The sequence below is a fragment of the Trachemys scripta genome, chromosome 14 (assembly GCF_013100865.1).
Source record: "Trachemys scripta elegans isolate TJP31775 chromosome 14, CAS_Tse_1.0, whole genome shotgun sequence".
NCBI classification, from domain to species: Eukaryota; Metazoa; Chordata; order Testudines; family Emydidae; genus Trachemys; species Trachemys scripta.
In genome coordinates this window covers 3,831,932-3,883,436 of record NC_048311.1, presented here as the reverse complement: position 1 = coordinate 3,883,436, position 51,505 = coordinate 3,831,932, and the positions used below count along the sequence as shown (strand labels likewise).

General features: G+C 52.5%; 3 protein-coding genes across 9 annotated transcripts; 1 reads left to right on the top strand and 2 right to left on the bottom strand.

The window, feature by feature from the left end:
- Positions 1–227: 227 nt before the first annotated feature.
- Positions 228–12,031, bottom strand: LOC117887137 (zinc finger protein 883-like). Of its 3 annotated transcripts, none has more exons than XM_034789415.1 (4): positions 9,091–12,031; positions 7,223–7,344; positions 5,885–5,980; positions 228–4,992 (listed from the first exon to the last, which is right to left on the bottom strand). In XM_034789415.1, exons 2-4 carry the CDS (start codon positions 7,308–7,310, stop codon positions 3,074–3,076), a joined length of 2,103 nt encoding a protein of 700 aa, XP_034645306.1. In that variant the 5' UTR covers positions 7,311–7,344; positions 9,091–12,031; the 3' UTR covers positions 228–3,073. The 3 variants fall into 3 exon arrangements, with proteins under 3 accessions (XP_034645306.1, XP_034645308.1, XP_034645307.1); XM_034789417.1 differs by having other exon boundaries at positions 228–4,989; XM_034789416.1 differs by having other exon boundaries at positions 11,838–12,031.
- A 16,105-nt stretch (positions 12,032–28,136) lies between these two features.
- LOC117887173 (E3 ubiquitin-protein ligase TRIM7-like) lies at positions 28,137–40,162 on the top strand. Its single transcript, XM_034789503.1, has 7 exons — positions 28,137–28,739; positions 33,093–33,179; positions 34,179–34,412; positions 35,854–35,876; positions 36,462–36,577; positions 37,742–37,774; positions 38,248–40,162. The coding sequence occupies exons 1-7, from the start codon at positions 28,311–28,313 to the stop codon at positions 38,772–38,774; spliced, it is 1,449 nt and encodes a 482-aa protein (XP_034645394.1). The 5' UTR covers positions 28,137–28,310; the 3' UTR covers positions 38,775–40,162.
- Positions 40,163–41,648: 1,486 nt separating this feature from the next.
- Positions 41,649–51,078, bottom strand: LOC117887136 (zinc finger protein 2-like). Of its 5 annotated transcripts, none has more exons than XM_034789410.1 (7): positions 50,893–51,078; positions 50,033–50,083; positions 48,773–49,459; positions 45,140–45,266; positions 44,401–44,517; positions 43,559–43,672; positions 41,649–42,954 (listed from the first exon to the last, which is right to left on the bottom strand). In XM_034789410.1, the coding sequence occupies exons 2-7, from the start codon at positions 50,054–50,056 to the stop codon at positions 41,870–41,872; spliced, it is 2,154 nt and encodes a 717-aa protein (XP_034645301.1). In that variant the 5' UTR covers positions 50,057–50,083; positions 50,893–51,078; the 3' UTR covers positions 41,649–41,869. The 5 variants fall into 5 exon arrangements, with proteins under 5 accessions (XP_034645301.1, XP_034645305.1, XP_034645300.1 ...); XM_034789414.1 differs by having other exon boundaries at positions 48,773–49,456; XM_034789409.1 differs by having other exon boundaries at positions 50,912–51,078.
- Between the last annotated feature and the right edge of the window lie 427 nt (positions 51,079–51,505).

Sequence of the window (51,505 nt, the reverse complement as noted above, 5' to 3'; positions counted from 1 at the left end):
CCCCCCCCAAAAAAAAAAAAAAAAAAAAACATCACCAGACTCTGGGGAGTGACACCTTTTCAGTGTGCAGGACCCACAGTTCCACGGGCCTCTGAGACTGAGTCTTTGGCAGTTCTGATCCCTGTCTCTCTACCCAGCAAATCCAGTGGAGCCAGATTCCTGTGGGAGGCTTGTATGGCAGCCCTTCAGGCACCAGGCTCTCAGAGTCCTGCAGAGACACAAGGAGCTTTTTTTAAACAAGGGAGCCATTTATTAGTCACCTGACACGCCGGATCTGAAAGGCCTCAGGGCAGCAGAGAGAGGCAGAAATTATGCCAGTCCATCCTGGCCAAGCAAATGCCAAGAGCCAAGTTGCGATGGACTCCCTCCCTGTCTCCCCCTCCCCTTCATCTGCCCAGCTCACAGTTCCTGTGTCCCTCCAAAAGGGCAGCTCTTAGTCCAGTTCACATGTCCTGCCTGCTGGGATTTCCTGTTAGGCATTGATTGTTCAGTCCTTGGGCGGGTCTCACTTTGTCTTGTTGGATCCTCTGTTGATCTGGGTCAGTTTCAATCAGTTCCACAATGACACAGTCATTTCTCCTAGACAGCGAGGGGCTGCACACCCATCTCCTGCACTGTTCCAGGAGCAGCGTTAACCCTTTTGCACTCATGGGGTAGCAATGCCGCGTACCAAGGGAAACTGAGGCATGTCTAGGAGTCAGAAATATTACAGAAAATTCCCACTGATGACCGCCTTTGTATAATGCTTTGAGGTCTGCGGATGAGAAGCGCTAAGTAAGAGCTGGATATTATTGTTTGGGCTCTCACCACAGATGGATGCAGCAAAGACAAATACACTTCCTTCTGTCTCTCAACACCCCTCCCTCCACCACACACACCCTCCCTCTCTCTCCCTCCTGTTCTTTAAGATGAACGACTCCAGACACATTGAGTTTTGCTAAACTACATTCTACTTTATTACCCTCTAATCCAAAGCAAGGAAGTCAAAAGTTAAACCCTCGTCCCACCTCTGTGCCCATGGCCCAACTCCACCCCCATGCCATTCCCAACCCATCTCTGTCCCAGGACCTACCTCCCTCAACAATAAACCAACCTTTCAGGCCCTTCCCTGAGACAAACAGCTCGAGCCAGTGACAAAAGCCAATGATCCAGCTGGGAGAACCCAGGTCCAAGGAGTCACCTGCTGTGGTAACTAAGAGACATAGCGTTAGACCCTTGTCTGCCAGCAGCTGTGCTCCCAGGAAGGAGGCGGATTCCGGCAGCTGAGCTGTCAGGGTTCCCGACTCCCTGTGGCCTCCTCACTGATGGACTCAGCCTGGCCTGTTTACTTCCCTCCTCTTGGGGTGTCATTCGTAGCTCTTTAGGATTCAGGGCCGCTTCCCCTGATACTCACAGGACATTTCCTGTCTGTCCCAGTGCAGCGAGTTCACAGTTCTCAGCTGGCTGGCTCTGAAGAGCAAACACTGCCATTTCCCAGCATTGTTATCTTTGACCTTCACTCCCTGACTGTCTGATATCACTGCAGAGCTCAGGCAGTAACTTCCTTCCCCAGTTCGGTCTGTCTCCATCTCTAGCTGTGAGCATCGCTACTTAACCAACTGGCCCCAAGAGGCCAGAGAGGATTTTTCCATTGACACCCACCCAGGGAAGCACAGTCAGACCCAGCGTTAGTGCAACCAAAGATAAAGGTAGAAAATATACTAGCTCAGCCTTTCTAACCATCCTTTGTCTAGCATGGGATGTGTCACGCAGAATCTAATGGGAGCAGTTAGAATGAGATGCCCGGAGGCTCCGGAGGGGAAGGAAAGTATAAACATGACACCCTAAAGCTAACAGAATGGAGGGGGAACTATATAAATGCGACTCCTCCCAGGCTAACAGAAAGTGGGGGGAACCATATAAATGTGACACCCCAAAGCTAATGCTATTGACATCAGATTCCCTGGGCCCACAAAGGCTGTTCTAGGCCTCCTGCAAAGGGGAGGGCCCATGGAAACCAGCTGCTGCTCTGCACGGTGCTGGGTGAATTCATCCCCCTGGAGCAGGGAGCAAAGCAGAGTTCTGAGCCTTGCCTTTGGCATCCTGAAAGAAGGTCAGGTCCCATGGAGCGGGGCTTGTGCATCTGTGGCTCTAAGGCCAAATTTCATACCTTCATCAGGCACTGGGTCACTGCCCCCCCCCCCTTTAAATAGCTATAACAAGGTAGATTCCCAGCCACAGAGGCCCTTCGCTGTGCTTATTTCTCCAGGTGTCTCCAGCAGCAGGGAGTTCCACTCGTGAACCATGCGCCGCTCCAAAGTCATTCTGCTCCAGAGACAGATCCCCCTCCCCCGCCACTCTCTATCTGGTTGTGTCTCCCCCAGCCTCTGCCCCACATCCCCCACGCCTGTCTGCTCTGAGGTCTCCCCCCATTTCCTTCTGAGCCGGTGACAGCACAGAGGCAAACGGAGCGGAGCAGGTGGAAAAAGTCACATCAGGGGGGCGGCACCACCGTAATCCCATCTCTACTCCCAGCCCATGATGCTAGATACCCCTCCGCCCTCGGCACACCCATACACTGCAAGCTCCATCTGCTTCCCATCCAACTCCCTGAACACTAAACACTCAGCCCCCCCCCCCACCTCGCTCTGCTTCCCACCCACCCCCCCGCTGCCCCCTGTGGTTCCTACACCCCCAGTCCCCAACTCTCATCCCCCCTGCTTGATGTCCCCCCCACCTCCCTCTCATCTAGTCCCTATCCCAGACCCAGCCCTCCACCCTTCTAGCTCTCATTTCTGCCTGGGTATGGGGTGGGTGGGGGGAACCCCCTGGCTCTAGGGCATTCAGGGTGGTGGAGGGGGGAAGGGGGTCTCAGCTACCAGGAGGCTCAAGGCCCATTTTCCTGCATCAGCAGTGAATAATGTTGCCAGTGCGAGGGGGGAAATTGCCACTCCCCCCTACCCTCAAAGAATCCCCTGGCTGGGGGGAGAACATGCCAGTCCCCCACCCAGCCCCCTCCAGGGCAGGGGGTGTTTCTGGCTCACTCCAAAGACAGGGGTTCCCCCTTCCCCCCCACACACCCTGCTTAGCCATGTTAGGAGCTGGGAGGAGGTTGCTGGGCCCAGCTCTCTGGAGGGGCAGCAACACTGGCCTCCCTTTCCCCTGGTCTCCATGCGCCGGGAGCTGAGAGAGACTTGGTCGCCCAGGCCCGGGGGGCGGCAGTCGGGGAGGAGGAGGGGACAGGGCATTGGAAGTGGGTAGCAGGATCCTCAGCCCAGGCCTCAGGCGGTGGCGTGGTTGTCCCGGTCCTCCTCTCAGCCTCCCACCAGGTGGGCGGCAGCAGGGAGAGTGGGCTGTTGGTGCTGGCAGCGTGGAGTCTCTGGTGGGCCGCCAGGGCCGCACTGAGGCTGAAGGCTTTGCCGCAGTCGGGACAGACGTGCCGTTTCTCTGCGCCAGCCTGGGCATGGGCCCGCTGGTGCCGGTTGCGGTGGGAGCTGCGGCCGAAGCGCTTGCCACAATGGGCGCAAGGGAAGGGCTTTTCTCCAGTGTGGGTGAGCCGGTGCCGGTCGTAGTGTGAGCTCCAGGCAAAGCCTTTGCCACAAACACCGCACTGGTAAGGCTTCTCACCCCGGTGCAGCCGGCGGTGCCGCTCCAGGGCTGCGGCAGCGGTGAAACCTTTGCCACAGTCAGGGCACTGGTGAGGCCTCCCTTCCCGGGTGGCGTGGGTGCGCCGGTGAGCCAGCAGGGTGGAGCTGACGGCAAAGCTCTTGCCGCAGTCGCCACAGCGGTAGGGCCGCTCGCCGGTGTGGATGCGCCGGTGCCGCTCCAGGTGGGAGCTGACGGCAAAGGCCCGCCCGCACTCCCCGCACCGGTAGGGCTTTTCTCCTGTGTGGATGCGCCGGTGACGCTCCAGGTGTGAGATCCAGCCAAAGCTCTTCCCGCAGGCCCCGCACGGGTACGGCTTGCCGGCAGCGCCGGTGTCATGGGCTGGCACCGGGTCCTCAGCAGGCTTTTCCCGGGCATGGGTGCGCCGGTGTTTGGCCAGGGCCGATCCCCAGCGGAAGCGGCGCCCGCAGTCCGGGCAGGCGTAGGGGCGCTCGCCCGTGTGCACGCGCTGGTGTTTGAGCAGGTTCGAGCTCTGGCTAAAGCATTTGCCGCACTGTTGGCAGCGGTGGGGCCGCTCAGGGCCACTCTCCTCAACCTGGTCGGGCTCCTCTACCACCCCGCCGCCATCCTGGGTCTGCGTCCCCTTGTGCTTGAAGCGCTGTGGGTCCGTCTGGTGGTTGAGGCGCTTACCGCAGTCGGCACATCTCTGAGGCGGGGGCGGGGCTTCCTCCTCGGCCTCCTCCTCCTCCACGGCCGCTGCGTGGGTGCGCATATGGCGGTCCAGGTGGGAGCTCCAGGCGAAGGCCCGGCCGCACTCCCCGCACTGAAAGGGCTTCTCTCCCGTGTGGATGCGCTGGTGCCGCTCCAGGTGGGAGCTCCAGGCGAAGGCCTTGCCGCAGACGCCACACTCGTATGGCTTGCCGCCCAGGTGGCTCTTCTGGTGCCGGGCCAGGGCGTTGGGGTCGGTGAAGCTCTTGCCGCACTGCGGGCAGCGGTTGGGCTTCTCGCCGCCCGGCGCGTGGGTGCGCTGGTGGGTCAGCAGGGAGGAGCTGACGCTGAAGCGGCGCCCGCAGTCGGGGCAAGCGTAGGGGCGCTCCCCGGTGTGCACCCGCCGGTGGATGGTCAGGTCTGAACGCTGGATGAAGGTCTTGCCACAGTCGGGGCATTTGTGGGGCCTCTCGCCCGTGTGGATCTTCTGGTGCTTGGCCAGCGCCGACTTGTGGCTGAAGGTCTTGCCACACTCGGGGCAAGTGTTGGGGCTCTCCCCACTGTTAGCCGGCGGCTTCTCCCCCACCTCGGGGCTTTGGGGAGCCTTCCCAGCGCCGTCGGCTTTTTCCGAGGCCGGCTCCTCCGGGCTCGCTTGCTGGGGTTTCTCTTCTTCTTTCCCACTGGCAGTGCCATCTGCTGCTAGGGGAGAGAGATCCAGACACAAGTCATTCCCTGCACGGCGAGGGGAACAAACCACAACTGCCGAGGAGTGTTAGTGATGATAATGCAGCATTCAGGCCTCTATATTTGCCTGAGATAGAATTTTGGGTCCTGTTGGCCCATTTGGCTTTTGATATTTTTATATTCTTACTAATATGGGTGATCAAAGAACACTGTGTGTTACATCTGCCCACAAGCAGATGGGGCGGGGTGGGGGGGGGAGTGATAAGAAATAGCGCTAAAGTGTTGCTGGGTAGAGTGGGAGTGTAATATACGAGTCTACACTTGAAAACTGCCTCAAATCCTATCTCAAGGCAAGGTCAGGCAACCAGTCAGGAGGGGTGAAGGGATGGGGGGCAGGGCGGGAAGAGTATAAGAAACACTAACAGGCCAAAGACATGCCTGTCCCTGACCGAAGCATAACCTTACTCCCTACCCCTCCCATGGGGTACAAAAGAGGTGGTACCGAAGCCCCAAGACCCTCCAAAAGGGCACATGACCATAAATTGTAAGGGGTGGGACCCAGGGTGTGCCCTACAGGTATAATTATGCCTGCTATGGAGGGGGAAAGGGGACACTGGATAAAAAGGCTCTGCCGGCGTGCAGAGCTATGGATATGCTTGTCTGATTAACGCCAATAAACATCGCGTTGCCTGCACTTCAGACTTCTGGTCTTCTGCTTTCTGTCTGCCCTTGGGAGGGAGATCGAATGGCCAGCAGCCACATCTCCCCCCCCCAAAACCCTACCCCAAAAGGAGGGGACCGATTCTGCCTCTGCATCCCATCTGGACGCTCCCGGGACTCAGTCAGGGTTGGTGGGAAGCCATGCGTGACGTTGCAGGGATCCTCTCCTTCCTGGAGAGGGACTCACCTGCCCGGCCACCTCTGGGCATGTGGAGATCCAGGGCTGTCGGCTCATCCCCTCGGTCCAGCCGGGAGAGCAGGTCAGGCTTGGAAAGTGGAAATTCTGCTCGGGGACAAGGCAGGCAACAAAACAAGCAAGATCAGAGCGGGTTGGGCGTTGCGCCCCCCCGGCGCCTCCCTTGGCCTCAGTGGCCCCTTCCCAGAAGCCCATGGGGCTCATGCTCTCTGCCATGACCAGGTCCTTAGTCCTTCTCCCCTCTGTGAGGGGCCTTGGCTCCTATCCACCTTCAACCTCTCTCCTCACCACTCAAGACACTGAACGACATCACAGCCCATCAGAGGGGAGTCACATTTATACTAGTTTGTCCCCACCCTGTTACTCCTGCCCCTGTTAAATAGGCTGCTTTTCCCTTTCCCCACCCCAGAGGATCCCCTCTCGCTCAGCCCTGCTATCTCAGCCATCAATTCTCACCCCAAAGCTCCTCAAGGGAGATTTCTGTACCCAGCCCCCACATGCTCACCCTCCCACCCAGATTCAGCCTCTCTCCGCTGCCTTTCCTAGTAACTCGGAGAGGCCTGTTCCCCCAACTCCTGGACATGTCCTCCTCAATCCCTCTGCTGCCTCCTCTGCAGGGACCCACCTCCTCCTCTCCCAGACCCTTCTGGCACATGTCCTGTCCTGTTTTGCTGGCTTCTGCAGCCTTGCCTTTGGGAGATCCTTTTCCTCTCCCTTTGTCTCCCTCTGCTATCACTAGGGCCCTACCAAATTCAGGTCCATTCTGGTCAATTTCATGGCCATAGGAATTGAAAACTGGTAAATTTCACATTTGCAGATGTTTAAATCTGGAATTTCACCATGTTGTAACCGTGGGGGTCCCGACCCAAAAGGGGATTGTGGAGGAGTCGCAAACCTGTTGTGTGTGTGTGTGTTTGGGGGGTGGGGTCCACGGGATTGCCACCCTCACTTTCGTGCTGCCTTCAGAGAGGGACTCTGAAGACAGCAACCAGGGAGCTTCCTGGAAGTGGGTCTGAGCTCTCCCCCTCCCATCCCGAGCAGCTGTGCGGGGGTAGGACAAGTCCTGTCCCTCCCCAGGGCAGCCGGAGCTGGGGCGCTTCTAGCAGCAAGGGGAGATCAGATTTCATGGGGAAGGGCTTATTTCCCAGTGTGTGACAAGTTTTTCACAGCCGTGAAATTGGTAGTGTCCTAGCTACCACCATCCCTTGGGACCCACTGTCCCGTTCCCATGGCTTCATTCACCCCCCAGGAGGTAGATTCCCCAGCAAGGAAGACCCCTGAATGGGGCCACTCGCGGCTCCTTATGGAGAAGAGGAAGCGATTACTTACCAAGGGCCATCAGGGTTTCGTAGCTCTCCTGCATGACATCCCTATACAGGGCCCTCTGCCGGGGGTCCAGCAGCACATACTGCTCCATGGTGAGACGCGGCTCCTGCCTCGCCCACCGGCCTCTGCAACAACAAAACCTCCCCCGCTCAGCACCTGCCGCCCCAGCTGTAAGCCCGCTGACGCAGGCACCGCAGGGCCAGGCTGTCCTATCCCCTATTCCCATATCCCCGCTTTTTAGAATCCCCTTGTTCCCTCCCCTATGCAGACCTGCTGTGCTTCTGCTACGCCCCTACCTCTTATTCCTGGGAGCACTCCGGGCTGCAGCATCAAATGCCTGGTTATTAATGGACTTTGTTGGCGTTACCCTGACTACAGCAGCTGGTGGCCCTGCATGAATCAGAACTTTCTTGGAGGTTGGCCTAAGGCAGCGGAATAAACTCTCTCAGGAAGTGAGGACCCTCACAAACCTCCCCACCTTCTGCCGCCAGAGCAAAGCCCAGTTCTTGGACCTGGCTTCTCCGACAAACATATAGCACTGGGGGAGGGGCATGAATATATATGTTTAAAATTGTGATTGCAAAGCAGGGCTTTGGAGCGGAGCCCGGAGCTGGAGCGTGGAGCAGCTCCGGAGCAGTGGATCTGCAGGTTTTTGCCTGGAGCTGGAGCGGAGCCAGAGTACAGCTCCAAAGCCCTGTTGCAAAGTTATCAAATGCTACGATAACGAAGGCCATGTAAGCGCCCGACATTGACATGTAACCGAGCACAGCTGTGCAGAGTCTGGAGGTTCCATGTCACGGAGGGTTTTGTGATTTCTAAACCGACCTACTTTCAGAGTCGGCACAAACACCGGACATTTCAAAATTGTCAGCAAAGGAAAATTAAAAAAAAAAAAAAAATCGTTTTGGGGAGTTTGAAAGGTTTTGTTTTTACTCTTGTTTCATTATTATTTTGTGTTATATGATGGCACGTCTCACACACACATTTTAAAAATTCAGAATGAGTCATTTCAAAACACAACAATCAAAATGTTTTGTTCCCTTTTTTCCCCCGAAACAAATCAATCTGATGACAGAACTGCATATTCCGATGGCATAAGGTTTCCATCCAGGTGTCTCCAACCATCTCTAGAACTAAGGGGTGACGTTTTCAGAAACAGCAAGGAGACCCAATTCCCAGTCATTTCAATGGGGCAGGAGCTGATAGCAGGAGGCGTGGAGCAGGGGCAATGGGGAGTGTGGAGTCTCAGGAGAATGTGTTGGGGGGGTTTCCCCTTCCTCCCCCATATCCAGGGGCTACTCTGTGCAGTTGATACAGGGGCTGGAGGGAAGCAGCTGCGCTTGCAAGACAGACCAGCTGATCTGGAAAAGTCTATGCTAACCAGCTTCAGCTACTCCATCCAGTGGCTGCATCCTTCTGGCAGCCCCCACCATGGTCCCATCTTTGCTGTGTTCTAAGCCAGGAACAGACTCAGCCAAAGATGAGAACGGAGGGAGGGGAAGAGATCAGATCCCTTTCATCTACTGAGGGCATCAGACCCCTCACCCTCTCTTGGCTAGAAGCAGAAAGGTAAGATACGCAACTTCTGGGTAGGGCTCAAACCTGCAACCTCTAGATCCAACAGCATGAGCTGCAATTGCCGGACCTAAGAGACCGAGATGGTGGGCCCCACCATCAGGAGCCAGCTTTAAGCTCTATGTGTTTCTGTCACTAGAGGGGAGACGCATGTGTTATGGGGGGGGGGGGTAGCTGAAAGGGAAGGGTAACTACAGTATTGCCAACCCCAAAACATTCAGGCCTCAACCAAAAAATAACAAGATTTAAAAATCATGATAAATGGGGGGGGAGGGGGAGAGAAGGGTATTTTCTACCTGTTTTTTGAGCCTATAGGGGTCACATTTTCAAGCGTCTCTGCAGTTTAGCAGGCTGGAAACTCATTGTCGTATTCTTGCGATTTTATCTCATGGCATTTGGTGCAGGAAATTTGGAGAAAAGGGCTTGGTTTAAATTTTTTCATAACTTCAGTCCTGAAACAGTGTAAGATTTTCAAGCAATATACAAAACACGGTCCTCTTTCACTGCTGCATGGCATTCAAGCCTCCAGTTTACCTGTCCCCAAGGAAATTACCCTAATCCGTTGGCTAAATTTCAGCTCCACATGGACATCAAATTACAATAACCTCTCTTGAGCCCAATAATTAAGGGTACAAGGGTTCCCACAGCCTTGTGAAAGAGCCACGCACAGAGAAAGGTCAGTAGCAGAATTAGAACACAGAACCTTCTGACACCAAAGCACATATTTAAGCCTCTTGAACTAAAGGAGGAACTTCAGCAGCTGGTGCCAGTAATAGCCTCTTACCCTCTCGGAGGACAGAGGCTGCTGTGACACACACTTTATAAGGATCAAGAATAAAATCCCCACCTTCACTGCATGAATCTCCAGGTGAAATCCTACACAGGACGTCTGACTAGTGACAAAAGAGGTCCCTTCTGGCCATACAATCTAGGTCTTTAAGTGTGTTACAATTACCCCTGGAGGTGGATCATTTACATCTATGCAGGGTGGGTGCAAAAGTCAACCAGATCAGAATGTTGGAGCTTTTGCATTTGCTTTGCATGGATGCGACCAGGCTGCAACAAAGTGCGAGGCAGATGGAGAATTACCCCCTTGATTTCAGAGGGGCAGGGTGGGATCAGGTGGGGAAAAGAGGCAAAAGCCTGGGGGGAAGCAGAAAGGAAGAGTTAAAATACTGATCTGTCCCAAGCAGGGAGTCTGTGGAAAAGGCATTATGAGGGGTTCTGTGTTGATGGTGTATCCCATGTGATTTCCATGTGCCAGTCCCACCTACCCTGGGCCACATGCAGAGGGTAAATCCGAGCAGTGCCTGTCCAGTGTGTGTGCTTACACCAGCAGAGCATTTGTTCTGATTTTTAGCCCGTGTTTCAAAGCTAAACTATTTTCTACTTTTTAAATCTTTTTCCTTGGGCAGCTGACACAAATCTTCTTAGTCAACCACAAAAGCAAGTCCTGTGGAGTCGGGAACCCATGCCTCATGTCGCTGAAAATTGCCTCCATTTATTTTCACCCACTTCCACCAATTTACAACCCAGCAGTGGGTTCAAATCATTCTCTCCATTGTGCATTGCCGCATTCATTGACACGGACTTGCCCAGCTGGGTTAGTTAATGGTTACGAGTTAATCATTGACTCAAAACTCTTGCAGTTAGTTATCTGCAAAGGAGGCCACTCCATTTCCGAATCACCAATATATTAAACCTCCTAGTGTGGACCTGCTATTAAGTTTTTGCCTCTTCATTAACTAGCCATGTATACCTACTGTTTCCTGTAAAAAGCAACAGAGGGTCCTGTGGCACCTTTAAGACTAACAGAAGTATTGGGAGCATAAGCTTTCATGGGTAAGAACCTCACTTCTACCCCTCTGATCCTGTTTCCTGTCTCTTAGCCATTTCCAACCCAGAACAGAACTTTACCTCTCATCCCATCATCATTTAGTTTCCTTCATAACCTTTTTGTGAGGGGCTTTGTCAAAGTTTTTGACAGTCCAAATTAAACCTGTCTACTGCTTCTCCATTGTCTACTATTTGCCGTAGTTCTCCACCTGGAGTTCTCTTCCAGGGGGTACAGCAGCTCCTTTAGATATTTGCCTAGTTTTACAAGAGGCTACATAAAAACACCAGCAAAGTCAGTACAAACTAAAATGTCATACAGACAATGATTTGTTAATACTTCTCTATATACTATACACTGAAATGTCAGTACAATATTTATATTCCAATTGATTTGTTTTATAATGATATGGTAACAATGAGAAAGAAAGCAACTGTTCAGTAATAGCATGCTGTGAGTCTCATGTATTTTTAAGTCTGATTTTTTTAAGCAAGTCGTTTTTAAGTGAGGTGAAACTTGGGGGTACACAAGACAAATCAGACTCCAGAAAGGGGGACAGTAGTCTGGAAAGGCTGAGAGCATGATGTTGCTTAGCAGAAGCTATGCTGGTTAGTCTCTATCACATAATACTGACCTATCAGCCTATGAAGCTGAGGGTTTAGAACCGTCTTTAAATATTGCTGGAAAGAGATTTTCCAGATACGGAAATCAGGCTCACTCACCTGCAATTCCCAGGGCCAGCGCTCTTTACAAATGTATTCTCTACCCTTCAATCCTGTGCGCTAGCCGCTGATTTTCATGTCTGATTGCATTTTCTATTGTTGCTGGCAACATATTTCTCCTACTCTAGCAAAGATACTTTTGCAAGCGCTGGCTAATTAAATCCCACTTCTCAGCGCAGGCTCATACAGACGCTTTTTAAAATCCAATTTACATTCCCACCCACAGCCAACCGCAGCTCCATGCCGCCTTCAGCAAGTTAAATCACACACACACACACACACACACACACACACACACAGAGGAGAATGCTAACTTCTGGATCCACTCATGCAAAGAGGAAAGAGCCCGGGCTTGCCAGTGACAGCAGCAGCTCGGGGACTCGCAGACCCCCGAGGAGCAGAGATTATGGGGAGGGTAAGAAGGAGCCATTTTTACAGTCCGGCCACAGCCAAGACCGAATTCTCTCTCTCTCTTTCTCTCAATCACCTGCAGACTCCGGCTCTGGAGCAGGCGGGGGCAGAGCCCGGGGCAGGTCCCGCCACCGGAGAAAGTCCCACTGTGGGCTGGGCGCAGAGGGCGCTTTGCTGAAGGTCTTTCCCTGGCGCAGAAGCTGCTCAGTCCTGGCTCTTGGGTCACTATGGACGCAGCTGCTGGCACTCAGCGTCTGACCCAGGAAGCTCAGCCCCCTGATATCCTGAGCAAAGGAGAAGAAGAAAATACAGAGGAAGGGAGCAGAGGCATAAGCCAGAGCAGCCTCCCGTCCCTTCGCAATAACCAGAGCCCTCTGGTGGCACCAGCTCCTGGATCCGCATCGCTGCGCTCCCCCGGGGCAGAACATGGCCCAAAGGGGGCGGATCTGGCCAGATGGATTCTGCCCCTCCCTGTCTCTGCCCCCGGCCCAGCCGCCTGCGGGGAGTGTGTGTCGGGAACCCGGTCCCAGCCAGGGGCGTGCTCTGCAGCCGGGCTCCCCATGCCCGTGTGCCCGCAGCGCCCCGCGGGGAGGTGGCTGGTCCCCGCCGGCCTCGGGAGCCAGGCGCAGGCCGGATGTAAAGCAGCACCGCTCGGCTGAGTTTGTGGAAGCTATGGCTGTTTACACCCGCTGGGGATCTGGCCCTCAGCACTTACATGGGGATCTCCAGCCAGACATCTCAAAGTGCTTCACAAAGAAAGGCAAATCTCATTATTATCTGTGTTTGATGGGTGGGAAACTGAGGCTCAGAAGGGCTGTGGCTTGCTCCGGATCATGCACCAGGTCAGTGCCAGAGCCCGGAGCAGAACCCAGGAGTCCTGCGCAGGAAGGACCCTCCCAAAACGTGTTCAGGTTCCCACACCACATAGCCCAGCAGGAAGCTAGAGTGGAAGCTGCAGCCCAGGGGTGGTCATGCATTCTGTTATTCTGACAGGTTTCAGAGTAGCAGCCGTGTTAGTCTGTATCCGCAAAACGAACAGGAGTACTTGTGGCACCTTAGAGACTAACAAATTTATGCATATGCATCCGAAGAAGTGGGCAGTAGCCCACGAAAGCTTATGCTCTAATAAATTTGTTAGTCTTTAAGGTGCCACAAGTACTTCTGTTCTTCATCCTGTTATTGTTCGTACAGCACCTAGCGCAGGGGTGGCCAACCTGAGCCTGAGAAGGAGCCAGAATTTACCAATGTACATTGCCAAAAAGCCACAGTAATATGTCAGCAGCTCCCCATAAACTCCTCCCCCCCCGCTCCCAGTGCCTCCCACCCCCGATCAGCACCTCCCCCTCCCTCCTGATCCGCTGTTTCATAGCAAGCAGGAGGCTGGAGGTCCGGGGAGGAGCAAGGGCACAGCAGGCTCAGGGGAAGGGGCGGGAAGGGGTAGAGTGGGTGCAGGGCCTGTGGCAGAACCAGGCGTTGAGCAGTGAGCACCCCCCGGCACATTGGAAAGTTGGCACCTATAGCTCCAGTCCCGGAGTTAGTGCCTATACAAGGAGCCACATATTAACTTATGAAGAGCCGCATGTGGCTCCGGAGCCACAGGTTGGCCACCCCTGACCTAGCTCAAAGGGACCCTGGCCCAGGGACTAGGGCTCATCGGGGGCAGCACAGTGCACAGAATGGAACATCAGACACTCCTTCCCCTCTGAAGCTTCTGAGACACACAGCAGGGTTTGCTGGGAGGAGGACAGGGAAAGACCCAACAGGAGTCTAAGCTGGTCTACAGAGATCAGAGGTGACAGAGACTTGGGGGGGGGGGGGGGGGGAGACGGACAACGTTCATTCTGCACCCAAACACACACTTTGGAGAGCATAGGCTCTTGGTGGCTGGTAAGCACAGGGAGCTGGGGACACTATCATTAGCCCCCCTTTTACAGATGGAGAAATTGAGGCCCAGAGAGCAGAAGTGACCTGGCTAAAGTCCCCCAGCAGGCCAGTGGCAGAAGAATCCAGGTGTCCTGCTCTACGCAGTAGTCACACTTGCCCATGGGGGAATAGCTGCTATGAGCGGAGCCAGAAAGGGGGGCACTCATGGGGAGCAGCATCCGGGCACAGGTAGGGGGAGGGCTCTTGTTGGGAGTCACCCCTCTGCTCCTTTTGGCCTCCCCAAGCTTTTGGTGGCTTTCCCACCCCACATACACTATTACAGTCATTCCGGCACCACTGGAGGAGATGTGAAGGCAAATAAAGAAACCACTAGAAGAAAAATACACAGGTGGTCAAGAGGAGGTGGTGGGAGGGGGCATGGGTGACTGGAGCTTGCCTCAGTTTCTCCATCTGTAAAAAGGGGTCAGTGACAGCTGACCTCCTCCGTAAAGCGCTTTGAGATCTACTGATGAGAAGTCCTAGATAGGAAGTGGGTTAGGGTTACCATTCGTCCGGATTTACCCGGACATGTCCTCCTTTTTGTACTAAAAATAGCGTCCGGGGGGAATTTGTAAAGCACTCACAATGTCCGGGATTTCCCCCCTCCCCCGGCAGAGCAGACCGAGCGGCTGGGAGGGCTGCAGGAAAGTCCCAGGCTGGACTCCGGAGCAGCTGGAGAGGAGCCGGATCCGCCCTGCATTCTGAGCAAGTGTCTCAGCACAAAGTGCAGCCCTCCCCTTTTGCAACTGGGAGCAGTTTCTGCCATGCAGCGTAGCAAAACGGGAGCGAGAGCACTTTGTGCTGATACAAGGGCAGCTCTCCCCTGCAGCCCGGTCCGGGCCAGGGACCGGGTTTTGTTGTGCAGGGCCAGGGACCGGGTTTTGTTGTGCTGGGGAGCGCAGCCACCTGTCCGGCTCGCACAGAGCCCAACACCCTGTTCTGAGCAGCAGGGTAAGGGGGCCAGGGGGCAGGAAGGTTCTGGAGGTGGCAGTCAAGAAACGGGGGGGGGAGGGGGCTTTTTGGGGGGAGTGGAGAAAGTTTTGGGCAGTCAGGGTACAGGTAGGGGGTAGGGTCCTGGGGGGCAGTTGGGGGGGTCTTAGGAGGGGGCAGTTAGGGGACAAGGAACAGGGAGTCTTAGGTAGGGGGTGGGGTTCTGGAGGGCAGTTAGGAGCAGGGGTCCCAGGAGGGGGCAGTCAGGGGACAAGGAGCGGGGTGGGGGGCTGAGAGTTCTGGGGGGGAGCTGTCAGGGGGCAGGAGTGGGGAGAGGGATCGGAGCAGTCAGGGGACAGGGAGCAGAGGGGTTTAGATGGGTTGGGAGTTCTGGGGGGGGGGGCTGTCAGGGGGGGGGGAGTGGTTGGATGGGGCGTGGGAGTCCCAGGGGTCTGTCTGGGGGTGGGGGTGTGGATAAGGGTTGGGGCAGTCAGGGGACAAGAGGCAGGGAGGCTTAGATAGGGAGTGGAGTCCTGGGGGGCAGTTAGGGGCAGGGGTCCCAGGAGGGGGCAGTCAGGGGACAAGGAACGGGGGGAGGGTTGGGGGTTCTGGGGGGGCGGGAAGTGGGAGGGGCAGGGGCGGGGCTAGGGCGGGGCTCCTCCCGTCCTCTTTTTTGCTTGCTGAAATATGGTAACCCTAAAGTGGGTGTGCTCCTGTACAAGACCGAGGTAGTATTATTGCATGGCCTTGGTGAGCCGCCCACCCGGCATACTACACAGTTATAGCAATCCTGTCACAGAGTGGCCCCTCTCTATGACACTGGGGTGATCCCCATCCCCACCTAGGATCCTGCATGCACATTTATTACACGCAGGAACGGGGCACAGACACAAGAGAAAGACCAAGTTCAGGGTTTATACAATTTCCCCAGAGCTGGCTCGGCTCCTGCAGGTGCTCAGGGGAGCAGAGCCTGGGGGAGGGGTCAGGGAGGGCAGCAGCTCTGGGACTCGCAGACCCCCGGGAACAGAGCTGGGGTGAGGAGGGGCTGTTTGTGCAGAGTCGCTTTCCTGCCTGGCCCCAGCCCTTTCCCCCGGGTCTCTCCCCTCAGGAGCTGGTGTCGGCAGAGCCTGGGGCTGCCCCAGAGTTGCTTCCAGCCACTGGAGAAAGTCCACCCCATAGGCTGAGCACAGGGGGGGCTTTAATCAGGGCCGGCTCCAGGGTTTTTGCTGCCCCAAGCACCCCCCCCCCCCCCGGCAAAAAAAGCCGCGATCGCCATCTGCAGCGGCAATTCGGTGGGAGGTCCTTCACTCTGAGCAGGAGTAAGGGACCCTCCGCCGAATAGCTGGACGTGCCGCCCCTCTCTGGAGTGGCCGCTCCAAGCACCTGCTTGCCAAGCTGGTGACTGGAGCCGGCCCTGGCTTTAATGAAGGTCTCTCCCCAGGAGAGCAAGAAAACAACAGGGCCCAATGGGCAGATGTGGGATGCTCAGCATGAATGAGGGAAAAGCTTATTCACTTCCTCCAGGCTCACAATCACATCCCCGGTGATGCTGTAGGAAACTAGCTGGCTGCTAAGCTTGAGCTCAGAGCTGGGGGAGCTGCACTACAGTGCCTGAGGATTGCCTGAGCCTGACTGTCTGATGACCCCAGCTGTGAAGAAGGATTACAGTTTCCAAGGGGGAGAGCGAGCTCCCAAGGAGGAAAAAAGAACTACATTTCCCATCCACCCCTGGGAGTGCAGGCCAGTTTTCCACTCTCAGCTAGCCCAGGCTATTTCTCCTGCTGCTTTGGACAGGGGATAGACATCCAGTCAATGTGCAGAGGCAGTCAAAAAAGTTTACAGAATGTTGGGAATCATTACGAAAGGGATAGATAATAAGACAGAAAATATCATATGGCCTCTATACATGGTACGTCCACATCTTGAATACTGCGTGCAGATGTGATCACCCCATAGAATCATAGAATGTCAGGGTTGGAAGGGACCTCAGGAGGTCATCTAGTCCAACCCCCTGCTCAAAGCAGGAACAACCCCCAACTAAATCATCCCAGCCAAGGCTTTGTCAAGCCAGGCCTTAAAAATCTCTAAGGAAGGAGATTCCACCACCTCCCTAGGTAACCCATTCCAGTGCTTCACCACCCTCCTAGTGAAAATATTTTTTCCTAATATCCAACCTAAGCCTCCCCCACTAAACATTTATTTTCAAAAGTTACTCAGTGCACCGGATCGACTCAACCAAGAGGGCAGGAGGGAGAGGGGAAACTGAGGTGTATGCTCCAGCTGCATTTGTGAGATGCTGGCGAAACAGAGCTGCTTTTGTCCACCCAGCTAATCTAGCCTGCGTGCTCTAGCTGCTTTGCATTGCTCCAGAGTGAAGTAAAGCAGCCAGAGTGTCATGGGAGATTGTTTTGGGGGCAAGGACGACCTTTTTGTTCTGTGTTTGTACAGCCCCTAGCACGGGGTCTGGGGGGAAGAGACTGCATCTCCTAGGCCCCACCACAACAATAAGAACATAAGAACATAAGAACAGCTGTACTGGGTCAGACCAAAGGGCCATCCTGCCCAGTATCCTGTCTACCAACAGTGGCCAATGCCAGGTGCCCCAGAGGGAGTGAACCTAACAGGTAATGATCAAGTGATCTCTCTCCCGCCAGCCATCTCCACCCTCTGACAAACAGGGGCTAGGGACACCATTCCTTACCCATCCTGGCTAATAGCCATTAATGGACTTAACCACCATGAATTTACCCAGTTCTCCTTTAAACGCTGTTATAGTCCTAGCCTTCACAACCTCCTCAGGTAAGGAGTTCCACAAGTTGACTGTGCGCTGTGTGAAGAACTTCCTTTTATTTGTTTTAAACCTGCTGCCTATTAATTTCATTTGGTGACCCCTAGTTCTTGTATTATGGGAATAAGTAAATAACTTTTCCTTATCTACTTTCTCCACATCACTCATGATTTTATATATCTCTATCATATCCCCCCTTAGTCTCCTCTTTTCCAAGCTGAAAAGTCCTAGCCTCTTTAATCTCTCCTCATATGGGACCTGTTCCAAAACCCTAATCATTTTAGTTGCCCTTCTCTGAACCTTTTCTAGTGCCAGTATATCTTTTTTGAGATGAGAAGACTATATCTGTACACAGTATTCAAAATGTGGGTGTACCATCAATTTATAGAAGGGCAATAATATATATACACAATATACAAATATTAAGGTTGATAGCTTCTAGTAATTAAGAAAGTGTAGTTTGGGGAAGTTCTCTGAGTGCGCTGTTTAGTGTTCATGTATGATAGTGGTTTCCAACCAGGGGTACTTGTACCCCAGAGGTACGCAGAGATCTTCCAGGGGGTACATCAACTCATCTAGATATTTGTCTAGTTTTACAACAGGCTACATAAAAAGCACAAGCGAAGTCAGAACAAACTAAAATTTCATACAGACAGTGACTTATTTATACTGCTCTATATACTATACACTGAAATGTAAGTACAATATTTATATTCCAATTGATTTATTTTATAATTATAAGGTTAAAATGAGAAAGGAAGCAATTTTTCAGTGATAGTGTGGCTGAGACACTTTTGTATTTTTATGTCTGAATTTGTAAACAAGTTGTTTTTTAAGTAAGGTGAAACTTGGGGGTAGGCAAGACAAATCAGACTCCTGGAAGGGGTACAGTGGTCTGGAAAGGTTGAGAGCCACTGGTGTAAGACCTTTATAATTAAAAAGACAAAAAATATGTGAAGGTGGAGGTAAGGTAAGGTAAGGTCAAGAAGCTACATCAATATTTAGGAATACATTACAGGGAACAGTGCAGTTATCCCTCCAAGCTAAACATTACGAATTCAGTAAATTCAGAGTTTAGGTTAAATCCAAATCACTTTAAGCATGGAAATGCAGCGTTAGGGAACCCAAATGACCTTAACTCAGCCTTTCAGACTCCCAAGCGCTTAGAAGTAGTCACTTTGCAAATTAATCGGTGGCCAGACAGTCAGGGTTGATTTTCTTGTTCTGCAACACATTTTTGTTAGTCAGTAACAAAATGAAGGAAAGGAGCCCAGTCCCAGTCCTGGACTGAGAGGTCAAAAGGAGTGAGTTCAAGCCATTGAGTCACTGTGCAAACTTGGTCAAGTCACTTCACCTCACTGTGACTCAGCCTTACCCATCTGTAAAATGGGAACAATGTTACATACATCTCTCTTTACAACATGCCTTGAGATCTAGGTTTCAGAAGCATTACACAGAGCTTGACGCAAGAACAACCACAAGGAAACATCACACACACTTACCAGCTAAAAGAGAGCTACTGCCTGTTGCAAAGTGGCCACTTTAGGGCATCAGCTGTTTGTCTTTGCCCAATTTAAAGGGCCAGTGTCACAAAAGGCATTCTGGGGGAAAAAATCCTAAAAGAGGGCAATCTTCCACTAGAGATTTAATAGAAAATAAGAAGCTTTGAGGGAAGGGAGTAATGGTACTTGTTATGCCTTGGCTTGTAATGTCATCATTTGATTAATAATAATAACAGTACTTTTCAGTGGGAGTTTTTTACAAAGGATCATTAACCCCAGTTTACAGACAGGGAAACTGAGGCATGGACCAATATGACTGCTTCAAAGTCACTTATTAGGTCAGAGCCAGGAATAGAACCAATGTCTTTAGGGTCTTAGTCCACTGTGGTAACCACTAGGTAACACTCCCTATTATTAGCAGCTAAATATCTATAAGGGATGCATAGCTAAGGCTGTGTTAAATTTTGTACTTCAGCAGGAATTAAGTTTCTCTGTCTATTTTTACAAGCTTTCTTTTCTAATTCAGGCATGAACATGCTTCTTTGTAGTGTCCAATTTAATTTTCCATTGCAACACCAAATAGATTGAATAGATGCACAGATTCCAAGGCCAGAAGGGACCATTGTGTTCACCTAGTCAAACTGCCTGTGTAACACAGGCCATAGGACTTCCCCGAATCAATCCCTGTTTGAACTAGAGTTGATCTTTTAGAAAAATGTCCAACCTTGATTTAAAAATTGCTCATGCTGGAGAATTCACCACAACCCTTATTACATTGTTCTAATGGTTAATTACCCTCACTGTTAAAAACTTGTGCCTCATTTCTTGTCTGAATTTGTCTAGCTTCAGTTTCCAGGCACTTGATGTTGTTAGACCTTTGTCTGCTAGATAGAAGAGCCTATTATCAAATTTTTGCTCTCCATGTAGGTACTTATAGACGGTGATCAAGTCACCCCTTAAAATTAAATGGATTGAGCTCCTTGAGTCTGTCACTATTAGGCATGTGTGGGGGCAATTTCTCACCTGCCACGTGCTTTTCATTGTCGCTGACATCTAGGCAAAATGAATATAAAACACCATTAAATCTGAAAGGCCGAGATTTGCACCTTCTTTGCACAGGTGTAACCAGCATTGCCAGCCCTTAGTGTTCAAAAAATTAGGAGCCAGGCCCCAGTGAATGATGAGATTGGCTTAAAAACTACGAGATTAAAAAATATTTTTTCCCCCTTGTTTGCCTTGTTTGGGGGCCCTTAAGCTTCATGTTTTAATGCTTTCTCTGTAACCATGAGTACTAAAATCTTACTAAAAAAAATAAAAAGCTGATCCTCTGATATAAATGAGCTGAGGTTTAAGGGGGGGAAAACCCCTAAATATTGTGAGAGTTGGTAACAATTAGGCAGAAGGATCAAGGCAGAAGGAAATTAAAACCAATTCTTCTTGTTGTTTGTCCTATGGGAATACCTAAATGTCCTAATGAATGTAGGGATTCCTTTTTGCTGGGCACTGCACATGCATATAAGGCTAAAAGTTAAAGTCAGACAAAGTCAAATGAGAAATAAGACACACTTAAAAGAAATCTTTCAACACATTAAACATGAACCACTACAGCGTATAGCTTTTGCAAAGAACCATATACATAGAAGATACATGTTTTTAACAGTGAGGTGCAAGGGGTTTTGATGTTAACTCATAGCAACTGTAACGTTTTGTCAAAGTGTTTTGGGTGAGTTGTTTCTGATGTCAGTTTCCTTCAGTGTTCCAGCCCAGGTTCTGGGACGTTGATTGTTTATGGTTCTTTTCAGCAGCCTTTGACATGCTGAGGAAGATAATGTTTAACCAAAGGCAGAGTAAAGCCCTTCAGAAACAGAAATATCAGAAACAAAAAGAGCAAACAGCGCTGCACGGTAATTATTGTCCATGCTTTAGTAGCAAAGAGAATTTCTGACTGAGATTTGGGCCCCGTTGTGTTAGGGGCTGCACATAGTTGGAGGAAAGCATCTGTTTCAAAGACCTTACTATCTAAATAGACAAGACAAAGGGTGGGAGGGGAACAGTGAAGAGCCAGGAATTCAGCCCAGGTGTCCTGTCCTACCCACTAGACTAGGGGTGGCCAAACTGTGGATCGCGAGCCGCATGCGGCTCTTTTACAGGTAAAGTGTGGCTTGCAGAGCCCCTCATGCGCCCCCATACTCTGCCTACCAGATGGGGCGCAGAGGGGAGCTCAGGACTTCTGCCCAGTGGTGGGGCTAGGGGCTTCTGCCCAGCAAGGAGTGGGGTCTAGAGGTTTCAGCCCTGTGGAAGGCGCCTGCCAGGACTCAGGGCTTCATCCCTGTGGGGCACATCTGCTGGGCCTGGGGGCTGCAGCAGGAGCAGGACTGAAGCCCCGAGTCCCAGCAGGTGCCTTCTGCAGGACTGAAGCCCCGAGACCCCCTCCCTGCAGGGTAGAAGACCCTAGCCCCACCATCCTGCCACAGGGATGAAGTCCCAAGACCCAGCAGACAATCCCGGCTTTCAGCCTTCTGAAGATTATCATATGCAGCTCAGGGGATCAATGTTTGGCTACCCCTGCACTAGATCATGCTGCACTCAAGAGCGCCATCACTTCTCCACGCAGCACAGAACCCCAGATCCTGGATTACAAGTGCAAATGTGGAGGGGACGATGCAAAGTTGGCATTTAGCTTGAGCCTTTGTATCTTCCTGATGCAGGGCTGGCTGCGTACCCCAGGTAAGAGAAGCCGGAAGGCTGGTCTAGCATGTGCCAGGTGCCAGTGACCCCAAGCGGCTGATATGGCAGCCAAGGCTTCCTGGTGCAGGGGAGGATCTAGCTGTCCCATGATTGCTGGTGCATGGAGGATCTGTCTCTCCCGGGGTTTCTGGTGCATGGGGGATCTGTCTCTCCCAGGGTTTCTGTTGCATGGGGGATCTCTCTCTCCTGGGCTTGTTGGTGCATGGGGGATCTTTCTCTCCCGGGGTTGCTGGTGCATGGGAGATTTGTCTCTCCTGGGATTGCTGGTACATGAGTGATCTGCCTTTCCCGGGGTTGCTGGTGCATGGGGGATCTGCCTTTCCCGGGGTTGCTGGTGCATGGGGGATCTGTCTCTCCCGGGGTTGCTGGTGCATGGGGGATCTGTCTGTTCAGGGATTGCAGGCGCACTGGAGGATCTATCTCTCTAGGTGCTTCTATGACCCTCATCGTTATAGCATCTGAGCACCTCACAACCACTACTGTATTTATCCTTAAAGCCCTGTGAGATGGGGCAACGCCCGGGTGTGGTATCCCCAGTTTACAGATGGGGCAGCGAGGCATAGTGAGGTTAAGCCTGGGACTTGAAAAGCTGCCTGAGAAATGTGAATACCCGAGTTCCTACAAAAATGAATGGGAGTTATTAATAATACCTGCTGCTTTACAGCTGTAAATCTCAAAGCACTTTAGACATATAGGGAAACTGAGGCACGGGGACATGTCCAGGTCTAGAACCCAGGTTTTCCAAGTCTCAGTGAGGTGCTCTCTCCAGCAGGCCACACTGCTTCCTTTTTCTTATGCATCCCCTCCATGTTATAGAAGTCCAAAGTGCTGTGTTTCATGGTTTCCTTGTACTCCTGCTATCTGTCTGTTGTCTCTTGTCATATACTTAAATCATGAGCTCTTTGGGGGCAGGGACTCTCTCTTTGTTCGGTGTTTATACAGCGTGTGGCACAAGGGGGTCCTGGGCCATGTCCGGGGCACTTAGTGCTATGGTAATAATAAATAATAGTGCATTCGAATTCCCTATGTGACCCTGAGAATCAAGGGCAGCTGTCCTGAGTCTTGGGGTGTTGTCTGGCCCATGTGACCACTCTCTTTCCCCCCAGTTGCTCCCCTAGCAGCTGGGAGGATGCAGTGCAGATGTTCCCATAGCATACCTCCCAGCATTTCAAGTGGCTAAGGTGGGATGCAACGCCACTCAGCTTTGGCCCATTTCCATCTCCGTAGGTGGAAACAGAGGGGTGGCTGGGCACCAGACTGCAACCCCAGTTTGTTGGGGAGAGGGGGGGTTTCTCAAACGGCAGGGTCTGGAGCAAATTGCTCCTTTTGCCCCAACTGTGAGCAGCCCTGAATACATAGTCTTGAATACCTGAATAGGTAATCATCAAGTGATCCATCCCCTGTCGCCTATTCCCAGCTTCTGGCAAACAGAGACTAGGGACACCACCCCTGCCCTTCCTGGCTAATAGCCATTGATGGACCTATCCTCCATGAATTTATCTAGTTCTTTTTTTGAACCCTGTTATAGTTTTGGCCTTCACAACATCCTCTGGCAAAGAGTTCCACAGGTTGACTGTGCGTTGTGTAAAGAAATACTTCCTTTTGTTTGTTTTAAACCTGCTGCCTAGTAATTTCATTAGGTGACCCCTAGTTCTTGTGTTATGAGGAGGAGTAAATAACACTTCCTTATTTACTTGCTCCACACCAGTCATGATTTTATAGACCTTTATCATATCCCCCCTTAGTTGTCTCTTTTCCAAGCTTAATAGTTCCAGTCTTTTTAATCTCTCCTCATATGGAAGCTGTTCCATCCCCATAATCATTTCAATTGCCCTTTTCTGTACCTTTTCCAATTCCAATATATCTTTTTTGAGATGGGGTGTCCAGATCTGCACACAGTATTCAAGATGGGGACGTACCCTGGATTTATCTTGATCAGGGGTTCCCAAACTTGGTTTGTGGCTTGTTCAGGGTAAGCCCCTGGCGGGCCATGAGACACTTTGTTTAGCTGAGTGTCTGCAGGTACAGCCGCTCGCAGTTCCCAGTGACTGTGGTTCATTGTTCCCAGCCAATGGGAGCTGCGGGAACTGGCACGGGCCTGGCTGTTTGGCAGGCTTTAAATAAAATTGCCGTTGGTTTTTGTGTCTTTAGCTAGTTGCTGTTCGGATTCGTTCTTGACCTTATTATACGTTTACACTTGATTTGCCAGAGTTTTATGTTCCTTTCTATTTTACTTACTAGGATTTGACTTCCAATTTTTAAAGGATGCCTTTTTGCCTCTAACTGTCTCTTTTGCTCTGCTGTTTAGCCATGGTGGCATTTTTTCATCCTCTTACTGTTTTTATTCATTATTATTAGGGGTATACATTTAGTTTGAGGCTCTATATGGTATATCAGGAAACAATCACCCAATGGAGGAAGCATACTGTGCCCAGTATGGGGAGGAGCTGACCAGCCCTCTGTGGAGAAACCTAATTGCGTTCGATGATGAGATAACTGGCTCCATGGATGAGGGGAAAGCATGGACATGTTATTTCTTGACTTTAGCAAAGCTTTTGATATGGTCTTCCGCAATATTCTTGCCAGCAACGTAAAGAAGTATGGTCTGGATGAATGGACTATAAGGTGGATAGAAAGCTGACTAGATCATCGGGCTCAATGGGTAGTGATCAATGGCTCCATGTCTAGTTGGCAGCTGGTATCAAGCGGAGTGCCCCAAGGGTCGGTCCTGGGGCCGGTTTTGTTCAATATCTTCATTAATGATCTGGAGGATGGCATGGACTGCACCCTCAGCAAGTTTGCAGATGACACTAAACTGGGAGGAGTGGTAGATACGCTGGAGGGTGGGGATACAGAGGAACCTAGAAAAATTAGAGGACTGGACCAAAAGAAACCTGATGAGGTTCATCAAGGACAAGTGCAGAGTCCTGCACTTAGTGTTGTACTTAAAGTACTGCACAGGGGGGGAATAAGGGGGAATAAGACAAAACGCCACATTTATTAGTAATACATGTATTCATTAACACTGTATCATATGCATATAATATATTACACTTACACTCACACACACACACAAACACACTCTGTCTTGTTGTTACCAATTAGTTGCTCCCCTTAACTTCACTGGCCAGGTGAGTTAGATGGGGGAGGGGGTGGAGCTGGGCTTCTGCCGATCCGGATCGATGCTCCCATGTTGACAAGACGAGACCCGGGGTCCTCTGCAAGACACCTCACTTTTATAGCAGCTTTCCTCTTATGCAAATCTATACCAGATTCAAACTCTGTGTCTGTGTCCATTGGTCCTTTGTGCTGCTTTCTTTTGAGTGTTGTCCCAATGCTGCAAAGAGGGTGTTTCCAAAGAAGGTGCTTGCTTCTAACCCCCGAGGCCGTTGGTATGTCTGCTTGTTTTTAATGAGCCCACTTGACACGTTTTATTGTCCTTGGGTCTGGCTCCCAGCCCCTCTCCAACAGTTGAGGCTGTCTGGAGGTGCTGCCTTCCATGCCTTGCTCATCCACACCTCATTCATTCAACAGGGCAATTGATTAAGAGTGGGGGGGGGGGGGAAGAGCTCTTGTTCTACTGCTATCAAACAGAAATTTTTTTTCTATCTTATTTTATCCTTAGGGGCTATAATATTATACCAAGGGCAATGCAAAGTTTCTAAATGAGGCTTTGATACAAAGTTCCATGAAAACAGAGGTCACACGTGGGTAGACCCACCACAAGGTTATATGAAGAGGCACAATGTAAAGACATATGAAAATTATTAGAGATTGATCTACATTAGGAAGGAAGAATACCATGCACTGTTACAGACTAGGGATCGACTAGCTAAGCAGCAGTTCTGCAGAAAAGGACCTAGGGGTTACAGTGGACGAGAAGCTGGATATGAGTCAACAGTGTGCTCTTGTTGCCAAGAAGGCTAATGGCGTTTTGGGCTGTATAAATAGGAGCATTGCCAGCAGATCAAGGGAAGTGATTATTCTCCTCTATTCATCACTGGTAAGCTACACCTGGAGTATTGAGTCCAGTTTTGCCCCCCCCCCCCACTACAGAAGGGATGTGGACAAATTGGAGAGAGTCCAGCAGAGGGCAACAAAAATTATTAGGGGGCTGGGGCACATGAACTTATGAGGAGAGGCTGAGGGAACTGGGATTGTTTAGTCTGCAGAAGAGAAGAATGATAGGGGATTTAATAGCTGCTTTCAACTACGTGAAAGGAGGTTCCAAAGAGGATGGAGCTTGGCTGTTCTCGGTGGTAGCAGATGATAGAACAAGGAATAATGGTCTCAAGTTGCAGTGGGGGAGGTTTAGGTTGGATATTAGGAAAAACTTTTTCACTAGAAGGGTGGTGAAGCACTGGAATGGGTTACCTAGGGAGGTGGTGGAATCTCCTTCCTTAGAAGATTTTTAAGGTCAGGCTTGACAAAGCCCTGGCTGGGATAATTTAGTTGGGGATTGGTCCTGCTTTGAGCAGGCAGTTGGACTAGATTACCTCCTGAGGTCCCTTCCAACCCTGATTCTGATTCTATGATGAAATTCACAGTAGCTTCCCTGTGTAGACAAGCCCTCAGACTCCAGATCTTCAAAGTTTAGATCCTCCTCAGTTTAGCCACTTGTCTGCACTGGTTCTTTACTCCATTCAAACCACTGAATACACATTCGTTCAATTTCAGCATGAACTGGCAATTTGAAGACACTGGGGCTGGTTGAAAACCAGGAGGGAAAATGTGAATGTATTTTCAGTTATCCCCTCCTCTGTTTTTTCACCAAAGATTGAAATGTCCATTGAATTTGAATTCAAACCCAGAGCTGCGGCCAAGGCCGTGTATTTCTGAGAGCCCGTTTCCTTTGGAGTATGGGGAACCAGGATCATGGCTCGCGGAGAGGCAGGGAACTTGGAAGGTGGTGGGGGTGGCTAAGATGGCATGTCAGAGATGCTCAAGCTCCAGTAGACACTAGGATGGCTACCACCCAGCACGCCCCCTTTTCTGAGGTAGCTGGACACGACCAAGTGGTTTGGACATCCCAGCCTTTTATACTTCAGAGGTGACAACTCTAGCAGCCACAGCTTGGGAACCCCTGGCCTAGGGCATTGGCTGAGGTGGATGGGGAACCGGGTCAACTGTGGCTGAGCAAGGGGGCTGGCTGAGGAAAGGGTCAGACCTGGCACAGGCAAGCCAAATTGAGAGAGGCCTGGCCATGTGTTGCTGGTGGGGTTACCCCAGGGGTCCAGCTGGCTGGGGAGGGGCAGGTCTGGCTGGGGGCAGAGTGGGAGGAGGCCTGGCTGCTTTGAGGCTGACTGAGGTTGGGGGGCAGGTCTGGGGGGCTGGTTGAATGGGCTCAGGCCTGACTGGGGATTGGGGATGAGTCAAGCCAAGCTAGGAGAAGCCTAGCTGGTGCTGACAGGGCAGGCTGGTCTGGTTGGCATGGAGACGGGGCAGACCTGCCTTCCCAGGGGTTGGAGGAGGGAGGGCAGGCCTGGCTGGTTGGGGTAGGATTGTTGGGAGTCAGGCCTGGCTGGAGACAAATGGCAGGCTATGAGAGGATTGGGGAATGGGATGGGACTGATGGGGGGAAGGACAGTGGTAGTAGGGGAGCCTGGGGGATTGGGGACCTGGCTGGCTGGTGAGCAGAGCAGACTGGATGGGTGGGATGGGTTTGTTGGACCTTTGATTCCTCCCTTGAGAGGAATAATTTTGTATTTGTTGCTTTTTTTTATCTTTTACAAGTTGCCAACCAAAAATCCAGAGAAATAATCACCCTGGCAGAGAGGAGCCCAATGAGAAATGTACAGACAGGTAAACAGAGGCTGAGAGCGGGGCTGGGACCTGCCCAAAAGCCATAGAGGAGTCAATGGCCCAGCTACAAATAGAACCCAGGAGTCCTGACTCCCAGGTCCTTCTGCTCTAACCACTAAATGCCACTCTCCTCCCACAACTGAGGATAGACCCCAGGAGTCCTCACTCCCAGCCTTCCCTATTCTAATAAGTAAAGCCCTCTCCCCTCCCACAGCTGGGGATAGAACCCAAGAGTCCTGACTCCCAGTCCCTCTTCTTTAACTCATTTAAGTCCGAGCTGCTCCGCCTGCCTGTTGCACCTGCTGGGAAACAGGGGAAGCCCCATGCCCCAACCCCATTTCTCCAGGAGAAGTGTCAGGGGGTGGTGGAGGGGACTGCAGATGGCAGGGGGCGGGCGGGGAGGGGCCCCCACTTGCTCTAGTCGAGGGCCCCAGAAACCCCAATCCACCTCTGACCCCAGGAGTCCTGATGCCCAGCCCCCTTGCTCTAACCACTAGATCCCACACCCCTCCAGAGCCCTGTGGACAGAACCCAGGAGTCCTGATTCCCAGCCCCCCCCCGTTCTAACCACTAAAGCCCACTCCCCGCCCAGAGCAGGGGAGAGAACCCAGGAGTCCTGCCTGTAGCTAGCCACTAGATAGCGCTGTGCTGTCTGTTGCTGCAGGACGCAGACAAGCTTTCCCCTCTCCTCCCTCTTCCTCGGCTTCCTGCCTGGCGATCGGCATCTGCTCCCGGCTCGCCTCCCTTCGCTGCGGTGCAGAGCCCCCCGCCCGGCGCCCCGCTAGGGCCTGGCCCCGAGGGAGAGGCGGAGGAACCGGGGGTCCCTGCAGCCCTTTGTGGGGTTGCCGTTGCAGCCATGGAGGGCGCGGCCGGGCCGGGCCGCAGCCTGCAGGACGAGCTGACCTGCCCCGTGTGCCTGGAGTACCTGCGGGACCCGGTCATGGTCTCGGACTGCGGGCACAATTTCTGCCGCGCCTGCGTCACCAAGTGCTGGGAGGACTCGGAGCGCAGCCTGTGCTGCCCCCAGTGCCGGGAGCCGGTCCCCCACCGCCTCTTCCGGCCCAACCGGCAGCTGGCCAACATCGTGGAGATCGTCAAGCATTTCGGGGCGCAGGCGGCTGCCGGGCCGGGGGCGGCCGGGCCGGGGGTGTGCGAGCGGCACGGGGAGGCCCTGAAGCTCTTCTGCCAGGAGGACCAGAAGCCCGTCTGTCTGGTTTGCCACCTGTCCTGGGACCACCGAGCCCACCGGGTGGTGCCCATAGAAGAGGCTGCCCGGGGCTGTAAGGTAGGAAAAGGCGCCGGTGCATCGGTGCTGGAACGAGGGGTGTGTCCGCACCCCCTGGCTTGAAGCGGTTTCCATCCCATACAGTTGGGGTTCTCAACCGTTTTCTTTCCGAGGCCCCCTCCAACATGCTATAAAAACTCCATGGTCTACCTGTGTCACAACAACTCTTTTTCTGCATATAAAGGCCAGGGCAGGCATTAGGGGATAGCAAGCAGGGCGGTTGTTGGAGGCCCCGTGCCACAGGGGTCCCTGCAAAGCTACCTTGCTCAGGCTTCAGCATCCAGGTGGCGGGGCTCAGGGCCCTGGGCTTCATCTTTCTTTCCTGGGCCCCAGTGAGTCTAATGCCAGCCCTGCTTGTGGCCCCCCAGGGGGTCCCGGGCCCCTGGTTGGGAACTGCTGGTATCTGGGTTTACAGTTTGGTTCAGTGGCTCTCAGCACTCCCCACTATACAAGTTGTTCCAGCTCCGCTGAGCTGGTGTGTTGCTAGGGTTGCTAACCCTCCGGCGTGGTCCTGGAGTCTGGCATACGATGAAACGTCCAGGGATATCGCTAGGGATATATCCCACCAAAATTGGCAGCCCTATAGAGCCAAAATCATGGGGTGTGGCTTTGCCTGGGAGAAGTTTCTCTTGGGTGGCTTGCACAGGCCAGGGTGGGTTTTATCTTCTGCAAGGTAATCCTGTATTAAGGAGGAATCTAAATCGGGTGGTAAGGAAGCATGTCAGTCCTGTGTCTAGCTGAAGGAAAAAGGCTGCTCTGATTACTTTCCTTCTTTCCTCTAATCAGCTTTCTCTGGATCTCCTGATCTTGGAGTCATGTGGGTAGTTCTCTGAAAACATCCACTAAAATGTGCAGCGGCAGTCAAAAAAGCAAACAGAATGTTGGGAATCATTAAGAAAGGGGTAGATAATAAGACAGCAGATATCCTGTTGTCTCTGTATAAATCCATGGTATGCCCACATCTTGAATACTGCGTGCAGAGGTGGTCGCCATATCTCAAAAAAGATATATTGGAATTGGAAAAGATTCAGGAAAGGGCAACAAAAATTATTAGGGGTATGGAACAGCTTCTATAGGAGGGGAGGTTAATCAGACTGGGACTTTTCAGCTTGGAAAAGAGACAACTATGGGTGTATATGATAGAGGTCTATAAAATTGTGACGGGTGTGGAGAAAGTAAAGAAGGAAGTGTTATTTACTCCTTCTCATAACCAAGGCCAGCTCCAGAGTTTTTGCCACCCCAAGCGACAAACAAACAAAAAAAAGCCACGATCGCTCTACTGCCACCGCTTCATTCTTCGGCGGCAATTTGGTGGTGGGACCTTCCCTCCGAGAGGGACCGAGGGACCCGCCACCAAATTGCTGCCGAAGAGCCGGTTGTGCCGCCCCTTTCCGTTGGCCACCCCAGGCACCTGCTTGCTGCGCTGGTGCCTGGAGCCGGCCCTGCTCATAACACAAGAACTAGGGGTCACCAAATCAAATTAATAGGCAGCAGGTTTAAAACAAACAAAAGGAAGTATTTCTTCACACAATGCACAAACTGTGGAACTCTTTGGCAGAGGATGTTGTGAAGGCCAAGACTATAAAAGGGTTAAAAAAAGGAACTAGATAAGTTCATGGAGGATAGGTCCCACCAATGGTTATTAGCCAGGATGGGCAGGGACGGAGTCCCTAGCCTCTGTTTGCCAGAAGCTGGGAATGGGCGATGGGATGGCTCACTTGATGATCATCTGTTCTGTTCATTCCCTCTGAGGCACCTGGCATTGGCCACTGTCGGAAGACAGGATACTGGGCTAGATGGACTTTTGGTCTGACCCAGGCTGGCCGTTCTTATGTTCCTGTATGTACTAACCTGGTGCTGTCCTTTTAATTGCAATTTGTAAATCAAGATTGAATGCCTCTTCTCAAAAGAGTTACTGTACCTCACCCAAGAAGCCCTGGGCTTGACGTAGCAATTGCTAGGTGAAATTCTCTGGCAGGTGTTTATGCCAGAGAACAGTTTGGATCATCAGGTTCTTTCTGGCCTTTGAAAACTTGCTACGTAACATGATTCATATTTTAACTGCCATGCTGCCCCCCACCCCTGCAGTGCAGACAGTGACATAAAACAAACACAATCAAATTTATTGCAGGCCTTTGTAACTGAGACAGGTTCCTACTGTGGGGTGAGACCTAAATGCTAGCCCCAAAGCCTGGATTTGAAGCAGATTTTAATGAGAATTTGAGGGGATCTCTGGAGCTGGGGATTTCAGGTGGGGAGGGGAAGGTTAGAGAAAAGGTTTAGAAAACCTGACCTGAGAGGAAAGGTTAAAAATCTGGACGTGTTGTCTTGGGAAAAGAAGAGTGGGGGAAAAACCTAATAAGTTTTCAGATCAGTTAAAGGCTGTTATAAAGAGGGCAGTGATTATTTGTTCTCCATGTCCACAGAAGGCAGGACAAGAAGCAGTGGGCTTAATCTGCGGAAAAGGGAGATTTCGGTTAGATATTAGGAAAACTTTTTAACTGTCAGCAGGGCTTTGGAGTGGAGCCCGGAGCGCGGAGCAGCTCCGGAGCAGTGGAGCTGCAGGTTTTTGCCTGGAGCTGGAGCGGAGCTCCAAAGCCCTGTCAGGGTAGTTTAACTCTGGAATAGGCTTCCCAAAGGAAGTTTTGAAATCCCCACCATTGGAGGGCTTGGACAACACCTGTCAGGGATGGTCTAGGTTTACTTGGTCCTGCCTTATTGCGGGGGGGATGAGATAAATTCTTGAGGTCCCTGCCAGCCCTACATTGCTATGATTCTATGTCTAGTGGTTTGAGGGGAGAGGGGCAATGTTTGGGTCCAGTTGTGGGAGGAGCGGAGCCGGACGTAGGGATGTTCTGAGCTGGGGGGGATCGGTTTGGGCGTTGTGTTGGAATGACTTCGGATATGTCAGTAGGGGCTGGGAGATTTGGAGGCAGCGGCTGGGAGCTAATTTTGGGGCAGTATTTTTGCTGCCGTGTCTGGGGTTTTAAGGGATGCATAGATTTGGACTAGGTTTTTAAAGTAGTTTGGAGGAGCTAGGAGTTGGTTGTTTGGGGCAGGATAGATTTTTTTGGTATGTCATGACGGAATTTCTGTCCGGGAGGTAAAAGGAAGAGGGCTCCTCTACTTCCAATTGTGCCTGGGTGTTTTTGTCCCTCTTCCTTCCCCCCCCTCCCCCGGTTGAAGCTCCATTTGTCCTATTGCCCCCTCTGCTCACATCTGCATGGTTGAGCATGAAGTGTAGCTAAGAAACAGTCTCAGGGAGGGCTAAATCTTGCCCTCAGACATGCGAGTGAGCAGTCCCAATGGCTCCTAGTATGTGTTTTCGGCAGAATTTGTGCCTGGGTTTGTTGGTCTATATAAAGGATAAAGAATAACAAGGTCGGCATTTTAACAACATTCTGTAAATCAGTGAGATGCTCTCACCTGGGATACTGTATTCAGTTCTGGTCAAGGATAAAGCAGTAACAGAAGGGGTTTACAGGTGGGCAAAGAGCATGATCTGGGCTCCGGAGACACTTGTGAATGGGCAGGGACTGGCAGCGCTGGGACTGCACAGTTTAGAGAGGAGATAAACAAGAGGGGGAGAGGATATAGGTGCTGGCAAGAGTGAATGGAGTAGAGAAGGGAGATTAGGAGACAGGGTGAGTAGAGTTTCCCCAATACAGAGCAAGGGCACATTCAATGAAATTGAAAGGTGGCCAGTTTTAAATCTGATCAAAGGAACTAGTTGTTCACATTACATGCAATTAGCCAGTGGAACTCATTGCCACAAATATAATTGAGCAGAAGTCAATACAGGACTGGATATTTATATGAATACTTCTTGCCGTAGATTGTTCTTTATTTGTACCGCCCTTTGTTTTGAGTTATAATAGTAAGGATTAAAAGTGCAAGACCCAAATTTTCAAGTCCAAGAGTGATTATGAATTGCCTCTCCTTTGCCAACAAGGGACACCCTGGAATGACATGATTTTTCAGAGGACAAGCACTCAGTCTTCCTGAAAATCAGGGCCCTTTAATCTTCTCAAACTGAGCACCCCCCAAAAAAGTTGACTCCCAGGATGACTAGTCACTCCTCAAACTATGGATCCAAGAGCACTGGAAGGGACATATACACTCGTGCTTCAGTGTTCCTTCCTAAATCTCTATGAACTAGAATAATGTTTGCTTGGGGGCAGATTAGCCCATAATTCCCTGCTGCAGGGTTTATCGCACCTTCTTGTGAAGAAGCTGGTGTTGGAGCCTGGAGATGGGCTCCTGGTCTGACCCAGACTGGCAATTCCTGTGTTCCTAAGTTTGGGAACTTTGTGGTGAAACCCTCCCAACAAAGATCCTTCTTGCTTCTTCCAGCAAGCACCGCAAGAACACCTGGCTGGTCTGAGAAAAGACAGAGAAGAAGCCAAAGCCAACGAGGAGAAGAGAAGTGAGGAGCTGCTGGTATGTGCCCAGCGCCGTCCCCCACCCCAGGTTTGCCTGGGATCAGAGTGCCCTGAGTAACAAAGCAAACACAGGGCCTGTTTCTCTGTAGCCTCTGAGGGTGATGGGGGGAGAGCGAACATGGGCTGGCTGGCTGGCTAGAGAGTTTGGACAAGTGCAGGTGGACAAGGTTTTGAGAAAAATCCCTGCTGTTGCTGTTAGCAGAGGTGCAGATGCCCTTGTGTATGCTGCTGTCATTGTGTGCTTGTGGGGCTTGGAGCTGGGCTGTGGCTTGATGTCTCTAAGAACTGCCCATCTGCAGAGCTCAGCAGCCATATTGTTCTCGGGGCTGCTGGAAACCGTCACAGAGGAGGTGCGCATGCCCTGCTACCCCTCTCATAGCCTCTTTGCTTTGGTTCCTTCTCCGTGCCCTTTCCCCCTCCCTCACCAGGATGAGGAATTGGTCATCTGGCCAGACTCCAGGTCACCTCCCTCTCCAGGGCTGGGCTTCTGGTCTCTCCTGAACTCTGCCCACTCACAATCTCCAAATGAAATCCCATTTGCAGTGGATGGAGCATATCTTCATAGTAGGATCATCCCTCTCCCTTGTCACCTATTGTGGTCAGCGGTAAAATGTTGATCAAGGATGACTTCTAGCTTGTCATCCGTAGGCTTCAGAGTTAACACGGTTTCAATACATGGTGACAGTTCATGTCTCTGAGAGATATTGTTTCAGGCTGTTTGCAGACACAAGTACCCTTACTGCATCATTCACATTTTCAGTTATTTCTTTGCCACTGTCAGGGCAAAAAAAAAAAAAATAGAAACTGAACCTCAGATTTTGAGGCACAAGATGCAGAGACCAGGGAAAAGTAACAGGTCACTGAGCTACTGCTAAAGGGCTTGATCCTGCCCTGAGGATCCTGCTCTGTCCTTTCTCTTTAAAGAAGTCCCCCCTTCAGCTGAGAGGCTACTTATGATTTTCCGTCTGTTATCGAGCTACCCTCTCTGTGATTGCAGAAACAGACAGAAGCCGAGAGACAGAAGATCCTCTCTGAGTGTAAGGAGCTGCGTGGCTTCCTGGAGGAGAAGGAGCAGTTCCTGCTGTCCCGGCTGGAAGCGCTTGACGGAGACATTGCTCAGAGACGGGATGAGAGTGTCTCTAAACTCTCAGAAGAAATTTCCCACATTGATAAACTGATCACTGAGAAGGGAGAAGAGACGGGGCAGCAGCCGGTGAGCCAGTCCCCGCAGGTGAGACACATCATAAGGTTACTATCGTTATCTTCCATCTCGCTGATTAGAGGTAGGCAGAAAATGAGGCATGGAACAAAGCAAGTTGGTTGCAGCGCTGGGTCTAAAATCCAGGAGTTCTGACTCCCAGATACCCCATCTATAGACCCGGCTCCTCTCCCAGAGTTTGGAGTAGAACCCAGGAGTCCTGATCCACTGCAAACCCCTTCACTCGACTGGGATGTGTCTGTTCTGATCCATTCCCTGTTGGAGTCCAGGATTCAGAGTTCACAACATAATTGACAAATACATTATCTAGATGCTACCTGGAGCCAGTCAACCCCTCTCCCCCCCCCTTTAAATTTGTATTTTTTTAATCGTCTCATTTTCACAGTAAGGAATACTTTTTTTTTAAAATGCATTTGTTTTGGTCCATTTTGTTCCATGGCCGGATTTTGATCTTAAAGGCTTCAAAAGCTGTTACAAAAAAGGAAACAATTGAGATTTCTTGCATTAAAAACATCTATGAAGTTTCAAAGTTGGGTACTTAAAAAATAAAATCATGGGGTAAATTTCAGCCAGCGCTCATGTTAATAGCTCAGTGGGACAAATTGTGCTCTCAAGTGGGACTGGTTGGTGTAAATCTACTGAATCAATCTAGCTTGACACTGGTGTGAATCAAATCTGAATGCAGCCCCTGTTCACATAGGCCTGGTCTGCACCTAAAAAACAGATCGACCTATCTACATCGCTCAGGGCTGTGAAAAATTTCGCACTCTGTGTGACGACCCAATCCCCACTATAGATGCAGTTGGGTGAGTGGAAGAATTCTTCTATCAACTTAGCTACCATCTCGCAGGGCGGTGGATTACCTGCAGCGACAGGAGGACACCTTCCATTGATGTAGGAAGTGTCTACGCTGCTGGGCTGCTGTAGTATAGACGATTCCTCTCAGTCATCTGAAATCCCTCTGCAAACGCAGATGAGTTTAGCTTCGAAGCTAGAAGGGCAATACTAGCCTTGCTCTACAGATAGGGAAACAGAGGCAGGAAAAGACTGACTTTCCCAACAAGCCAGTGGCAGGACAAAGAGTTGGAGCCAGGAGTCCAGCACTGTTAACCCTCCCCCCCCACCTCCCCCGCTCATCCTTCTGCACCACTTGAGCTCCCTGTTTAGCAGGACAGGGAGACTTGGGGGGATGGGGTTCTCGCTACCAAGGCAGAAAATCTTTTCTTCTTGTAAAGTGCATGGGGAGATGCTTTCCCCCATGGCCACTTCACAGCTGACCATTCCTGAGGCTGCTGAGAGCAAACATCCCAGCTGGAAGGAGATGGAAGTAGCAGCTGCCCTCTGAACGGGAGCCTGTGTGTCAGACTCCAGTGGAAACTCCCCTGCAGGACCAAGAGGCCTCCCCAGTCTGGGACACATTCACTGACTGCCTCTTCTTTCTCCTCCTCTCTAGGGTGGTGGAGGCAGCAGGATCGGGTAAGTCCTGGGCTCCATCTCCCTCCCCTTCACGCTCAGCTCGGCTTGGAAACAGTACTGAATATGCAGCCACGGAGTGCGACACGCTGACGCGTGATCGTGTGTCCCACTAGCAGCTGCCATAGCAAGGAGAGGAGGGGCTAGCTGCTACGTGACAACCAATGGGATTACTCCTTTAGCTTCTGTGGTAGGGGCTTTGTCTTTTGGTGTTAGAGAGCCCAGGTCCTATCCCAGCTGGAGACCTGCGCGGTCTATGGTCTTAGTGTTTTACGTGAGATACACCCACTCTGGATCTCTGTCTCCTTTCTTTCCACATAACCCTGGGATTGGTGCCCCTTGTTACTAGAGTAGCCCAGCGCGAGAGAACTGGGCTAGTGGGAATCCAGAGAGCTCCCAAACGGGTCTCCATTCCTGCCCCCCCAAGTCCTGTTCCAGTCCATTCGGAGCATGGGGTTGTAGTCACATGTCTCACAACAACTGGGATTGTCTTGCATAGCTCAGATCCAAACTGGCCTGAGAGCTCCCAAGTTTTCTGGGGCCGGGCCTCAAGCCCGTTTCTAACCCTTCCTTCTCCTCTCTCTCCAGCAGCGAGAACTGGACGTTTCAGAAGCCGGAGCCTGCGTTTGCGGAGCTGGAAAAAAGACTCAGGAGTTTCTCTCAGAAAAGCGCCGTCCTGAAGGAAGTCCTGCTGGAGTTCAAAGGTGAATGGAAGCATCTGGGTCTTCTCTGCTCATAGCTGCTGTAATATTGGGGAGGGCTGTTACGTCAGTAGCTTACCTGGTCTCTCAGTGCCTAACTTCTATCAGTCGGTCTTACCTGTGGCTGTGCCAGTGGTCTCTGTCTTGCCACCCTGTAATTTTAAAAGCCGCTACTAGGCTAAAGCAGCAGCAACCCCGTGGTTAAGGTTGCAGCATGTTGCCCTCAAAATCACTTTGTCTCCTCCAGCGACCCCCCCTCCCACACCACATATATGCTCTGTCCACACATGCTGCTTTTTCTCTGAGGGCTTGTTTTATAGCAAGAGTTGGAAGAACTGGGTGTGTAGCACGTCTCTCATTCCTTGCAGTGGAAGCCCCTGTTCTGAGTTGGGTTGTGAGGACCTGGTGACAGTGTGTCTTGCCAGGGATAGGATCCTTTCCCCTTCACTGGGCATTTCCTAGCTCTGAGTGGTGTCTATAATGAAGCCTTAGACCAGTGGTTGTCAACCCCCGGCCCATGGGTGGCTTATGGCCCAATTGGCACACAGTTGTGGCCCATGGGACAGCCTCGGCCATACAGGTAGTATATATATTATGTGGATGCAGCCCACATAATACATAGGGCTTGTCTTAAAACGGCGTCACTGTGATTGATGCAGCAGCATTGATTTAGTGGATCTGGTGGAGATGCAATAAGTTGATGGCCGAGCGCTCTCCCGTCAACTTCAGTACTCCACCTCCCCAAGAGGCGGAAGCTACGTTTACGGGAGAGCGTCTCCTGTTGACATAACACAGTGCTGTAAGTCGATCTAAGCTACGTTGACTTAAGTTATGTAACTTGCGTAACATAGCTTGACTTACCTTGCTCATGGAGACCAGGCCATAGAGAGCCACATATGCGGCCCACAATGATAAACCGGTTGAGAACCACTGCCTTAGACACGGGATATTAAGCGTTGGTTGAAACTCTTCAAACAATGGTCTTTGTACTAAAATGGATACTCCTTCATCTTCCAGTGTAATGGAAGAACTTGTTTCCCATTTCCTACTCCTGGTTCAGTGGCAGAAAGAAAACTTTTGTGGATTTTGTTTCACTTTTTCAACCTGCTCTAGGTACTCATCCCCAGGAAAGCCAGGGCTCAATTCTTTCTCCTTTCATTCCCCTAGAAAATCTGCGCTTTGAGCTGGAGAACGACACAGGTAAGCCTCCGCCTCCCTCCGCTGACTTCTTCCAGTGTCCCAGGAACTGACGTTAACCCTGCTGCTGCGGCAGTAACAGTGCGGGCATAGGCCTGGCGACTCGCCCCCTGGTGTGATGGCTGAAGGGAATTCAGCCCAAATCTCCCCCTCAGCGTTTTGTTTCCGTTTTGGATAAGGAAACAAAATGCTGATGGCTGCGAAGATGGGCATTTCCTCAGCAGACCCCCCTGCCTTCTAGTGCGCTCTCCTGAATTCCTGTTTTCTCGAAGCCAAATGCAGTTTGGAAGCTGTAAGAGCATGCAGTGTCTCTGGGCCCAGAGACCTCCCCTTTTCCCTGAAGCTTCCTACATCTCTCAGGCCATTGCCCATCAGCAAAGGTAGTGCCACAGCTTAAAAGAGGGAAGATCTGGTGGCATAAGGGGCTGTCCCCAGGGATGAGTTCTGCTGTTAAATCCCTGTCTCCCTCTCTCTAGCGGATATATCTCTAGACCTGGACACTGCAAACCCCTACTTGGTGCTGTCCGAGGATAAGCGCAGCGTGAGGCTGAGGAGCGCCCCGCAGGATGTGCCGGCCAGCCCCAAGAGATTCGATTACTCCTTCTCTGTCCTGGGGGCCGAGGGCTTCACCTCGGGGAGGCACTACTGGGAGGTGGAAGTGGGGGACGGGGACAGCTGGGCCGTGGGGGCTGCCAGGGAGTCGGTGAGGAGGAAGGAGAAGATCGACTTCACGCCCGAGGAGGGGATCTGGGCGGTGGGGCTGAATTGGAAGGGCAAGAACTGGGACCAATACCAGGCTTTCACCTCCCCTGAGACTCCCCTGTCCCTCTGTGAGAGGCCCAGGAAGATTGGGGTCTACCTGGACTACGAAGGGGGGTGGGTGGCATTCTACAATGCTGATAACATGGCCCCCATCTTCACCTTCACGGCCGCCTTCTCGGAGAAAATCTTCCCTTTCTTCTGGCTCTTCTACGTGGGCTCCTCCCTCACACTTTGCAACTGATGCGCCTGGCCCAGTTTGCTCTTTAAGGGGACCTGCAAAGGGTGGGGGTCCTGCCCCTCTGTTCTTTGTTGTTGGTTTTTGTTGTTGTTGCTGCTTTCTGAAGTATAGAACAAGCCTGAAAGGTTGAAATGAACTTTTTCCCCCAAACTTTTCTCTTCTCATTACACTAGAAATTCAGAGCTTGTCTACCCTGGAAAACGCTATGGCCTGCTGGGAATCTCAGCTTAGATGCTGAGGAGCACAAGTTGTATTTCCTTTCAGTGAGACTTGTGCTCGTAAGTGATTTTTTTAGGTGGTTTTTGAACGACACCCCCCACCAGTCTGTCCTGGAAGACTATAGCCCACTGGAGACCTGGCAGCTATACCAAAGAGCCTGCTTGAGATGAAGTGAATTATTTTATTCAGGCAGGTTAATTTTTTTTTTAAACACCCCACGAACTCAGTTGCCCTCCACACACTTGGGAGAAAAGCTCTCTTTGTTAATGATTCACCTGATCCACATCTCTGAGACCTCCAGTGAGTCTGCCAGAGGAGACCAGACTCGATTCTCCTGATGTCTCAGTGGTAAATCAAGCTGCATGGGGGAAGAAGGCATAATCAGCTGGGCCTTTTTTTTTTTTTTTTTTTTTTTGCAATTTGCAGGTCACCTTTTGCAAATGTAACTGCTCCAATTCCCTCTCCCTTTCCTCCCCAGCCTTAGCAATAGGACGCTTTATCTCATAACACGTTACCCCTTCTCCTGGCCACTAGCACGTAACAGAGTCAAACCTGATTCCCCTTCTGTTGCTTTTCCTATGTTGTCAAATACCTAGTGAGCGTTACAGGGTTGCCCTTGATGTTGGTGTTTTGGGGCCATATTGAGGCTGCCGGAAGCCCAGGGCCCTCGGTTTGGCTCAGGCTTGTTGGGCATGAGCTGTAGCCCACCTAAGGGCCGGGGGGGAGGGGGGCGGGCTGTGATTACCTGCTGATCCACTAGTGAATGGAGCCAGCTTGTCTAGAGGCCTTGTTCTGGAGTTGCATGTGAGATAAGCAAGGACAGTTGAACCCAGAGGGTTCCCATTGAGCCCAGTGGGGTTGGATGATGTTTTTGAGTTAAACTAGCACAACTGCAAGTTACAGCAGTCTGGAGTGACTCCAGTGTCAATTGAGAGCAGACTCCAGGAGTCAGTCCAGATTTGATTCCAGCCCTAAACCCCATTGATTTCAGGAGTTGCCCTGGTTTAACACAGATTCAACAGGGTAAAGTTAACCAGAGGGGTTTTCCATCTGCTTGTATCTAACTCCAGCCTAGCATTCATGCTAGCCTCTGTAACCCCGTCAGTGCTCTACGTCTCTGAACCGTCGCTCTGTTTCGTAGGAAAATAAAATTCACTGTGCAAACAGAAAAAGCTCCTGTGGTGTTGAATATTTCGCTGCTGCCTGCCTGCAATACAGCCTTATGCAGGCAACAGAGCTGCCCCAAACAGGAGCCTCCCTCATCCACTGCAGCAGGTGAGGACAGCAGGGGTGGGCTGAGTGACGGCTAATCCGTGTAGGTGGTTCATGGCGGCACTAATGGATATTCGCAGTGCTTGGGCTGAGCACTGCTACGTCCCCTTGGAGGGACTGCAGCTCTGCCCGGTGTAACCTGGCCTGAGCTGCTTTCGTGACTGGTTTAAGGGCACTGAGGGGGCTAGAGCCCAGCTTTCCCCGGCTGGTGCCTTTTTGAGTGCATAACATGATGGCTCCTCCTGCGGCCCGTCCCAATGCCAGGTAAGCGGAGTAAGTTTCCACGCCTGGCTGAGGCCTTGTCTGCGATGGGACGTAGCTGCACACTTCTAGTACCGATGAGGTTCGGCGTAATGTGGCATTGCTTGTGCCCACCTGAGACTCGAACAGAAGGTGCACGGGCAAGTGCTGGCACTGGTGTGACCACTAGCAGGGGCAGCGGCCACAGGGGGCAGACAAGGCTGCAGCAAAGGGAGCATCTAGCTTCCTCTTCTCAGGACTGTCGGGGCATAAACTGAGCCGCATGACTGAGTGGGGAGCAAGAGAGTTCCTGTGGGTGTCATATAATAGTTAGTGGGCACCAGCGTTCCTTCTAATTTTTCCCACGCATGTGCGGAATGAATTTATGTGCAGCAGGGTGGGGCCAAGGAGTTCAGAGTGTGGGAGGGGGCTCAGGGCTGGAGTGCGGGGAGATGAGTGTTTGGGGTGCAGGCTGCCCCAGGGCTACAGCGGGGAGAGAGAACTCTCCCCAGCTTTCTCTCCCTGCAGTAGCACCTGGGCTGGGGGGGAGAGGCACCTCTCCCCTGGCTGCAGCAGGCCCGGGCTGGGGGAGAAGCATCTCTCCACTCCGCGGCACTTAAGAGGTTGCTGTGTGGCCATGCAGCTTAGGGGGAACTTAGCTGGGCACTCCTGCAGGGAGCAGACACGGACCATCCTGCTCTGAGCATGTGCCCTTAGGGGGAGATTTAGTTAGCCTGTAAGAGCTGTGAGGCTGGCACATGCTCAGTGCAGACAGAATCTTGCCAGCATTTAGTTGCAAAACTCTTAAAGGCACTTCTACTGAGCATGTGCGAGCTGTTTGGCAGCTTGTAGCTGTGGCAGATTCGGGTGGATTTTTTTTTTTATAGGGGTGGCAAAAAGCTGGGTCCAGACATGAGGGTGACCCACCCCCACCAAATTTCAAGTCCCTGCTCCACAGCATGCAGGTATTATCTCGGTGAAACTTTTACCTGGCTCAAAAATGAGAGAGCCCTTGGAGTTGAAACTCTCAAAAATAAATCAAGCCTCTCGAACTGAGGCCACCTCCCACCATAACTGCTGACACGCTGAACGGTTAGCGTGGCAAAGTTAAACCATACCAATCTAGTAGCATGGGTACTGCTGGTACACACTTTCTGGCAGGAATTTTATTCGATGCACGCTGGGGCGTAGATGGTACTCTAATACAAACAGCAATGGCCTTCCGGGCACAAGGCGGCTCGCTGACAATCCCCTCCCTAGTGGCAGCTCAGCGGGCGGCTGTGCCAATCAAGGCTTCTCCTGAAAGTTGCTAGGTCAGGACTGGCTGCTGCTGGCTCCTGACCGGTGAGCCAGATGCCGGCTGGCGCTCACCCCATCCAAACTGCGGCAAGGCCGAGGTAGAAATCCTCCCCGCCGTGGCTTTTCTGATGGGCAGCCAGGTGCGCCCTCTCCTGGAAGCCTTTCCCGCACAGGGGGCACTTGTAGGGCTGCTGGCCCGCGTGGACGCTCTGGTGGTTCCTGAGGTCCGAGCTGCGGCCGAAGCCGATGCCGCACTGGGGGCAGTGGAAGGGCCGGTCACCGGTGTGACTCCGCCGGTGGAGGATGAGGTCTGGGTGCTGGGCAAAGCCCTTCCCACAGTCGGCGCAGTGGTAAGGGGCGTCTCCGAGGTGGCTGCCCTGGTGGGCCAGGAGGTGGGAGCGCTGGCTGAAGCTTTCCCCGCACTTGAAGCAGGTGTGCCGTTTCTCCTCCATGTGGCTGTACCGGTGCATTTCCAGCTGGCCCGGCCACTTGAAGCCCTGGCCGCACTCGGGGCACTTGTAGCGATCGTCTTGCAGGTGGGTGCGCTGGTGGTTGACCAGGACAGAGCGCTTGCGGAAGCGCCGCCCGCACTTGGGGCACTGGTGGGGCCACTCCCCCATGTGGCTCTTGCGGTGGGCGGCCAAGTCGCAGCGCCGCAGGAACCCCTCCCCACAGTCAGGGCAGGGGAAGGGGATCTCCCCGGTATGGGAGCGCCGGTGGACGGACAGGTCGCAGCGCCGCAGGAAGCCCCGCCAGCAGTCGGGGCAGGGGAAGGGTTTCTCCAGAGCATGCAGCCGCTGGTGACGCAGGAGGTGAGCGTGGTCAACAAAGATCTTCCCGCACTCGGGGCACGGCCGCTGCTGCTGCTGCTCCGGCTGGAGGCTCAGCAGGACCTGGATGTATTTGTGGCCCACGCTGCCTCCCCCGGGGGAAGTGGGTTGGGCTCCCTCCTGCCCTTCCAACCCGCCCCAGCTTGCACAGACGTCCTCCTGCTCACGACTCCCTTCGCATTTTATTGATGACATAAGGTGTGGCTCCCCCTGCGTCGGCATCCAGGACACATTCCCTTCGGATTTCACGGACAGCGTCCTGCGCAGCTCCACTTGCGTGGGACCCTGGTGCTGAGCATTTTCATGGGCTGGACCCTCCCCTGCTGGGACAGAGAGAGAGAATCCAGACAGGAAACCTCAGAGGAGAGAATGTGTAGGGGGGAAAACAAACTACAGTAACAGCTGGGGACATGGGAAAAAGAATGAAGATCCTGCCCAAACTCTTTCCCAGAGGACAGAGACGAGGGGACCAGTTCTGCCTCCACCCATCTGAAGACTAAAGGGCAAAGGAAGCCAGGTGTCAGGAAGGGGTGAGCACAGAGGCACTGACTTTCTAATTGGTGGCGGAGGGGGGTGCTCCATCCCAGGCCCCACCCCTTCCCTGAGCTCACTCCTCCCTCCCAGTGCCTCCTGCCCGCCCTGAACAGCTGGCTGATCCGTGGTGGGCAGAAGGTGCTGGGGGGAGGGGGAGGAGCTGATCGGCAGGACCCACCGGTGGGTGCTGAGCACCCATGGAGTTCAGCGCCTATGTGTCGGCACTCAGGCGAAGGAAGCTACTGCCAGGTGTCAGTCAGGAATGGGTCGGAAGCCAGTCTGACGGTTGCCGTGACAGCTGAGGATAATCCTGCTCTAGGGTGGGGGGCATTCAGCAGGCCAGCTGTTTCCTTTCCTTGCCGATGGTACGTGTCAGTAGAGCGGGTTCCTCACCTGCACAGGCGCCCTGTGGGCTCTCCTTCTCCTCAGAGCCATGCAGATTGGGGACCCATGGCTCGCCTTCTCCTTTCAACGGGGAAATCATATCAGGCTTGGAAACCGGAAATCCTGCGCAAGGGAAAGAAACTGAGTGAGATGAGGGGAAGTCGTGGAATAATTCTTACAAAAAGTGTTCCATGATTTTTAACCCCAGTTCATTTTAAAGCAGTAAAATCCCAGGGCCAAAATCTCTGCACATTTTGCTACAGGTAGAAAGCTCTCTCTGCTGGAAACAGAGCCAGGCACTCATCAGCAAAGCGGTTCCTGTAGTGTATGGAAACCAACTTCGTGTCCTAGAAAGTGGAAAGTCCACCTTGGATCCACTTCTTACTGACTGAGAGGGGCCCGGTGATAGAGAGTCACAGGGACGCTGGGACCAGTGGGATTCAGCGCAGGAAGGGATGGGAAGGAATTGGGGGTATCACCCAATGCAGCAGTTCAAGGGCGTTATGGGTCAGCAAAGCACATTTTGTGGAATGAAGCCATCAAAGAGCTTGTGAAATCAGGAACCAAATCCCCACAATCCCTTCCCCAGAGGACAGAGACGAGAAGTCCCATCCTGCCTTCACACCCGTCTGAACGCTCAAGGGCAAGGGAGGACAGTGGGGTGGGAGCTAATGTCAGGGTTGGTTGGAAGCCTGGAGTGACATCTGCCATGAGTGTCTGACTCCTACTGGGGACAATTGTGACCTGTGTGGGATGAGGTAGAACTGGGGGGAGCACACAAGGCATTTGGAGGACTCCCAGCTGTTCCTTTAATTGTCTGGTGGGGTGTGTTAGTTTAATCAATTCCTCACCTATGCAGGCACCGCTCAGGCTCCCCCTTTCCTTGGAGCCCTGGGGATCTGAGACCCATGGCTCTTCCCCTTGCTCCAGCCAGGAGATCACGTCGGGTTTGGGAATGAGAAATCCTGCTGAGGGGGGAAGAACATGGTGGGATGGGGGTGAATGAATGGTCTGTGGAATGTTTGTTACAAAGAAAGTTCCATGACATAACCCAGCCCCTCCCCTACGCTGTGGGGCGTGGCATTGGCAGATGGACATGGGAGACCCTTCAGAAGAGTCGGACATGCTTTGCCCCCTGGAGAAGATGCTGGGATCTGCACACACCAGATGACCCAGGCACAGCACTAATATCAAACCACTTAGGCCGGATTCCGGGCTGTAGCGGGGAATGAAACTTTCAACACAAAAGACTTCTCTTCAGAAAATGAGATTTGGTTGAAAATTATTTCATTTGCAAAACAGTTTAGCTTTCAATTCCATTTTTAGAAAATATTTTGTAATGGTAATTCTTTTTTGAGAAGAACAGAAATTAAAAAAAATAAATCTTTAGTTTAGAAATTGTGTGGAATTGCCACCTTCTGCCAGAGTTCTACTTTCTCCTGCCTGTCCTTTTCCACCCGAAAAGAGCGGGAGGAAAGTCGAAGAGCGAGAGAAATTAATAGTGAAGTGTTACTCTGAGGGGTTAAGCACTGAACATGATATTTGTGGAGAGAAAGCTTCTAATACCCAAGGGAACAAGGAATCCCTTACCCAGCGAGGTCACGCTCTTGTAATTCTCCTGCATGACGTCCCCGTAGAGGGCTCTCTGACTGGGGTCCAGCACAGCCCACTCCTCCTCCGTGAAATACACAGCCACCTCCTCGAAGGTCACCGCCCCCTGAAACAACCACAGTCCCCACTCAGGACCTGTTCCCCAGCCACAATCCCACCTGCCCCAGACTGTTCTAGTTTCCTGTGTACTTTCAGTAAGGCTTATAATACCCATAATCCCCAAGTTAGAATCTTGTCCCTACTGCACCCATGTCCTGCTCAATGGCTCACTCACTCCTACGTCTAACATCTCCCCATGCATCATTCAGGCCTCTGGCCATTCCCTCTGCTCATAGGTGCTGACTTTTATTTTTCCCGGTGAGTGCTCTGCCCAAGGCCCCATCCCCACAAGGCTCCGCCCTCACTCTGCCTCTTCCCACCCCCCCCCACAACTCCCCCACCTGCCCTTTGCTCGCTCCTCTCAGTCCCCTTCCCCAAGGCCCCCTGCCCGCCCGCTGCTGGCTCCTCTCCACCCTCCCAGCCCGGGGGCCCCGCTAAACAGCTGATCGGCAGCCAACTCCAGCTCGCCCAACAGCTGTGGCTGCTGGGTGCTGAGCACCCCCTATTTTTTTTCTTAAAAATATCCTGGCTTAAGCCCTGGAGCACCCACGGAGTTGGCGTCTATGCCTCTGCTACCTAATGCACCTTCAGTGTCCCAGGATGAGGGTCACTCATTAGTATGTGAAACTGAGGTGGTTCTCACTGGGTTCACAGAGACTGACCCAGCAAATCTATGGAAGCTCCTTAGCTGGAATTCCTCCAATGCAGGCTCCAACGGGGGCGAGATGGAGCCCTCCTGCTCTTTATTCTTAGCCAGCCAAATGAAACCTGAACCTTCAGCATCTGGCTCAGTCCACAAGATTAATTTCTCTCTTTGGTTCCTTCCATTCCCTCAGGGGACCATGTCACCCTGTCGTGCTGTTTTATGCATGTTTTGAGAATCTCGCTGCCCCCAAACCCTCCTCCCCCAAGCTCTGGACTAGAGGTGGCCTGAAATATAACAATGAACAGCCGCGTTCTTTGCTTTACAGCAATGACTCTCAACCTTTCCAGACTACTGTGCCCCTTTCAGGAGTCTGATTTGTCCTGCGTATCCCCAAGTTTCACCTCACTTAAAAAAATCAGACATAAAAGTACAAAAGTGTCACAGCCACTATTACAGATAAATTGCTGACATTCTCATTTTTACCATCTAATTATACAATAAATTGATTGGAATATAAATATTGTTATTACATTTCAGTGTATAGTTTATATTGCTCTATACACAAGTCATTGTCGATATGAAATTTTAGTTTGTACTGACTTCGCTAGTGCTTTTTATGTAGCCTGATGTAAAACTAGGCAAATATCTAGATGAGTTGATGTACCCCCTGGAAGATCTCTGCCTATCCTCAGGGGTACGCGTACTTCTGGTTGAGAACCACTGCTTTACAGTAACTTGAGACCCGAGCGGCAGAGTTCAGATCTAGATCCGAAGAACTGAACTTGCCCAAGGGGAACAGATTTAGAAAACCCAGCACGTTTCTTTTTAAAGACAACTGGTTCAGTTAGTATTATACAGAAGGTTTGAAGAGGGTAAGTCTATTTGATAGGGGAAAAAAATCAAAAGAAATGGAAATGTTTCATTTTGTCTGACATTTTCCTTTTTAACCTTTTTTGGGGGTTTGGGGTATTTTTTTGAAAAAAAAAATCAAAAAATTCTGTTTCCTTTCTGTGGGAAAATCCCCACTTTTCTGTCAGTTTTAAAAGCTCCTTCCCCAGCTGGAAAAAAGATCAAGGTAATAAAAAGGTGTGTGTGGGGGGAGGAGGCTTCTCAGTGAAACTAAACCAAAATTTTCTTAAACAAGCAAAAAAAGGACCAAAATGAAAAAATTGTTCACAAATGTTTCTGTCTGTCAAAAAAAGGCATTTCACACTGGAAAAAAAGAAACAACTGGACACAAAATCTTCCACCAGCTTTCCCCAGGTTATTTGTTCACACCGCAATAAAACTGGAAATAAGGGAGAAATTGAAGTGTGAGGGCAATAAACCATCACTTGAAACCTTTAAACCTGGCATTGGCTACTGTCAGACAGATCGCGATTGGTGGCGGCAATTGGGGAAAAAAAAAAAAAAAAGCCACGATCGGCGGCGGCGGCAGTTCAGCGGCAGGTCCTTCACCCCTAGAGGGAGTGAGGGACCTGCCGCCCCCGAATTGCCGCAGGTGCCGCCCCTCTCCCTTGGCCACCCCAAGCACCTGCTTGTTAAGCTGGTGCCTGGAGCCGGCCCTGCTGTCAGAAGACAGGATACTGGGCTAGATGGACCTTTGGTCTGACCCAGAGTGGCCGCTCCTATGTTTCAGAGTGGATGTCTCTTTGTAAAAGATGGGCTCTAGTTGAACCACAAGTTGCTGGGTTCTATGAAGGCCTCCTGGGGTGGGATTCTCTAGTTTGGGTTACGCAGGGGATAAGACTAGAGGATGATCCTAATGGTTCCTTCTGGTCTTAAAATACAGGAGTCTATCTTTGGCGTGCTGGTCATGCCAACATTTTTCCAGCAAGCACCTTCACTCTGTGCTCCACACTGCCCCGACTCAGGGGAGGCCCTGCCTGTGAAACTCCACCGAGCCATGACGCTGCTTATTATGCTAGCCGCCATCACCTCCCCCTTACACTGTTCTATGCAGCTGTTGCCTCATCTTAAGACTGAGTATTTTGGGGCAGGTGCTGTCTGTTGGTTCTAGGTTTTCACCCTATCCAGCGCAATACAGCGGGAGTCCCTAGGGACTTCAGCAATTCACAAAGTAAATAATAACTATACCACTGCTGCTGACAACGTGCATGCACTTGCCCGCGACCCCTCACGCAGGGTGCACAGCGAGACTTACTGGGCTAGGATTTTGCTGGCTCGGCCAAGGACTCAGATGGGACGTTTCCATACGACGACCCTTCCTCTCATCTGTAGGACCTTGTTCAGGCTGAGGCCCGCACAGCAGGAACAGTTGGGAGAGGAGGGCGGTAGAGGCGGAGCCCTCCATGGCCCCACCTCTTCCCCTAAGTCCCCGTCCCCCAGCCAGGCCAGCAGCTGGAGCCCAGCCGGGGAGCTGCGGACCCTCCACCTGCCCAGGGTGGGGGAGCTCAAGAGCAGCCCCTGGCCTGTGTCCCCGCCCAGGGCAGGTGGAGGGCTCACAGTTCCCCACAGCTGCACACATGACTCTTACCCCAACCCGGTTCCGGCCGGGGCCTCGAAGCCGCAGCCTGGCCATGGTAAGAGCCGTGAGGGCAGTTGTGAGGAGCCGCAGACCCTCCACCTGCACTGGACTCCAGCTGCTGGCCTGGCTAGGGAGCAGGGCCTCGGGGGAGAAGAGGAAGGGCAGGGGTGGGGCCCATGGCAAAAAGTGGATGGGCCATGGCCCCCCGGCTCACCCTATTCCAGCACCCCTGCCCCACAGCAACATATCGGGAGGGTGTGGGGGGACGATATTTTATCCTTTGATTTCCCATCAGACCCGTCTCTCCCATCATCCCTTCTCAGCCCCCTGCCTGGCTCTGCTCCCTCAGCATTTCCCCACCTCGCGTCGTATCAGCTACCTGAGCAGGCTGGGTCGGCTCCCCTTGCCCCAGGCAGGCTTCAGCCAGCACAGCCGCCTCCTCGCTGCTATGGGGCTCCCTCGCCGTCACCCAGGCCCGCACGTCCGCCCGCAGCGCTCCCAGGAACTGCTCCCGCACGACGACGTCCACAATCTGCTCCTTGGTGCGCTCCCCAGGCCGCAGCCAGAGCCAAGCAGCCCGGCTGAGCCGGGCTAGCATCTCCCGGGGAGCTTCTCCGGGCCGGGCAGCGCCTGAGCGGAACAGTAACCGATGGGCTTCCTCGCTGGCCTGCTCTGAAACGGCTGCCTTGCCCTCGGCACAGCCCCTGGTGGGACCTGTCCCCATGGAGCCGCAGGTTTCAGGTGCCTCCCAGGTGAAGGAAGGAACCTCGTCCCCATGAGGCCAGTCACGGGACAGCACCGCCTGCTCAAGGCCAGCAGTGTCTGCCCCTTCTCGAGACAGGTGAGGTGTCTGCGCCACCCTCAATGGAGAATCTTCCCTCTCCGAGCATCCCAGCCAGGACTGGGACGGCGTCCGCGGGGACAAGGGCCAGCCAGGGCTCTGCTCCTCAGCCTCGCTCTCCTCCCTCTTGGGATGCTGGATGGGGATCCCACAATGCCCTTCCCCCAAGGCAAGGGGTTTGCCCCACATCCCAGCCATGGCGATCTCCCATTGTGCCTGGTCCTGCTGGGAAAACACTGGGGTTAAAAACCGTGGACCAGCTCCACACCAAGTCTGTCACTGCAGCCGAGCTGATGGGGCTGTCGCCTTATCCAGTCTGGAGGGCTGGGGGGGGGGGGGGGCGTGCTCGTGGTAGCCTCCGTAGCAAGACTGATAAGCGTAGGGTGGGGAAAAAAATAGTAGGTGCTCAGCATCCACCAGCTGTTTGGAGGCTAGGGGAGGGGCTTGGGCAAGGGCAGAGAGCAGCAGGCCGGGGCCTTGAGGAGTGGGCAGAGTGAGGGTGGGGCCTCTGGGGAGGGGGCGGAGCCAGGGAGGAGCACTCACTGGGAAAAATAGAAGTCAGCACCTATTCTTGCTCACAAGTGGTGGTGGTGGGGGGGGAATAACCACAGCACCTAGGCTATAGTTTTCTTCCCAGTGGGCCTGTTCCTATAAACCAGGCTCCAGATCATGCAAGTCCTAGCACTGGTCTGCCAGCCCCTGCTGCCTGCTCCCCCCCATCTTCTTCACACACCCCCTGCGTTTTCTGCCCCTCTCCCTCCAGGAGGAGACCCCATACGTTCCAGAAAAATCCCCTACCTGAGCTGGTTCCACGGCAGCCATTTCCCAATCCGGACGTTATTCTGCAGCCTGTCAGGGCGAGAAGGGAGGTTTCAATCGGGCCTTGGCACCAATTCATGCCCCGATTCCCTCTTGGCTCCTTCCCTGCAGATGCCCTAGACATGGGGCAGTCAATACGCGGATGGCTGGCCAGACCCGGCCTGCCAGATGCTTTTGAAGGGGACCCCAAAACCTTTTTTATGTATTGATTGTTATTGTTGCTATTTTTTTATATGATTCTCTCTGGAGTCTGGACCTTGATGAAGAAATTTGGACCTGGACAAAAAGTAACTGACTCCCCCTGACTCTGTGCCCCACTTTATTACACCACAGACCCAGCCTCTCCCTCCAGGAGTGAGCGCATTTCCACCCACAGTCTGAACGAAACCCGAGGAAGGAGCAGAACCAAAGGAGACGCTCTGGGGGATCCCCCCTGACACTGTCCCCAGGGCAGCGCATCTCCCCAGCAGTGCAGGGACCAGGCAGAAGCAGGAACTGGCTTTTCCTCTCCCTGCTCCTCAGGAAAGTCAATCTGCCCCGGGGGGCTGCAGGGAATGGGGCTGGGCAGGGCTGGGTGCCGGGACCTCCCTCCCCACTGATTGCTCCTGCTGCCCCTGCCAGCCTCTATCTCTGTCTCCCTCCCGCCCCCTCCTCTCGGGCTGGGAGACTCGGTCCCTGGCCCGGCCCGGGGCGTTCGCTCTCCCGGAGCTGGCTCGGCTCCTGCAGCCGCTCAGGGGGAGCAGAACCCGGGGGGTCAGGGAGGGCAGCAGCTCTGGGACTCGCAGACGAGGAGGGGCCGTTGGTGCAGAGTCACTTTCCTGCCCGGCCCCAGCCCTTTCCCCGGGTCTCTCCCCTCACCTGCAGCCTCCGGCTCAGGGGCTGGGGTCGGCAGAGCGGGGTTAATGCGGGTCGCTCAGCTCACAGTGGAGCTTGCAGCGGCTGCATCTGACCCAGGAAGCTCAACCCCCGGTCTGCTGAGCAGAGAGAGCAGAGCCCTAGGAGCTTCCCCTCCCTGAGCAATACCCAGAGCCCCCTGGTGGGGAAAAGCGAAGGAAGCCTCCCCCCCTCCTCACCCCAGCGGGGGGGAAAGAAACCGGGGGGGGGGGGGGGGGGGGGGGGGTCCGGCCAGACAGGGCCGGCTTTAGTAAGTGAGGGGCCCAATTCGAACATTTTTGGCTGGGCCCCGGCAGGGATGACTAACCAAAAAAAAAAAAACAAAAAAACAAAAAAAACCCCCACAACCCTGTAAAAAAAACCCTTTCGTTTCTTCCATATATTATTAACTTTCCATAACTATATAAATAATAAAAAGATGTATTATGTACGTTGCTTCATATATGCTGTTGATCGGTTATTAATGAGCTCCGTTTCACATGTGTGGGTCCCTGCCACTCCCTGAGGGTGTGCACATGTGTGGGTCCCAGCTGCTCCCTGCCCCCCTCATTGAAGCAG

What these genes read in the sequence shown, in the direction of transcription:
- LOC117887137 (XM_034789415.1), bottom strand. Translation starts at nt 7,310, where the DNA reads ATGGAGCAGTATGTGCTGCTGGACCCCCGGCAGAGGGCCCTGTATAGG. An exon ending in CGAAACCCTGATGGCCCTTG is followed by an intron (nt 5,981 to 7,222) that starts GTAAGTAATCGC and finishes GTCCCCGAGCAG; the next exon opens with AATTTCCACTTTCCAAGCCT. An exon ending in GCCCAGAGGTGGCCGGGCAG is followed by an intron (nt 4,993 to 5,884) that starts GTGAGTCCCTCT and finishes TCTCTCCCCTAG; the next exon opens with CAGCAGATGGCACTGCCAGT.
- LOC117887173 (XM_034789503.1), top strand. Translation starts at nt 28,311, where the DNA reads ATGGAGGGCGCGGCCGGGCCGGGCCGCAGCCTGCAGGACGAGCTGACC. An exon ending in AGAGAAGTGAGGAGCTGCTG is followed by an intron (nt 33,180 to 34,178) that starts GTATGTGCCCAG and finishes CTGTGATTGCAG; the next exon opens with AAACAGACAGAAGCCGAGAG. An exon ending in GGTGGAGGCAGCAGGATCGG is followed by an intron (nt 35,877 to 36,461) that starts GTAAGTCCTGGG and finishes CTCTCTCTCCAG; the next exon opens with CAGCGAGAACTGGACGTTTC.
- LOC117887136 (XM_034789410.1), bottom strand. Translation starts at nt 50,056, where the DNA reads ATGGCTGCCGTGGAACCAGCTCAG. An exon ending in CAAGAGCGTGACCTCGCTGG is followed by an intron (nt 44,518 to 45,139) that starts GTAAGGGATTCC and finishes TTCCCCCCTCAG; the next exon opens with CAGGATTTCTCATTCCCAAA. An exon ending in CCCACAGGGCGCCTGTGCAG is followed by an intron (nt 42,955 to 43,558) that starts GTGAGGAACCCG and finishes TCTCTGTCCCAG; the next exon opens with CAGGGGAGGGTCCAGCCCAT.